The 72,089-nt window shown below is 36.1% G+C and overlaps 4 protein-coding genes and 1 long non-coding RNA gene across 6 annotated transcripts; 3 read left to right on the top strand and 2 right to left on the bottom strand.

Annotated features, from left to right (window-relative positions):
- The first annotated feature begins 11,182 nt into the window (after positions 1 to 11,182).
- On the top strand, positions 11,183 to 14,710 carry LOC147515057 (uncharacterized). Its single transcript, XM_086594437.1, has 4 exons — positions 11,183 to 13,674; positions 13,793 to 13,915; positions 13,989 to 14,063; positions 14,168 to 14,710. The coding sequence occupies exon 1, from the start codon at positions 11,302 to 11,304 to the stop codon at positions 12,835 to 12,837; it is 1,536 nt and encodes a 511-aa protein (XP_086450563.1). The 5' UTR covers positions 11,183 to 11,301; the 3' UTR covers positions 12,838 to 13,674; positions 13,793 to 13,915; positions 13,989 to 14,063; positions 14,168 to 14,710.
- A 2,188-nt stretch (positions 14,711 to 16,898) lies between these two features.
- Positions 16,899 to 19,234, top strand: LOC147515056 (uncharacterized). The gene is given in 3 exon segments (XM_086594436.1): positions 16,899 to 17,608; positions 17,610 to 18,531; positions 18,534 to 19,234. Coding segments are annotated over 3 exon segments (1,965 nt in total). The 5' UTR covers positions 16,899 to 17,105; the 3' UTR covers positions 19,074 to 19,234.
- Positions 19,235 to 19,741: 507 nt separating this feature from the next.
- LOC147515055 (protein CHROMATIN REMODELING 35-like) lies at positions 19,742 to 33,269 on the bottom strand. 2 transcript variants are annotated; one of them, XM_086585884.1, is made up of 9 exons: positions 33,131 to 33,269; positions 32,950 to 33,015; positions 31,422 to 32,009; positions 31,220 to 31,305; positions 24,781 to 24,981; positions 22,497 to 22,649; positions 20,576 to 22,353; positions 20,373 to 20,462; positions 19,742 to 20,242 (listed from the first exon to the last, which is right to left on the bottom strand). In XM_086585884.1, the coding sequence occupies exons 2-8, from the start codon at positions 33,008 to 33,010 to the stop codon at positions 20,459 to 20,461; spliced, it is 2,871 nt and encodes a 956-aa protein (XP_086442010.1). In that variant the 5' UTR covers positions 33,011 to 33,015; positions 33,131 to 33,269; the 3' UTR covers positions 19,742 to 20,242; positions 20,373 to 20,458. The 2 variants fall into 2 exon arrangements, with proteins under 2 accessions (XP_086442010.1, XP_086442012.1); XM_086585886.1 differs by having other exon boundaries at positions 31,425 to 32,009.
- A 1,224-nt stretch (positions 33,270 to 34,493) lies between these two features.
- Positions 34,494 to 38,092, bottom strand: PFD6 (prefoldin 6). Its single transcript, XM_086585879.1, has 5 exons — positions 37,960 to 38,092; positions 37,821 to 37,891; positions 37,614 to 37,738; positions 37,440 to 37,500; positions 34,494 to 34,759 (listed from the first exon to the last, which is right to left on the bottom strand). The coding sequence occupies exons 1-5, from the start codon at positions 38,030 to 38,032 to the stop codon at positions 34,703 to 34,705; spliced, it is 387 nt and encodes a 128-aa protein (XP_086442005.1). The 5' UTR covers positions 38,033 to 38,092; the 3' UTR covers positions 34,494 to 34,702.
- Positions 38,093 to 44,965: 6,873 nt separating this feature from the next.
- Positions 44,966 to 65,789, top strand: LOC147515053 (uncharacterized). Its single transcript, XR_015209785.1, has 6 exons — positions 44,966 to 45,808; positions 46,478 to 48,436; positions 63,015 to 63,072; positions 63,367 to 63,406; positions 64,920 to 65,185; positions 65,418 to 65,789. It is a non-coding gene; the product is annotated as an uncharacterized LOC147515053 (long non-coding RNA).
- The last annotated feature ends 6,300 nt before the right edge of the window (positions 65,790 to 72,089 follow it).

Here is a 72,089-nt window from a genome sequence, read left to right as displayed (position 1 = left end):
CGAAATGCTAGAGCTGTATTTAGCAATATCAAACTTTGCCATCAGTTTGGTTCTCTTCAAAGAGGAAAACAACTCAGAGAAGCCGATCTATTTTACAAGTAAGACGCTCAGTCCAGTTGAAAAGAATTACTCTTACATTGAAAGAGCAGTATTAGCATTGTTATATTCTGCACGAAAGTTCAGACCTTACTTTCAAGCGCATCTAATCAAAGTACTCACCGACCTCCCGTTGAAAAAAAAAAAATTCACAAGGAGAACAAAACAACTTGCATGGCAGTATGGGCCGAAGAGCTTGGGGAACACCACATTGAGTTCATCCCACGTACCTCACAGAAAAGACAAGTTATTGCATATTTTCTAGCAGATTTCCTTGTCGACGACCTAAATTGGGATCCAGAAACTGATATTCCATCCACAAAGAAGAATGACAAGACCGTCTGGTCTCTCTTTGTAGATGGATCTAGCAATCCTGGAGGAAGTAGAATTGGAGGTGTCCTAGTATCGCCAGATGGAACAATGTTGGAAAAATCAGTTCGCATCGACTTCGCGACCTCCAACAATGAAGCGGAGTATGAGGCGTTAATCAGGGGGCTCCGCATGGCATTGAAGCTCGGTGTCCAAGAGCTCCAAGTCTTTAGTGACTCGCAACTGATCGTTCGCCAGGTTGCTAAAGAGTACACTACCCACGAAGGTAACCTTTCTAAGTACCTTCAAATTGTTTATCAGTTACTTCCGACTTTCAAGAGAGCCACCATACATCACGTTTTGCGTGACGAGAACCGTCACGCAGACAGTTTAGCTTACTTGGCTACTCAAACACCGAATTGTGCCCCTAGACAATTACTCATTGAGATAGTTGACCAACCTGCTTACCAAGTGGAACATGTCTTAGAAATCAGCGACTTGTGCCCACTCTCTGATAATTAGATGAGTCAAACATGGATGCAGCCTATCATAGAGTACATCTAATAGGGCACGCTCCCAGAAGAGTGTACCAAAGCCAAGCAAATCCCATATCAGGTGCGCCGTTACTGCTTGGTCAATAACAAGTTGTTTAGAAAATCCGCTGGTGGCCCTCACTTGAGGTGCATAAGCCCAGACAAAGGTCAATGATTTTTGCTGAGATTCATGAAAGAGAATGTGGAAACCATGCTGGAGGCCGCTCTTTGGCTCACAAAACGATCTCCCAAGGATACTTTTAGCCTCGAATGCAGATCGACGCCAAAACATATGTCCTAAAGTGCGTCAAATGTCAGACCTTTGGCCACAACATCAAATAACCAGCTCGCGAATTAATTAACATCGTGAGCCCTTGGCCATTTCACATGTGGAGCATGAACATCATGGGACCATTCATCCCACAAAAGAGTACCGGTTTTCGCTTTCTCTTAGTCGCAACTGATTACTTCACTAAGTGGATTGAGGCAATTCCTTTAGCTCATGCCTAGTAATCACACGTCAAAAACTTCATCTGGACTCATATCATTACCAGATTCGGCTTGCCACACACATTAGTGATGGACAATGGCTCTCAATTCAAGGGAAAAACAGTCAAGGAGTTTCTGGCCAAGTGGAAGATCGTTCATACATTCTCCACTCCTCAATACGCTCAAAGCAATGGCCAAGCAGAGGCTAGCAATAAAGAAATCTTAGAAAATCTGAAGAAAAAGATTGAAAAGAACAAAAGTCAATGGCCAAATCAATTAGAAAACATATTATGGGCTCATTGCACCACAGCTCTCTCCAACACAGGCGAGTCATCATTCTCCCTATGCTATGGCACAGAATCTGTTATCCCCACCGAACTGACCGTCACTACGACTCGATCAGAACTTGTCGAGTCTGGACACAATGACTCCGTCCTAGCACGAGAGGTCGATTTGCTAGAAGAACAGCGCGACCTAGCCGCCATTAGAGTAGCATATTATCAACAAACTCTGAAGAAGTCCTACAACAAGCGAGTACACCCTCGATCTTTTCAACCTGGTGATCTAGTTTTGAAAAAGACTCAAGATGACTCCAAACTAGCACCAACATGGGAAAGACCGTACATAGTGGAACGAGTTGTCGGCAATGTACTGGATCAAGACCCAAGAAGGGAAATTATTACCACGCCCTTGGAACACTTATTTGTTAAAGAAATTTTATCAATAAAACTACATTGTTGTATATTCCATATTTTCATTTACTGTAAATTCAAGTTTAGTTTAATTATGTTTGTTATTACAATCTACTCCATCGTCAAGTCACGCAATCCGCACCGCAAGCACCACCAGTATACATTCATTGTCGACACTTTCTGAAGTTCAACGCTCTCAGTGAGCAATACACTTTCCTAAGCTAACACGCTCTCCGTGAGCCGCACGCTCTCTTGAGCTAACAGGCTCTTGAGCCTCTCCAATTCTCACTAGTTGAGGACCTATATTTCTAGGATCAACTCAGTGAGAACGCTCTTAGTGAGCAGTACGCTTTTATAAGCTAACACACTCTCTGTGAGCAGCACGCTCTTTTGAGCTTACAAGCTCCATAACCTCTCCGAGTCTCGCTAGTTGAGGACCTATATTTCTAGGATCAACTCAGTGAGAACGCTCTCAGTGAGCAATACGCTTTCCTAAGCTAACACGCTCTCCGTGAGCTGCACGCTCTCTTGAGCTAACAGGCTCCCGAGCCTCTCCGAGTCTCGCTAGTTGAGGACCTATATTTCTAGGATCAACTTAGTGAGAACGCTCTTAGTGAGCAGTACGCTTTCATAAGTTAACACGCTCTCCGTGAGCATTACGCTCTCTTGAGCTAACAGTCCCCTAAGCCTCTCCAACTCTAACTAGTTGAGGGCCTATACTTCTTGGATCAACTCAACAAGAACGCTTTCAGCGGGCCTTATGCCATAGTAAGCTAGCACGCTCACCTAAACTACCAGGGTTCACAGCCTATACGGTTCTTACGCGTGAGCAACTTACATATAAAAACTTTAGCTACGAGGAATCAAAAATCAAGCAAAAACATGCATTCCATACACATTCATCAATGGAACTACCCGGCCAACGCCATGAAACTAGTTCACGAATCCACCGATCTGCTGGGTCTAGCCAGGAAATCTAGATCGGTATTCATACAAGTTAGCAAAATATCGAGCGCCAGCATCGCCGGTGGAAACCCGGTTTAATGCATCTCGGTACCAAAAGGTGAGGCCCGATCATGCAAAGCCGAGGAACTTCGGCTCTATTGTTTAACTCTCATACAGAGAGGAGAACAGACAACATACTTACAAATTTTCAACACTGACAAAGACAAGAACAAAAATCACCATCAAGGAGTAGCAACAACATGTTTATCCTTCGGGTAGCATCGGGTCGTGGGAGTGTGTGCAGCCGAAAGACCACGCCGCATACCGTTCCACGATCCCCACCATCTGCGCCTTTTTCAACTGGAAATACTTCTCATCCAGTTCGGCATATTAGATACAGGCCACGTCGTACGCATTTTGCGTTTTGCGCACAACCCCCTGACATTGTTTGGCGTATTCCGTAACTTCAGCCAGCTTCCCCTGCAGATCCTTCATCGCATTAACTAACACAGCATTCTCATCAGCAGCATCCTGGTACTTTTTGGTCATGACTTCTAGTTTCTTCTTGTCAACTCCCCATGTAGCTCGCATACACCCCAGCTCGCCTTGAGCATTGACATCAGTACCAGCACGTTGCACAGCATTCTTCAGCTTATCGTACCCCGCAAGAAACTGCAAGTACAATACCAAGATTAGAGTTGCCTGACAAGCAAAAGAAAAACAGAAGAGATGAAAAGCTCACCAAACAAGAAGCCATGTCCATGGTACCCAACAGCGTCTCCATATCTTCATCGTCCACCTCAGCCTTATCACCATCCAGTACGATCCGTTTCAAAAGGCAGGTCGTTATGGGTGCTGAGTGGAAACTACAGTCAGAACGCTTCATAGCACGCTTTTTCCCCGTCTTCCCCACATAGTAGAATTCGCTCCCCACGTCCCTGAGACGCTGGGGCGAACTCTCACTAGCGACATGGTGGCCTTGACCCTGGTTGCTACGCTCCTCAGCAGCCAGATCGGCCTCATTCATCTGCCGAGGAGACCTGAATACAATGCCACCAGTCGAGCAACCTGAACTCCTGGGTCGTTTATTGCCCTTAGCTTCTGAAGCAACAACTTTTCTCTTGCCACGGTCACCATGCTGATGAGGGTCGAACTCCATTTCTTCCATTATAAAGGGGGAGGTTTCCCTCAAACTCCCTTCACCCTTACTATATTTACGGCACCTGGCCATAATGAAATCTACAAGCAAGACTAACATTAAGCGAGTTAGCAACCCAGACATAGGTTTCTGTCCAAAAGGTATAGCCAAATATGGAAACAAACATACCTGAGTAAGCAGCAACAAAAATGGCGCACAACGGTTTGGAGAAGAGGAAATGCAGCGATAAGAAGAACAAATGCCTTTGGTATTCTAGGAACAGTTCTACTTATTCTGAAATAACGTATCTTCCCTAGGCACGCCATAATTACATCGAGGCGCCAAACGTCAGGCCACCTGGTAGCCATCATTTCATATTTCTAACCATCCATATTCCTACACGTGTCACGCACGTGCAGAAATACTTCAGCTTTCCAGAATAAAGAGCACGGCATACGTCCTACTATATCCGCAGTTCGTACAGAGTCACTAACTCTCTTCCAACGCGACCTACAACACTAAGGACAAATTAAGGACAGGACGCTCACTCAGGACCACCGGTTACTTAAACTCATCTACTTTTACAAGGAGTCAGCTACGCAACCACACCAATATAGCAATATCACCACTCATACATTCAACCATGCAAGAGGTAAACAAAACAAAGAAGCAAACAACAAAAATAGCATATAAGCAAAAAGATGAACTGGTCGGGCAAACCCAGATCACAGTTTGCATCTTAGCCGAGCTGCTGAGTGTACTCAAGAAATCCAACTCGACTAATCACCATTCATCATCACATTGGCACCCCAGACCAATACGGGGCTCCAGATCGTTCAGTATATTAACAAACAGAAACAAGAAAAAACGAACTGCCCAGGTTACCCTGGGAAACCAGCTTTATTGTATCACAACTTACAAATTTCAAAATCAACAAACTACTCTCACAACTCGCCAACTCCAGGGAGAACAGCCGAATTTTTAGCTGCTAGTGAGTCCTCAACTTCAGCATCCCTCTCCTCGACCACAATTGATGCACCATCCACATCTAAATTCACGAATACATCTGACAAGATAGCTTCAGTTCGAGGTTCAACAACCTCTTGCGCAACGACTGCAGAAGTAAGAGCATCACTTGCATCTCCCTGTACCTGTACCACTGAGGTACGGGGAGCCTCCCGTTCATGCTCCTCTTTCAAGGCTTTATAATCAGCTTCCAGCTCAACAAAGTTAGCATCCAGAACGTCATAAGCTTTAGTAGCGTCCTGAGCAATGCCCTTGCAGTGTATGGCATAGTCATTCAACCTACCAATTTCTACAGTGGCAACATGAACGTTCTCTTCAGCAACTTGAAGTTTCAGCTTCAGTTCTTCCACCTCACTATCCTTCAGCAGCTTTGCCAACTTAATTAAGATCCTGGTACTCCTTCTTCACCACTTCAAGCTCACGGCGATCTATGCCATACGCATGCTGCACCCCCTTCAGCTCGTCTTTCACCTTCACCACAGTCTCTCTGTTTGATTCAGCGAACTGGGCAATCTCCTTCAGCTTCTGGAATCCACTCACAAGCTGGAATCGCACACATACAATAGTAATCAGTTCGCAGCAAGTCTCGTAAGCGAACAAGCAAACCAAATCGAGACAGTTTCACTTACCAAACATTGTGCTATCTCCATTCGCTTCAGGTTATCAGCCAGCCCCTTGGTATCCATCTCCTTACGGTTACCAACCAGAGCTATATGTTCAAGCAAGCATGTCGATACCTTACTCGACCTAAAGCTGACATCAGTTCACTTCACAGTCCGCTGTACCCCCTGATCATTCAAGTACACTAGTTGCGACTCCAAGTCCTCAGCAGTCATAGTCGACTTCCCACTAGCCTTACTTGGACCTTTTGCCTTCACCAGTGGGGTAGGCTCTCGAAGCATAGGGGACGAGCTCTGTCTAGCCCCAAAAGTTGCCAAGTCCATAACTGGTGCCGACCTCAATCGGGCGCTGCGAGTGGCTTTATCGCGAACTCGAGCATCACCAGATCCGCCCCCCGTACTGGAACTATCCCCCAGTACATGCTTCACAGCTTTGGCAGCCCTGGCAGCGTCCTATTCAAACGTGTCTGCTTTCCTCTTCACCGAGTTGCTCCGCACGCGAGGGTTGAAGACCACCCTCTCCAGCTCCACATGCGCATCAATCGACCCCCCTTCAGGTCGCCAGCCCGACCCATAAGCCCCCGAGGCACCAGCACCTCCGGAGGGTCATCTAGAACCAGCTCGACCTAGATTCCTATCTTCCCTGGTTACCAGATCGTTTGTTCGTTTCTCCATCACCCCTTCACTAGCTTGACCCCGAGCCCTTTTCTTTTGTGCTCTTCTTTTCTCCCTGATCGTTGGACCTCCTTTTTCTACAAAGAAATGAGCTACTTCAGGTAGTTTCGCTTGTTTCTGCGCTCGAGTTAACCGTGCGAACCTCTCTATCTCCTACCGATTAGTTCATGTTTTTACAACGAACTCTGCAAGCAAAACAAAAACACAGGTCAGTTAATATAACAATAACTCACCCATTAAAACGACATGAGCATGACACTCCCACCCACCGGAGATATTGCAAATCCTAGTTTGCAACATACATCCGCTAGCACAATAGTTGCCAACTAGCAGCAACGGCCTCTTTGTCCAAGCCGCATTGCTTACACCGTCCATCACACTGGAATGCATCGTCATAGTTTGCAAGCTAAAGTTGAAATTACCAAATCGCCTTACAACGAAGTGCTCAGTAATGTCGAATACCCCTATGTGGTATTTACCACTCGTATTCAGTAGATTGAACACCTTGAACATCTGTCAAGTGTTACCAACAAACTAACAAGGGGATTTCCAACAACGGGCTAAAAAGTCACAAACCAGCTTCGAGAATGGTATTTGCATATGCGCTCTTAGCTGACCCTCACAGATTATTACCCCACCGTTCGGCGGGTTGTATTCCTCACTCCGCACATTTTCACTCGACCCTGGTTCGTATATCTCTAGGTAGGTTATATCTATCCCGTAAGCTGCCCTTAGTTCAGGGAACGCACTCGCTGCAAGCTGATCCACCTTCCTAGGGGGCAACCCACTCGAGGACGACCCATCATCACGACCTAACGTGCTAGCCACAGCACCTTCAGAGCCAGATCGTATACCACCCTCATCTTCCCTAACTTCAACCTCACCATACTCAAAATGACTTTCAAGACTCACCGACTTTTCAATATCCTCCTCATATTCACCACAACTTAAAGATACTTCCTGAACCTCTTCCGATCGTGTATCGTCAGAGTCAAACATTTTTGCATTTTCTTCTTATCAAATACCCAAACCTAAGCAACAAAACCTGACACCGACCTACTTATTAGACACACAACACTTGCCTAAGCAGAAAGAAAACTGGAAATGGAAAAGCAGTGGTAGCGAAAGCACTCACCTGAGAAACCCTAGCCTGCGATTTTGCTGAAGAAGAAAACAGAAAATAGCTTTCCAGTTCCCCCAAATTTGATTTTGTGCAACCGCCCGTTCAGTTCCCAAGAAGTTATGATTACAACCTACGCCCTAGCTCGCACACGTGTCTCAAGGACCTGTCTTTTCAAGATTTTGGAAAATGCAGCAACACGTTTCCTTGCCAACTGCTATGATTCTGTCACGTGCCAACCTACACCTCACTTCAAGTCGTTATACAACACGACTTGACCCTTACAGTGCGGCAGTCAGTTCCATTCACACTAGCCCGCTCTTCCACTCATGCTCAACACGTACTGTCATTTTCTCTCAGCAGATCGCTTCAATATACAACACAATCTACTGAGAGGGGGTTGTGTAAGGGAGTAGTATTCTCATTGAGGAATATTAAGCACGCGTTAAGCATAAGCAGAGATCATAACGAACCCATGTCATCGACCTCCAAGATCAATTCATGAGCAGCTCGCTTCATGTAGGTGGTACACTTCAGCTTGCTCAAGAATACCTCAAGGCGAATGAGCGACCTAAAGCAGAACGCTTCGAATAAAGACACCATCCCTTGTCCAGATGTAATCATCACCAGAGCCTTATCTGTACTTCTAATCACCGTGATATATGAACTACTACACCCACTCCCCATCATCACAGAATTCCTACCAAAACCAACCTAACACACATTCATGATCTCCACCCTACATATATACATGTCAGTGCACGTGTCTTATGGATCAACACCCCCTTCTGCCTATAAATACCACCTACATGAACTACGTGAGACCTGATTCTTCTCTCCCCCCAGACTCAAGAGAAGATACGTAGACAGTTTGCTCAACAACAAACTCAGTCTAAACCTTTTCCCACATCCAATTCCAATTACATTCTCCTTCCTCCCTTGTATGTGAAGGAAACTAAAACGCTCCTTTACACTCACTATACAAGTTGTTGTTCAAGACATTATAGAAATTGCCCATGAACATATACGTTAACAGACATGTCCGTTTAAGAGAAAGCCTGGTAACATGTTAGCTTGTACATACACTTTATTATTCACCAAATAGAATACCTAGAAGTGAGATTATTCTCATTGAGATTGTTTTTTTTTTTACTAAAGGATAATTGTATTAATATACTAGCTTGTAGGCCCGTGCATACACACCGGTTCTTTTGAAAACATTTAGACTTTTTTTCTAACCCGTTGACTACCGTTTTAGTCGCTAATCCGTTTTAATTTTTTAACAAATTGTTTTAAATTAAGTTTTAATTAAGTTTTAAAAACCCATTTTTTCAATTGGAAAAGAGATTTTGTTTTCATAGGAGAAGGATTCCCGCTTTAATTAGAAGTGTTAGAATTTGTTTTAATATGATAAGAATTCTCGTGATAATAGAAGAGGAATTTACATTTTTCAAATAGGAGAGAAATTTCCGTTTTAATAGGAGATGATGTGGAATTTTAATAGAGCTTGAAAAATACCCCTTGTGAGAGCTTTAATATTAAGACTATTTTGTAGGCCCGTGCATACGCACCGATTCTTTTGAAAACATTTAGATTTTTTTTTAGAAAATTGGGACTACCATTTTAGTCGCTAACCCATTTTAATTTTCTAACAAATTGTTTTAAATTAAGTTTTAAGAACCCGTTTTTTCAATTGGGAGAGAGATCATGTTTTAATAGGAGAATAATTCTCGTTTTAATTAGATATGCTAGATTTTTCCTTTTCAATAGGGGAGGAATTTCCATTTTAATAGGAAAATGATTTCTGCTTTAATTAGAAGTGTTAGAATTTGTTTTAATAGGAAAATAATTCTCGTTATAATAGGAGAGGAATTCCCGTTGTAAAAAAAGATTCTCGTTTTTCAAATAGGAGATAAATTTCCGTTTTAATATGAGATGACATGGAATTTTAATAGAACTCGAAAAATACCCTTTGTAGGAGCTTTAATATTAAGATATAGATATAGATATATATATAGATAGCAAAAACAAAATTACATTTGCATCATGTGAGAGCCTTGAGTAGGTCTCTCCAACTTACAAACATCTTAAGAAATAAATCTAAAATAGGTTGAGTGTGAGTTCTCTACTCCATGTAAAAAGTTCGGCCTTCTGTCCCACAATTGCATTTGTCCATTTATTTTAGTGCGTGTTGCACCTTCTTGGAACACAAGTATGCACCGAAGTTAGCTTCTCTCCGTGTACGTGCTTGTGAAGAAGATATTAGCTTTGTCCCAATTGGCTTTTACCTTCCAATGTACTAGGTTGCTCTGAAAAGATTTTACTGCTGCCAATGAGCCTGATCCACCCATATACTTGGCCATCCCAGTTCAATTACCTATTTTACTCGTTCAATTATTTATGGCCTTCGATCGAGCCACATAGTTTGTAGTTATTCCCACACCACCAATATGCAATATGGCGATGACGTCTCCTGTGCGTATTCTTCTGGAAACATTCCCCCATTGAGATTGTTGAACATGTATACATATTTAATGTTTGTGTACAACCATTTTCCCCTTTTTCTTATGAGAAAATGACCAAAAAATACATCAAACTTTGCAGTTGGTTTCAAAACAGACAATGTACTTTTTTTTTATTCAAATAAACATTGTACTTTCAAAACATTTCAATTTAGTCAAACCGTCAAATTAATTGGATGATGGCTTGACATGGGTCGTTAAAATTTTCCCCAAATCTAAATTTGCTTATGTGGCATTAGTTTTAATCTTGAGAAATCCACATAACATTTCAACACACCAACTCTTGAAATGTCAACTAAAATCCGAAATTATAGTGAAATCGAAATTTAAGATGTTTGATGAAATTGAGATTTGAAATAAAAGGGGCGAGATAAAAATAAAACCCATCACTTAACCAAAGAAACTCATCTTCCCTCTTTTTTAAAGAACGCCAATCCTAAACCTTAAATTGGTTGGTGGTGAGTAGCTGACAAATTTGGGAATTTCAAAGTGGATTACGTTGGTTTAATTCGAGAGTAAGCTTTTTCTCTCATTTTTCGTTTATGATGCATGAATTGTTTGAATAAAAAATGGTTTTGGTTGATTTGTTTGATTTCTAGGTTTGTTTGATTTATAAAGCAAATTCTTGTTTGTTTTTCTGTTTGAATTGCTTATAAAGCTTGAATTGTTTATAAAACATATTTTTTTATTTATGAAAGCACTATCTCTGTTTAAGGGTTTATATTAAAATGCGTTGGTTTAATTCGAGAGTAAGCTTTTTCTCTCCTTTTTCGTTTATGATGCATGAATTGTTTGAATAAAAAATGGTTTTGGTTGATTTGTTTGATTTCTAGGTTTGTTTGATTTATAAAGCAGATTCTTGTCTGTTTGTCTGTTTGAATTGCTTATAAAGCTTGAATTGTTTATAAAGCATATATTTTTTTATGAAAGCACTATCTCTGTTTAGGGGTTTACATTAAAATATTGATTGGATGCATGTGAAACAATGTTTAAAGTCTCCAAAAACATTGTTTATAGTCTCTTTAAAGTATATTTTGAACTTGTTTGCAGTGATTCATGATACATATTCACTAGAGTTGCACCATGGTGGGGCTTTTGTGCATTGTCCTATTTTATCTTATGAAAATGGGAAGACTATGTATTATAACGACTTGGAGATTGATAAGTTATCATATTTTGAACTTGTTGGCATAGTTAAAGAGTTGGGTTACCAAACATTTGCTTCTCTATATTACAATGTTCCTTGGAAATCATTGGAAAATGGTCTTAGACTAGTTTCCAATGATGTCGAAACAAATTTGATGATTGAGGAAATTAAAAAACAAGGAGCAATTGAAGTTTATGTTGAGAATTGTGTTGAAGAGAAAATTTTGGGGGATGTTTGTTCAGAGACTGATAATGATGATGAGATTGATGACTATTACTCTAATGAGACAGCTGAGTCAGAGATTGATAGCATGGGGAATTGTAGTGATGCAGATGAGTTGTTGATTAATTATAGGAGATCCCAAATTGAAAAAAATACAGCTAAGAAAGCTGCTAAGAAGGTACATAAGAAGAAGGCACCTGAAGTGATCGTTGAAGAAGAAGATACCAGAAGAGAAGTCACTGATCATGTAGTAGTTGATGTGAATGAAGGTTTTAATTCTGATGATGATAGTCCTATAAGTGATGAGGATGGCGTGCTTAAGAGGAATCGAGCAAGGTTTCTTGTTTTCAATAAAAAGAATGACTCAATGAAGATGAAACCTGTTCTTGGAATGAGATTTAGTAGTTGTGAAGAACTTAAGGAGTATCTAATTGATTATGCAGTGGCCAATCTTTGTCCTCTTAGGTTCACTAGGAACTCTACTAAATGGTTGCTTGTAGAGTGTGGTAGAAAGTGCAAGTGGAGGTTATGGGCTACTTATATGCAAGCTGAGAAGAGTTTTCAGATAAAGAGTTTGTACAGTGAACATAAATGTATCAAGCATTTCAAGATAAAAATTGCAAACTCAAGGTGGTTGTGTACAAAGTATGTTAGGAGAATTGTTGCTAATCCATGTTGGAAGTTGGAAGACTTTAAAGTGGATGTGAGAGAGAATTATAAGATACATGTCAGTAAGATCCAGTGTTATAGGGCAAAGAAGTTTGCCATGGGTGAGGTTGAGGCATCTTTGGTCGAGCACTATGGTAAATTATGGGACTACTCTCAAGAAATCATACGGAGCAACCCAGGCAGTATTGTTAAAATTCAAGTTGAAAAGAGTCCTGATGGAACTGGAAAGGGTAGATTTCATAGAATGTATTTTTGTTTCCATGCATTGAAGAGTGGGTGGAAGGAGGCATGCAGGAACATCATTGGCTTAGATGGGGCCTTCTTGAAAAGTTTTGTCAAGGGGGAAATATTGTCTGCTGTTGGAAGAGATGGGAATAACCAAATGTTTCCAATTGCTTGGGCAGTGGTTGAATGTGATAACAAGGACAATTGGAGGTGGTTTCTACTGAACTTGGACAATGACTTGGATTTAGGTGATGGAACTAGAATCACTTTTAGTACTGATCAGCAGAAGGGTCTTGTGCACACCATAGCTGACTTATTCCCTTTTGCTGAGCACAGAATGTGTGCAAGGCATATTTATGCCAACTTCAGGAAAACCTACCCTGGTGCACAACTGAAGTCTCTTTTCTAGGAGTCTACCAAGAGTTCCACACCTCAGGCATTTGACAAGGTGATAGCTGAAATGAATGCCATTGACTTCAGGGCTAGGGATCACATAATGGGAAAGACTCCTCAGGCATGGTCTAGAGCTTTCTTCAACTTCAAGTCCTCTTGTGACTCAGTTGAAAACAATTTATCTGAAAGTTTTAATTCCACTATAGCAGATGCTAGATTCAAACCAATCATTGGGATGCTTGAAGAGATAAGGATGAATGCTATGAAAAGAATGCAGAACAGAGGGGAGATAATGGCTTCATGGACTGATGAAATTTGTCCAATTATCAGAGAGAAGCTTGAAAAGAGCAAGGATAATCATAGGTTTTGGTCGCCATTTCACACTAGGCAACAAAAGTTTGAGGTGAAGTATAAAGAGGAAGGATATGTTGTGGATTTGCATAAAAGAACATGTTCTTGTAGGATGTGGGAATTGAGTGGAATACCTTGCCCTCATGCTATCTCATGCATGTACACTTTTAATATGGACCCTGATGATTATGTGGAACACTGGTTTAAGAAGGAGACAAACTTGAAGGTTTATGGACATTTCATGCAGCCCATTAATGGTGAATTGTTATGGTCAGTGGGTAGTGGTGAGAAGTTTTTACCTCCAAGACACAGAAGAATGCCTGGAAGGCCTAAGAAGCAAAGTAGAAGGGAAATGCATGAACAACCCAATGGTCAGAAACCAGGAGCACCTAGAGTTCAAGTAAGGAGGACCCACAGGGTTATGACTTGCACTCATTGTAACCAGCCAGGACACAACAAAAGGAGATGCCCAAACATTGAAGAAGAACCAGTACCTAAAACTGTAAGATTTTATGTTATTCTATTCTATTCTATTCATTTAATATTTTATGTTATTATATTCTATTTATTTGTTCTTCATTAAGTCATTATTTGGAGTAAGGGGTTGTTATGTTCCACAGAAAAAAAGCACTGGAAAAACAAGAGGGAGACCTATGCTAAATAAAGATAAATAACAAGCCAAGAGTGGTAGAGGAAGGGGGAGACCTAAAAAGAACAACAATGCACCATCAACAAGCAGGAGGGTAAGTTTATCATTTAGGGTTGAAGCTCATATCTTGGTTATGCAATCACTAATGTGTTTCCATTCTTATGTAGAAATACAAGAGAAAACAAGGTTTACCAAATGGAATTGGTGTGTTTGATGACCCCCAAACTGGGAATACTTATATGGTTAGTATTCTTTTATTTTTTAAGACCTCTTATTTTTATTGGAGGTCAAATTTAAACATCTCAGTATCGATCTTGTTTCAATATTGGTGGTGTTGTTTAAATAGATGTCAGGACAAGGACCACCTGTCAATATTGATGAACAACCTGGTGTTCAAACTACTACTGACATTGATCATACTCAAGTGGTTCAAGGTATGCAAGCTTCAACTACCATGTCATCTGCCCCAGGAGCTTCTTCCTCGAGGAAAAGAAGTAGAGATCAACCATCAACTAGGAAGAGTAATGCTTATGTTTCACTAACGAGGTCTACACCAAGAAGGAATACTAGTAATTCACCAACAAGGACTCCACCACCCAGAAGAGCTCAACCTAAACCTCTTGAAGTAAGGTGTACACCATCCAGAGCTAAACCTCAACAACTATTTGACCCTCAAGCTAGAAGGAGGTTGCTAGCTTTGTTGATGGAGTCACCAGAAAGGGATAATACAACACCAATTGCAGCACCTGATGCCCAAGCAGCTAAACCTAAACCTAGGACTAAGACTTTGGGTTTGAAGAAGTCAACAACTAATACAGTTAGGGCACCTTGGAAGTAATGTCTCTTGTTTGACATGTTGATCTCATTTTGTTATGACAATGTGTGATGTTTTGGATTATGGAACCTAAACTTTATGATTTGTCAAGATGTGAAGTCTCAATGTTTTTATTTTGTAGTCTTTATTTTGGAAGTGTTATATTTATGACATTTGAAATAGGAGAACTCAATGTTATGACAGTGTTGTTATCCTGAGATCTATGTTATCTTTATGAGATATTATGTACGGGGCTGGCTACATGAGTGAGATGATTGCAGTGAGATTTTAATATGGATGGAAATTGCAGTGAGATGATTTAATTGATACATAAGTTCATTCATTATCGTTGTAAAATTCACTTCTAAGAGATCTCAAATACCAAAGAGTACAGAGAACAAAACTTCTAAGAGATCTCAAATACCAAAGAGTACAGAGAACAAAATATAGTACGTCAAAAGAGATTACAACAAATAAATACAAAGAGATCTCAACTACTAAGAGATCTCAGAGAACAAAATATAGTCAAAAGAGATTACAACAAATAAATACAAAGAGATCTCAACTACTAAGAGATCTCGGAGAACAAAATATAGTCAAAAGAGATTACAACAAATAAATACTAAGAGATCTCAACTACTAAGAGATCTCAAATACCAATGAGGACAAAGAACAAAAAAGAGTTAAAAGAAATTACAACAAATAAATACTAAGAGATCTCAACTACTAAGAGATCTCAAGACAACCACTGCAATAACCAAAGCAAACAACAACTTTGAAAAAAAAAACAATCTTCGGCACCATGGCACATTTCTTCACCAATAACACATTTTCCTTTTTCAATTCATTGTTGAGCATTTTTTGTTCTTCAATTCTCCTCAAAAGTTCAAATTCCATTCTATGTAAACGACCAAATTCAAGCCGGTATTGCTCATTACTTGTCTGCAATGTCCTAATCCGATTATGTAAATCAGCCAATTGGTTGGGCTGAACAGTTCTATTAGGATCAAGATCAACCCACCCAAAAATACCACAAACCCTAATGGCACACCCATAAAATCTTCTTCCTGGGTTTTGTTGGGTGTTGGAAACTTTTACAATAACTTGATACCCACATTCACAAATCGTACGAGAATTAACGCTAGTATTAACTGAGCTGGAAGACATAATAAGAGAGAGGGCAAAGAGAAATGAGAAGAGAAAATTTAAGTCTTTGGAGTGTTTGGGGTGTTTGCAACTAACCCTAGTTTGTCATAATAAAGAGAAAATGGAGGGAAAAAGTTGTAACCAAGGGAAAAGAGGGAAGATGAGTTTCTTTGGTTAAGTCCGGGTTTTATTTTTTATCTCGCCCTTTTATTTCAAATCTCAATTTCATCAAACATCTTAAATTTCGATTTCACTATAATTTCGGATTTTAGTTGATATTTCAAGAGTTGGTGTGTTGAAATGTTATGTGGATTTCTCAAGATTAAAACTAATGCCACATAAGCAAATTTAGATTTGGGGAAAATTTTAACGACCACGCCAAAGACGCCATCCAATTAATTTGACGGTTTGACTAAATTGAAATGTTTTGAAAGTACAATGTTTATTTGAATAAAAAAAAAATACAGTGTCTGTTTTGAAACCAACTGCAAAGTTTGATGTATTTTTTGGTCATTTTCTCTTTTCTTATTTAAGAAGAAAGATTATTTAGTTTTAGAAAATAGTCTGGATTCGACAAGGAAACTGACAAAATTTAGAACATCGAATTCATAAAAATATTGGCCTAAATAGTTTTAGCAATAATCATTGTCAATGTACTCGTTCAGGCCAATGAATTATTTCATACTTGCTCCATAGTTTTATTCGATCCATTAGTTCATAATTTCATAATATGTTTTCCCAACTCCCAAGTTCAGAATAAGTTAGGTTTTTTTCTTGAAACCAAAAAGTTCTATGTAATTTTATTATACATTAGGTCGAAGCTCTCATCGCTTTAAAAGTAGTGTTAAAAGTCGATAAAGTAAAGTTAAAGTCAATAAAGTTAAATTTAGTTTAAAGTTTAAAGTGAGAGCTAAAGTCAACATATTTTTTTTCTATTTATTTTACTCTCTTTACTTCAGACAAATTTTAAAGTAAAAATAGAAGATAAAAAAAATATGTCGAAACTTTATCGACTTTAAATTTATTTTAAATTTACTTTATCGACTTTTAACTCTTTACTTTATCAATTTTAACACTACTTTTAAAGGGATAGAGAGCCATTGGACTCAGCCTAAAGCCCAAGGCCAAGTCGGAAAGTTTCGTAAAATAATCCAACGTCTCGTGATCTGTAGTAACCGGTTTTCTAACAAGATCGAATTCCTTGTAGCCCAAGAAAACTTTCTTCTATATAAATACGCTGCGTCCAAGAAAACCAACCATTATACCCTAAAACCTAATAACCATGTCTTCTTCTATTCAACTCTTAGCCCCCCAGAACTAGTCAATGGAATCCACCCTTCTTCATGATTTCATGGATTTGATGGTGGAAAACTTCAACAAGACTAAACACGCAGTAAATCCACGTAAGGGCTATACTGAAAACAACTCTCCTACTTTCAAGTCTACTGGTAACCCTTGTTTAGATTTCTTTTTTCATGTAGTACCCGAGTCTCTAACCAAATTATTAGAGTTAGCCTGGAAACACAATGATTTGACAAGTCTTAAGTTAGTATGTCATCTGAGAGGCGTTCGTGGTACTGGGAAGTCGGATAAGGAAGGGTTTTATACTGCGGCGTTATGGCTACATAAGCATCACCCTAAGACTCTTGCGTGCAATGTGAAGTGGATAGAGGAGTTTGGATATTTTAAGGATTTACCGGAACTTCTTTATCGTCTTCTTGAAGGTTCTGATGTTAGGGAATTTAGAAAAGAAGAGTTCCTGAAGAAAAAGAAGCCAAGGGCGCTAAAAAGAGGTGTACGAAGAGGAAGAGGAAATACTGATCGATTGCAATCCGAAGCGAAGAAGAAAGTTTGAACTATCTAGAGAGAAGAGACTTGTTAATGAGATGAAGAAGGCGGAAATTGAGAAGAAATCAGCTAGAGATTTGAGAAAAGAGAATGGAGTTAAGAAGGCAAGAAAAGCTATGGATAGATACTCTAGAGATCCTGATTTCAGATTCTTGCATGATCAAATCTCACAAGTCTTTGCAGATGAACTTGTTTCTGATATGAAATCCATGAAGGCTAATCAGTTTGGTAACATCAGCTTGGCTTCCAAGTGGTGTCCATCTTTAGATTCTGCTTTTGATAAGACAACTCTTCTATGTGAAAGCATTGCAAGGAAAGTTTTTCCCCAAAATTTGTATCCAGAATATGAAGGAGTAGAAGAAGCTCATTATGCTTATAGAATTAGAGATCGTTTCAGAAAAGAAGTTCTTGTTCCTCTTAGACGAATACTAGAACTGCCAGAGCTTTACATGAGTTCCAAAAGATGGAATGTGCTTCCATACAGCCGAGTCCCATCTGTAGCAATGACTCATTACAAGAAGCATTTTCTGAAACATGATGAAGTTAGGTTCAATGAATTCCTAGGAAAGGTTGAGAAAGGAGAAGCCAAGATTGCTGCTGGAGCATTGCTTCCCCATGAGATTATAAAGAGTTTAACCGACGGGGAACAAGATGCTGGTCAAGTCGCAGAGCTGCAGTGGAAGAGAATGGTGAGTGATCTCTCTGAAAAAGGGAAACTGAAGAATTGTATTGCGGTCTGCGATGTTTCTGGTAGCATGGATGGTACTCCAATGGAGGTCTGTGTAGCGCTCGGTCTATTACTCTCAGAGCTGAGTGAACATCCATGGAATGGCAAGGTAATAACCTTTAGTGCGAAACCACAGCTCCATAAGATTGAAGGAAACGACTTGCACTCCAAGACAGACAGTTTATTCGACGAATGGAATGGGGAATGAACACAAATTTCCAGAAAGTATTCGACATGATTTTGCAAGTTGCCCTTGCTGGGAACTTAGATAAAGACAAGATGATAAAGAAAGTGTTTGTTTTCAGCGACATGGAATTCGATCAGGCTAGTGGTGGGAATGGATACTCCACATACAACTACAGCATGAGTGAGAGCTCAGATGAGAGCAGTGATTCTGAATCTGAAAGCAGTGATTCTGATTCTGAAGGAGGTGAACAGAACACTAAAGAAGGAAAATGGAACACAGACTATAGAGTGATAGAAAATAAATTTACGGGTAATGGATATGCAGTTCCAGAGATAGTATTCTGGAATCTTCGAGACTCGAATGCAACTCCTGTAACGAGTGATCACAAGGGTGTTGCTCTGGTTAGTGGATATTCAAAGAATCTTATGAAATTGTTCATCGAAGAGGAAGAGGTTCCAGGCCCGGAGGCTGTGATGGAACTGGCTCTCAATGGCCCAGAATACATTGGAGGGATAAATTGCTTCGTGTGAGGAAAAAAAAAAGGCAAAAAGAAGAACAAAACCAAAAAAATAGAAAAAATAAATAAATAAAAAATGACTGGGCCTTTTAATCTGCAATTATGCGAATAGGTATTGAATTCCATGTATGATTTAAGTTTCCAGTAGTCAATAACTCAATTGATATCTCTCATGTCACACTGATGAATAAATAATATTTTTTGTTTCTTCAGCTACTTTCTGTTCTAATTTAATTTTAGAACATACTTGTATATCGTTTGAAGTCTCTACTGTGTAATCTACTAGTTGGAAAAAGAGAGAGAAACCGGCCAATACAGAATACAAATAATTGTATTCTTACGAACGCCATTCAGTATTTTCTTTGATATCTCTGTTTATCTCCTATTCACGCTCCAGTGTACTACTGTTACAATGTCACGTAAAAAATAGAAATTCTATAATATTATTACTCTGTAATAAGCACTTAACGTTGTCAAGAAATTTTCAATCAGCAATCAGATGCAAAATTAATTTATTGCACAGAAGTGGCTAGAATACCAGAGCATTATTAAGTCTCAACTTGCAATGCTCACACTTTCTTTAGCTTAGCTATGAAGAGCTAGCCCAAAAAGTACGCATTCACAAGCTAGACGGATTCTCGTATTTGGTACTAAATAACCTAGATGAAAGTCTGAGGCAACTAAAAACAGGTAATTGCACTTTCATGTATTCTGCCAAATTACAAGCAAACAGAGTTACATGGTATCATGATTTCAACATTCAGCCAATAAAATTCATGCCTTCGCTCCCCCAGAGTTAAACAAGATCCTCATCAGAAACAAAATGTGCAAAAAGGAACAAACAAAATTTCAACTTACCAAATGTAAAAAAAAACACTTGGATAAGTTGCCCAGTTGACAAAAAGACAGAATTCAACACAACGTAGCATTGACAGATCTTTTCAGTGATTCTCAGCAGTATTGAGAACTCAACAACCACACATTTTCTGGTTTGGGAACCGATAACAGAACTGTACACCCAGTTAACTATTTACAGCTTTCGCAAGAAAAGGTAAGAGTTGCCTGATAAAACGTATCAGCAATCACATCATCAGTTTCAAAACGCCAGTAGCAGATTTACAAATCCATCCCTTTACTGTTCATCAAAGTCCAAACTATGTCACTGTCGTCCTTGTGTCCTCTCTAAAAGAAGAACAAACAGAAATATCACTTCTGTTAAACACAAATACGAACCAAAACAGAAGTATGTCAAAGGACACAAAGAATAATTAGATCAACAAAAAAAGGGGAAAATTGCACAAGACTGTCTTACCCAGGTAATATCAATAAACACAACAATTCTCAAAGAAGTCTTCGGCATAAAAACTCTTCTAGCAAACTCCCGTACGATATGATCATTTACCTGTAAAGAGAAATAAAAATGAAAATTTTTCGCCATTTACACCCAAACAGTAAATAACTAAATGACATCAACAGAGTCAATTAAGAGAGCTTTCCATTAATGCTTTTACTAACCTTCTGTACACATCCTTCACATCCTCCTGAAGCGGAGGGCTTTCCCAAAACTCATCACCGCTGTTCCTCAAATTGACCTTTTCCATTTCAAAGTTCGGATTACCAGAGAACTCATTCCATTCAAACCACAATTTTGAAGTTAACTCTTTTCGCAAGCTCGTATGATGGTTTGCCTCCTCTGGAGAATCAGACGCCACTAAGCGGTAAATAAAAACTTTTCTTGCTTGACCAGGTCGGAATGCACGCCCAATTGCTTGGCGGGTGACTGATGGATTTAGATGCACATCCATAATCAAGATGCGAGACGCCCCAACAAGCGAAATTCCCTCACCACATGCTTGAATTGACCCAAAGAAAATCCTGGCATCAGAGGAGCTGTTGAAACGTTCCATAGACTCCTCTCTCTCCTCAGGGCTGGAGTCACCACTGATCATGAAGATCTCTTTGCCAACCCTCCAACCCTTGGTGCGAACGACCAACCGTTCCAAGAACTTCATTGGAAGGAGATACTTGCAGAACACAAGCAGCTTTTCCCCAGAAGATTCACAGAGTCCCAATATGTTAACGAAAAACTTGGCCTTCACTCCGTCTCTAACATCAAGTTTCATTAACAACTTATCCAACTTCTCGTCATTAACTCTGCAGCCCTTGTCACCAACAGCTGGACCCTCAGAGATTTCTTTTAACATAGGATGCAGAGAAACAGCAGATCCAATGGCCGTTCTCTTGAACTGCTCCACTTTCTTCAAACTGTCTATAATGCGTCTCTGTTGTGGACTGAGATTGAGTAGGACTGTAAAATCAACCAGACCGGGAAGTTCCTCTAAAAAATCTCCTTTGTAATAGTGGAGAACATTGCTTGTCATTTCCCGCAGGTCTTGTCTGACTGTAACTTTTCTTCTAAGGTTATCATCATTCTGCAAAGTGTCCTCAACCGTGTCAAAGAACAATGCATCTGCACCAGCTTTCACTTGCCTCCTCCCACTAGAAATCTGTACTCTACTCATCACACGCCTTTTAATAATCTGAGAAGTATCAGACTTCAAGAACTTGGGGCGGACAAGATTTAGGATGTTGAATACTTCTTTCACATGGTTCTGAAACAAGGTCCCCGACAATACAACTTTCCTAGGTGTCTGAACTTTCGCAAGTGACCTTAAGACATCTGTTTCCTCATTTCTAGGAGTGTGGCCTTCATCACAAATCAAAATTGAAGGAACCTGCAGAAGTATATCATGACACGCCACTGCGCTTCCGCTACTTTCACTCTTACTCACAATACTAGCAAACTGTGAGTACCCTAAGAACAATATCCCCTTGTGCTCAACCCATTCTTTCAAGACCATTAACTGTTCCTCCCGACTCAATGCATTGGAAGAATAAAAATCATATAAAGGAAAGTCTTCTACTTGCCATATTGCAAACTCTTTCTTCCATGTAGCCAAAATGCCTTTCGGTAATACAACCAGTGGTCTAGCCTGTGGATACTTAGCTAAAAAGCTTTGAATGAAACTGATCAACATAAACGTCTTACCAGATCCTGGAGCATGTGCGAGGATGCAACCACATGGGTTATCAGATATCAAATTCCTAACCAAGAAATTGAACCCCTCAAGCTGATGCACTTTCATCTGCTTCATGTGCCTCGGATGCACAGATATATCAAACTTTGCGAGATCATGAGAACTATTAACTCCAGGAAAGGGAGAAGCGCCACATTCTTCTCTTTCCTTTGTACTCTGAGGTTCAGACATGTAAGTCCGCGTGGTCTTTGAAACCTGATAAATGGAGATGCAAGCGTCAGTATACCAGAATATCCACTCAGAAATCATTTTCCCAACTTATGAATAAAGTTTTTGAGTCCATGAGACATACTAAACCAAATGTTTAAGCTAATGAATAAGCAACTGTAATTTCAAACCTTTCCCCACTGGAAGTCAAATATAGTGTCAATGCTCTTTCTGATAACACCGCAGACCCGACAAACATACCCCAGATCATCCTTGAGAACAAAGGAATGGCCACATTCTTTTTCTTCATTTACATTGTTTTCAACAGTGTCTCCTGTAGCATCCTGGAAAAAAGGAAATTCAAATATGAATTGATTAGACGACACAGTCGACATACAAACCGATTCTTAAGCACCGAAAATTTCCAGCATAACATAGTTGGTGGTGCAGAGGATTTACTATTTTTCCTTTTTTTCCGTTTTTTCATTTTTTTTCCGTTGTGTGTTTCTTTGCTTTTCTGTTTCTGTAGTACGGATTTACTAGGAGTTCCTTTTGGTTGCTTTGAGTGTTTTTTGTTTTCAATTGCTGGATGCATATGGGTTCTAGGTCTTTTGGTCCGACTAAATTACTCTCTAGCTAATTTTGGAGTTTTGATGTAATTCTCACTATTATATCAATATATCGAGTTCATCCGATAAATAATTAAATAGATAAATAGACGAAAATGCTCCTCTGGATGATCAATTGTCCCCATTCTCCTAACATCTGGAGCAGAACACCTTTTCTTTTTCTCAGAAAAAAGAAAATATATTTATGAAAGCAAAGTTAGCCAAAAAAAAACCCTACAAAAGTACAAATATATAAGAACAATACGACCAAAATATCAAATCCAGACACAGCACACACCCCATATGTGAAAGCAACAAACAGTTTTATCTAGCTAGAAACTGTTTATAGGGAAGTTTCTAAACTCCTCAAAAACTTTATACCAATGAAGGCCTTGATAGATAGAATAATCTCCTCCTTTATCGCAGATCCCTCAAAAGTGTCGTCAGCTCCACTCAAGCCATATACCACATAGGAAAATGGCAGAAGACTCCATAATCAGTTACTAGAAGAAGTGAGAAGTTAAAATCCCAAGTACACAGCAAGATCAACACCCGACTAGGAAATTCTCAAGAGACTTCAATTCGCAGTAGGGCTGACCAAAAGCAGTAATCAAAGAAAAAGGAAACCACAACAAAACATGATTCATCGACTTTCCATTCCTCCCACAAAATTGACAATAGTTTACTATGATCATTTTCCACTTCTTGAGGTTATCAACGATAAGAATCCACTCTAAAGATGTGCACCATGGCAAAAAAGATGTTTTTGGAATTCCAAAAAGTAGGACCGTGAAAGATAGGAATGGGATACAAGGATTACGGTTAGAAAAGGACATCCAAGAATAAGTATGAAAGTAAAAAGACTCGGTAGAGAAGAAATCATTTTTATTTGGATACCACACCCTCCTATCACAAAAGGCAGTGCATCAAGCTTTGCCATACGAGAAGCTAAAGCATAGATTTTCCCGAATTATTTGAAGACATACACCATCCTAGGATCCAAGATATGCCACCCTCAGATCTAAACATACAACCGATGACAGTGTTTAAATTCAGACAAGCTGAACAGAGAAGGAAACTCCGAATACAGTACATATGTTCCATTATTCCATATGTTCAGCAATCCAGTAGAACAGAATTCTACAATGACAAACTACGAATAACAATGTCAGAAGCCACAGCATTTCCTATCTTTATAGTAATTTGATGCAGGAGTATATTAAAGGATAATGTCATGGCTATCACTGTGTTAGATTGATTGGTTTCCTTCTTATTAAGTTTAGTTTCAGTTACTAGGTGCCTCCTTGTCTTAGAAATAAGATATTACTATGTTACTATTTAATTTTTCCTAAATTAATTAGGTCTAGGACCGAGTTATTCCAATTTGGAAACAGTAAAATTATATTATTGCTAATGAAAAAGAAAATTTGGAAAGAAAAAGAGTACGTCCTTAATTAGTTTGGCCTTCTCTCACACCTCTTTATATAGGAAAACACAAGGGTTTACATCATAGAAGCATTAATATACATTAGGGTAGTGGGGTGGGGGGTAATGTCCCTTCGAACTCTAAGTCCAGATACCAATCAGAATTAGGAACATGTTCTGCTACTTAAAAGGCGTGTCAGTCTCTTTGAGTCTCCGAATATATATCCTGCAGCAGGGCTCCTTTATCATGTACCATGAAGATCCACTTTACACAAATCATATTGAAGGGTAGCACACAAGGATATTAAAAAGATAATACATCGTTCATATATATGAACAGTGGAGACAGCCAAAAGGATCAAAAATAAAGATTACTAAACAACAGCATAACGTTACCCCAATTTCCTAAGGTCTGAAAAATAAGAGTACCGGGTAGATATACCTTAGAGCATTCCAATGCTAGTGACATTTCCCTCCATATGTCTCCGAGACCATCATCTGGATCGCTTTGAGGACTTCTTTCATGATTCAATTTATTACCCTGCACACCTACATATAATCCTTTATCCTTTTCTGGTTCAGCTTCATCATTCAGAGTTTTTTGTTCTTCCCTTGTGACTTTACTTTCCCGAATATCTGTGCCCTGAAATTGATTATGCATCAATCAATTTACTGTAACAAGAAACTAACAAAACAATATACCATCATTTCTTATGGAATGGAAGTCAACAGAGAGAGTGAAAGAGTTGTGAAAATTTCCAAGGCTAAAAGAGAACATATAAAGTTAAACGTTAAATTTAGGGCAGTTTTGGAAAGAAAGAATGAGAAAAGAAGCAAAGACTTAAATTGTATTCACCTTATACTTTAGGAGGGAAATGAATTTTTGGGTATCCAACTTTAGCCCAATTCACACAATGGGCATCCAACTTGTTAATCTTAACACTGTAAGCATTCCGTCTAAATTAGGTAACAGAATGAATAGTTTATTATTCTTTTCAACGATATATTAAAACACTTTATTTCCAGCATGGCAGTATGTTGTGGTCATCACTAGGGCTGTCAATGGATCGGTTTAGGTCGGAGTCTAGAAAATCTGAACTCGAAACCGAACCGATAAGATCTATTACAAACCGAAACAGAAACCGAACTGAAAACTATAAAATCAATTAAATCCTAAATTAAATCGATTAATTTCAACCACACAATTGATAAACATATACAAAATTAATCATAAATACTACTAAAATGTCATTTTATTGGTTCAGGTTCATATCGGTTCGGTGGAGGGCAAACCCAAAACCAAACCAATATCTTATCGGTTCGGTTTCGGGTCGGTGGAGTGCAAACCAAATTACCAAAACCCAAACCATTTTTTATCGGTTTGATTCGGGTCGGTTATCGGGTTATCGAACCCCATTGACAACCCTAGTCATCACATCTAAATTTGATACGAAAATTTAGCATGTGTCTTCATCTCGATCATCCAAATAGAAGAAATCAACGGTTCTCACTTATCTTGCTCACCATGTTAGAACTTAAGCAAGATTCATAATAATAATCCAGTTCATTTGTGTGTGGTTATAGACCATATGTTTACCAAGTTATAATAAATTTGCATTAATATAGGAGTTAAGCATTAATGTAGTGGTTCCAAACCTTGGCTTCAAACCTTGTGTTAGCCACTTGAGAATATTTGGCAGCATTGTCTACTCTCACATTCCGGATGAGACAAGAAAGAAGTTGGATGACAAGTCAGAGAAATGCATCCTGATTGGATACAGTGATAAGGCCAAAGCATACAAGTTAGCAAACCCGGTAACTAACAAAGTCATTGTTAGTCGAGATGTGACATTCCATGAAGAAGAATCATGGAGCTGGAAGGAAGGTGAAAAGCATAATGCAGTTTTGCACAAAGTAGAGCCAAAAAAACAATTAAGCAAAGAGATGTTACGACTCCTCAACCTTCTACAAGTTCTTAATTTTCACCTCCACCAACTCCAATGTTGCCATCTTCGTCATCGGACGATGAGCATCCTGAGAACACAGAAGAACAGGGAGAAGAAATAATGCGAAGGAGGACCAACTGTCCACATCAGCCATCCAAGAGGTATCTATCAAGTGAATATATTATGATTACTAATGGTGGTGTGAGTTTTGCTTTGTTCGTTAGTTACCAATCCAATTACCTTTAAAGAGGCCAGAAAAGATCAAAGCTGGATCAAGGCTATTAACCAAGAGACTGAGTCCATTGCGAAAAATAAGTCTTGGGAGTTAGTTAAACTTCCAAAAGGAAGGAAGACCATTGCCATAAACTGGGTCTACAAGACCAAGTTGAATGCAGATAGTTGTGTTGAAAAGTACAAACGTCGATTAGTAGCCAAGGGCTACAAGCAAAAGCAAGGAATTGACTACAAGGAAGTCTTTGACTACGTTACACGTTTTGCTACGATCCGTATGGTGTTAGCGCTACCCGCTAAGAATCGATGGAAAATCTATTAGATGAAAGTGAAGTCAGCATTTTTGCATGGTGTTTTGTAAGAATATGTTTATGTTGATCAACCTCCCGATTATGTGAAGAAAAATGAAGAAGCTAATGTGTGCCGATTGAAGAAAGTTTTGTATAGACTGAAGCAAGCACTAAGGTCTTGGTATAGTGAAATTGACAAGTACTTTAAAGAGAATGGGTTTCTCAAATGCCTATATGAACACACACTCTACACCAAGAAAGATTCACATGGAGACATCCTCATTGCTTGCAAATATGTCGATTATTTGATTTTCACTAGCAATGGTGTTTGCATGTTTAAAGATTTTGTCCATGACACAAAAGTTTGAGATGATAGGCTTGGGTCTACTTCATTTCTTCCTCGTAATTGAAGTAGAACAATATGAAGATGGTATTTCTATTTCTCATAACAAAAATGCCAAATAACTATTGGAAAAGTTTAGAATTATACCAACGAAAGTTGGTTTGAAGATGAGTAAAAGTGATGGAAAGTTAATGGTCGATCCAACACTTCATCGAAGTCTTGTTGAAGATCTTATGTATCTAACCACAACAATACCGGATCTCACACATTCTATAAGTTTCTTAGTCCATTCACGGTGGCCCCTAGAGATGTTCATTGGGAGTTCGGGAACAAAATTTTGAGATTGGTGTTTACCTTTACAGAACCCATAGGTGTAACCTTTCCCTGAAGACTAGAATTGAAAATTGAAGCGTCTAAGGCTGCATCAACCGAGGATGCACGACAAAAAGAATTGTTCTATTTTCAAACTTCACCTTCAGCAAGCGTAGTTTATTTCAATAATAATTTTTATTTCTATCCCAGATCATGTGCCTTTCTCGTAAGACTGAGAGCAATAAGCCATGGTCTCCATTACTTTAGAGTTGAAAATTCAAAATTGGTTGGATATTGCAATAGTGATTGGGGCGGAAATGTTGATGATTGCAATAGCACATCCGGTTATGTCTTTAACATAGGATCAAGTGTGATCTCGTGGTCTTTAAAGAAGCAACAAGTTGTGCTCTCTCTACAGCAGAGTCTGAGTATATTGCTCTTGCTACTGCCGGTTGTCAAGCTAGGTGGCTGAGATGGATTCTGGAGGAATTGAACTTGAAAGCAAGGAGAAGCTACGAAACTATTTTGCGACAAAAAAGCTGCAATTTCCCTCTCCAAGAATCCAATGTTTCATGGAAGAAGCACGCACAAAATGATCAAATATCACTTCACTCACGAGTTACTGCAAGCGAAATTGAAGTCTAATACTGCAAGTCTCAAAATCAAATAGTGGATCTGTTCACAAAGTCGTTGAAGAATGATCTATTTGCGAAGAGGAAGACTTTGATGGGAGTGGAAGAAGTTCAACTTAAAAGGGGATGTTAATAGGAGTTGAGCATTAATTGGGGGCTACAATAACAACATATAAATAGGGTATGTAATCACTTTTAAAATCATTGAATTGAATAATCAATTCATTCACTATTAGTAATAACTAGCCTTCAATTGTTTTGTGAGTTTATATTTACAAGAACAAGTTTCTTCTCTTAATCATTTGTTGTTTAATTACCCTTATTGGTAACACACCACCCCATAACCATCCATATCCACCACCATCAATCTCATAATCCCAAAATTAAAATTTGCACTTTAACTAAAAAGGGTAACATAATGAGGTTACAATTAATGTGATGGGGATGAAGAAACATTAGAAAATAAACACAAATTTTGTAGTTTAGTATCATTGGGGTTTGATTTTGTGGGGTTTCTTTCTTATTTTTTATTTTGTGTGTTTTGTATGGCTGGAAAGATAGAAATATAGATAGAATCAAAAGTTTAAAAAGAATTAATGGGGTTGGAGACGGTGGAGTGGTGTTTATATTTAATCACAACCATTAGATGATGACCATTAATATTACAACATGTGTAACCTAAATTATGGCTTTGACAATAAATGTGATTTTTTTTTTTTTTTTTAAATTTTTACAGTGAAACTTAACTTATAATATTTCTTTTTCTTCTAAAAATTGCTTCCATTAGGTATTATGATGGCGGAGAGATTGAATGCCTACAATGTTAAAATCGACAAGTTGGATGCCCAAATTGTTAAGGAAACAGTTGGATGCCCATGTGTGAATCACTGAATTGGGCTAAAGTTGGATGCCTAGAAATTCATTTTTCCCTATTGTTTAGCAAATCATGAAATTGTTCAAATAAAGGGAACACAATATCGTATCAATTCTTTAACAATGTCTGGACATTGTTTTACAAGTTCTCTTCTTTTCCTGCTCCAAACACATCTCTTGGATAAAGATTAAGGATATGACAAAGAAAAGGGTATCTGGTAGCTTGCTGGACAAGCCTTGGAATAAAATTGAACAATTGAATTTTCATCTTAGGACGGGGTTTTAAGGGTTAAATTAGGTTAATTTCTACCAATCAAATAAATAACAAATAAGGAAAAAATATCAAGGGTGCAGGTACAGATGAGGCAGAGAAAACAAATCATCCATTCATACCCTCTCTTGGTTAATATAGGTTTCACGCATTACGCCAAAGAAATAAAATACCCCTAAAACAAACCTTACAGGACAAGACAAAAGATTCCACTCTTGGAAAAGACAAAAGATTCCACTCTTGGAACACATCCGTAAAACACTGAAACCGGATATAGAAAGAAATTACACATAAAAGATAGAGCTTCATAGAGAAGCACCAGATTTGTGGAATGCAAAATTTAGGTGTATATAACTGATATAAAGAAGGCCTATGACCACACCGCTTGGGATTGCCTTGAATTTATAACTTTGGGCCTAAATGGAGGAGCATGACTTGGAATTACTCCATTCATATCAGTGGGTGGTCCAATTACTTATTTGAAAATGTAGAAGGTTTATGCAAAGAACTGTAGATATCCTATCGTCCTCTTCTAGTTGCTCTTGGGATCATGGATGGCTTTGAAGCCTCTCCAAGAGGCGATGATATGGCTGTCTCTCACGCTCTCACCTCAATTTGCAGACAACATAATTTCTTTAGTAGTGTTGTTGATATAAAAAGTTGAATCCTTAATACTTCTCCACGGGTTTGAGTTTGTCGGAGTTGCTACCAATCTGATACACAAGAAAGTCTATTGATTGGAAGACCTTTCATAGTTTCTGTTGCCTTAAAGCCTTTGAAAAGAAAAAGCAAGATTTCCAGAATAAAAACTTCAGAAAGACTTCTTCAAACAAGAAAAGTGGGAATTCAAGTGCCTTTTCATGAGATGAGAAAATACCTTGTTAATGTACCCTCAATACAATTATGCAGTCTTTCTCTCGCACATGCAGTCTGCTCACTCCATTCTAAGTATCATAATGTGTTATTTAATTTTCAGGTTTTCCAATTTCCATTTTAGGGGGTGAGTTTATTTTTTTTAATAAGTAAAAGGACAATAACAACCTAGTGTTTAAGGACCAACTAAAGACCCTGGTACACCCATGTATGCCCCCCAAAAGAGAAAAGATAACAGAATAAAATAGAACCCAGCTGAAGAAAAACCAAAGAAAAGAGGGGGGGGAACCCCTACACCGCCCAAAAGTCACCACCACCGACCCTCCTTCGACCATGTTACAGATTTTTTTTCACTAAAGATTTGTGAATTGCAAGTTTATTAAAATTGTTTAAGAAATATTTGTATGCCTCTAAATAGAATGCCTCCAAGATGGAGAAGGCTAGTCTCAAAGGCGTCTATTGTAAAACTCAATGTCATAATATGAAAAGTTTCACAAAAAATATAAATAAATTTAGAAAAACTAGAAACTGTCATATGGGAAAAATCAAAAATACAAAAAACAAAAAAATTAATGGTTCGTTAATCTTGAAAACCTGACTGCAGTCCATACAGGGAGGCTATAAACATTCATCTACACTGAAACTATGACCTCCAAACTATGTTGAGCCCTCTTACCCACAAAGATAACCCCTTTGCAAGGAAAGTTCCATGACCCCAAGTTACATAATATTAGAATCCCAGATAACGATAAATTAAAAATTGACCGAGTTACAAAATAATAGAAAACTAGGTAACAATAAATGAACTATTAAAGATAATTAATTAATATCTTTTAGAAAAGTACACTTCTTTTTAATCATGGAAAGATGATATATCGATATAATCAAATTCAAATCAACACCTTAAGATATTAGCCAGTACTTAATCTCATAGTCAAGTTGAAAAAATATGGAGCATCGAGTAATTTCTAAACAAGATGACATGCAAGGTAAGAGGGTAGCAAAAAAAAATGTAACTAACCTCAAGGGATCAGAGTGATCTCTCTTCATGATGAAGAACTAAGAAGCAAAAGTAGCAAGCTGAAAATTACTAATGCATAAAAAACTTACTGCGAAATCCGTAGATGGGTTCTCAGCAATTTGCCTCTTTAAGATAACTTCCTCATACTGCCAAGAAGCCTTCTGATTTGCATCAACTGTTTCAGTAATCACACACATATCATTACCATTTTGTCTACCATAACCCTCATCAATGATGTGCCAGAATGAGTAATAAGACCTAACTCAAAGTCAAAGGATATTTGTAACTTACGACCTTGTGGAATTTCAGAACTTAATGTCTCCAGATTGCATGTAGAAGCCTGTGCCATCCCTATCTTCTCTGCACTTTCCTCGTCATCTGAATCAAGAATCACCACTGAACTGTTGTTATGAATCTGACAATCATTTAGAGAGACAATACTCTTATAGCCATGACCTAGCAGCATTTCTTCGGCAGATGATTTGCAGGCTGGTTTTGAATCTTCAACCGCATCAGGACAGATAAGAACACAATCATCATCCAGATCAATAATACCTCCGGATGTGAAATTAATTGTCTTCCCACTCGTAGGTGACTGATGTGAAAAATCTGGATGATGGTTGGAAAGCGCTGGATACAATGAAAATGCAGGCTGCAACATTTGAAACCTTCGCGCACAAAGGTCTTCAATGTCTTTGGTGACACTACCATATATACCAAGATCTAGTTCTTCCATCAGATTCGGTACAGAAAATGGGTCAGAGTGATCTGCAATATCAGGTAGACTTTTGCCTCTCTTGTATTTCAATTTATCATGTAACCCATTGAGCCAGGGGTCATCACTGAATTTCATCCTTTTACGCTGCCAGGAGTTAAGCTCTGTGTGGCACAAATCATAGAAGTAAGAGCATGCAGAAAGTACTAAAAAAGTTTCAAGTTCATCACATAAAAGCATTGTAGTTAAAAAGTGAAGACTCTCAAAGTACAATTTTTTTTTTTTTTTAAATCTGAAGTTGTATCTACATGTATGCATAGAGTTGCACAACTTCAGAAATGTTGACACAAACAAAAGCATGATCGTCGGCACACTTAAAAATCATAATTTACACAGCTATCTCTTGCGATTCTCTATGTGTAAAAATTCCTAGCAAGTATTAGTTAGAGTTCCATACGTCTCTTCTCTGTTCTTCAACTTCAATGCAATTTTGATAGACCTGCTCAACCATTATCTTCATTGATTTAATGTTCAATGTGCAGATTGACATCCGAATTAATATCAACAACACTCTAAAACTACTATAAAAGTATTTTAATGACTGTCTATAAAAACAGTTTTAAATCAGCACTCAGATTTTGGAGTATGGCTTGAACAATTGAATTTAACTTAATATGGAGACCAAAGATGAAGCAGAACTTCCTCGGGTGGAAAGGTAAGCACGTAATCACACCAACAAAACTGAATATGGTCAGTAAAACCTTTGGGTGATGATACCAGAGGTCTGGGGCTCGAATTCCGCCAAGAGTTACTGATCTCATTTAAAAACAGGCTTGCCAATCAAAAATATATATATATATGGTATACACAAAGATATTAGTAGGTTTCATGTGTAATGCTTCTTAAGGCATGGGTAGTCTGGAGATTTTAATTACAAAATATTCACGTATTTGCCACATTGCATCAAGCACATTAAAGACGTGAATATTTTGTAGTAAAAATGTAACTACACCCAAAAGTCAATATAACATTAGCTCCTTTACCCAAGTATGAGTGATCGACTCATGCACCTAAAAATATTAAACATAACATAAAAATACTAACCAGTGGGGCTCACAAAGGGACTACTTCTCTGTGGAACATAACAAGGTCCTTCTCTAGCCATTACTCCTTTATAACAATAATAATAATAATAAAAACAAAGTCAGAAACTTTATTTATATTTTAAGCTAAAATAACAATGGAAAGTAAAAATGTAAGTTGTTAGGAAATTAATATTATTTACCTTTACTTGTTGTTGAGATATTTGAGGAATGTGGGTAGAAAAGAGGGAAAGGAAGAACATCTGAAGAGAAAAAGAGCAGTGGTCAATTAAAAAGACAGGGTTTTGGTGACAAGTGGCGTTTTAGTCTTCGGTCCGTACACTTCGAGAAGACTATTAGTCAACTGATCCTTGAGAGATGTTTTGAACATGGTTTTGATGGGTTGGGCTTTTTTTGGGCTTGCGCTAAAACTCTATCTACCTCTAGTTTTTTCATGCTTATCCATTCACTTAAATCATGTCAGTATTTTTGGGGTTCATAACTTGAAATGAGATCGTGACTCGTGACACGTTGCTAACTGCGCCGTACTGGAAAAATTCTTGTGGAACCATGGCCCATTGATACTGAAGGAGTAAACTGAGCTGATTTGTGCAACTTTTGGGTCTACGCTGTATAGTAAGTGATTACTGATTACTAGCCAATACGTTTGTTAGCTAATTGAAATCAAGCCCAGTAGCGTTTCATTCCATCAAAGAGGCACATACTACACACTATCTGGATCTAGAGCATCAACCAAAGTAAAGTCCTACAATGTGGTTGTACGAACAATAGGCCAAATGACTCCTAAAAATGCTCAATATAATTACTGGCTAGTCAGAATGTGGTGAACTTTGGGTCATGTGCTATTTCTAACCAAACACTCCAGGCTCTAGCAAACCAAATTGCTCAGGGATAAGATCATTTGCATGTAAGACAACGGTTTCATCTGGTCTTTTTTTGCACAACAGAAAGACATTACTCTTCAACGCCGCAGTGTATCCTGAAGCAATGAAGCAAGTACGAACATAGATAGACGCAAGGCCCAAAATATCGATATCGATCAATATATCGGTGTATCCAAAAACCGATATATATCAGATATATCGGATATATCCATTATTTTAGTGACCATTCCAAACTATTTAAAATATCAAAAATATCAGATATATTGGACATATAATATCAGAAATATCGAAAATATATTGGAAATATCGGATTTATATTAAAAAATAGTCAAAAAGTCAACCGATATATATCATAAATATCGGATATATCAATTATATCGCTGATATAAAGTTTTATATCGTAAATTCCGATATATATCGGGAAAAAAGAATTCTATATTCGGTAGATATATATCAGAAATATCGATGTCGGTATACCAAAATACCGATATATATCGGTGATATATCAGATATATCGGCGATATTTTGGTCCATGGATAGACGTGCAGAAATGATGAAGGATGTAGTCGGGATATTTAAGTTGGAAATTACCGTACCTAATCACTCAATACCCAAACAGAAATCAAACTTAAGTTCACAAAAATAATTTCTACCTCAGTCATCAACCAAAAGAATCTGAACCATATTATACACATCGACAGTAACAAGTCTCACAATTTTAACAGTAGAAAATGTTCTAACAAAGTTATGCAAGTAGATGACCTTTTCTAAAAACCAAACCCAGAAACAGGACGACCCACAATGCAAAAGGAACTTTGGATATAAGGAGGAAACCCTAATATGAGCAGTACATCAATCCATAGAGGCAAGTTATGCCTTTGCCTTTCCTGCTTGGAGAGCTTGAATCTTTTGTTGTAGCTTTAAGACCTGCAAAAAAACAAAATTCAACATTATCCACATGTAACTTAGAAAGCCAACTAGTAAATCTGCAACAAAAACAAACAACAAAGTGGGGGGCAACCAAAAGAACAAAGACTACTACTTACTGCATATGCCAAAGTAATTTTATACAAGAATTCCTGCCAAGCTAAGATAGCTTGGGTTGCAACATTGGCATACTGCCTCCAAATAATTTGTAGTGCATATGCGCCCGAAACAGCTTGGGAACCCAGAGTGGAGAAACTTCATAAACATTTGGGACAGAGGAAACAGAAACTCCTATCTAACGGAGGTAGAATAAACTTCAATAAGAGCACCTTCTCTAACTTGCCAGTGTACTATCTTTCACTTCTTACTATTCTTGTGAGTGTTGTAAACTTGTAATAAGCAGTTAAGCACAGAAAACCGACATCTCTTAAACCATACACATCATATGACTGACCTCTATTTCAGTTAATTCGGGACATATATACATTTGCGTCTGCATTATCAGGTTGTGCGTCACTGGGTCCATTAAAGTTATTCCAGCCTAACTGGCGACAATTACACAAAATTCTGGGCTGCGACGAAGATTTGGAAGCTCCAGAACCAAGAGCAGAATATCCAAGAAAATTGGCTATTTACATGCTTTATGGCCACCCTAATTACTCTGGGCACCCGAAAATACAAATTGTACCCAATATTTTTCAGAAGATTCCTCAAAGATCATTTGCAAGGCATATAAGCTTTCAGTACAAATTCATGGAAGAAAACGACAAGGCATATAAGCTTTCAGGACATTCACTTATTTTTCTGAAAGACAAAAGGAATCCATTGGTATAATTTGGAAATCACAACAAGAAGATTACATGTGAATGGTACGCAAGTGGTTGATTCTCCATAGGCCCCAGCCCGCCCAATACGCGTGGTTACCAGAATACCCCACCCAAAGGAAACAACAGTTACAACAAATTACCTACAATCTACTGGTCAATCTCCCACCCTATGTTACATGGACGCGCCATATTTTTAAAAGTAATACGTCTCGGATATGTATCCACGTGTCCGTGCCGGACATGACATGAACACATATTGTAAGTGATATAGCTCAATTTCACCATGTTAGACACTTCGTACCCGTGTCGGATAGGGACACACATATCCATGTCAATGTAACTTAGCTCCCACCCCATATTGGCTACCCAAACTTGTCCCCATAATATAAGAAATTATTTTTATGATATAAATCGGCAGGTTCCTACATGACTGTAATTTGAAGAACCGGTATAAAAGAAGCGACTAAATTCATCCCTGACTGTGAACAATTCTTGGTAACTTTGAAGTTTAAATTGATTACACATCTCGCACTTAACCATTATGTGCATGATTATCAAATTTGTTACCTATGGAACCTTTCTTTCATCATATCATATTAGTTATATACACCCATATGCATGAACAATAACCAGGTTATGTACAAGATCAAAATATATGTCGACTGGAAAGGCCATACATCATAAGAGTCCAATTGCATGGCAGTAATAACATGTAACACAAACTTATCAGGAAATGTCAAATTGCAGCATAATGCTACCAGTTTCAACCGAAACCCCTCAGGAGCAGGACAAGGTAAAAACATAAACGAAGCCACCTCAGCTTGACACTCCGACAACATGGAGTAACATTAATGAAAACTCTAGCCAATAAGCTATCCAGGGCTGGCAGGTTGAATTCCATATTTCTCAATAAGAAATACTTATCATACAAGAAAGAAATATGAAAAACAATGAAAAGTATGCTAGAATAGATCGAACAATAAACCAAATGTTTAAGACAGGTATGATTTACGCAACGAAATGACAGGATGAGCAAGCGCAGTAACAGTTATAACACGAGATCATGACTTGCCCGCTTAAAATAAAGTTTTTTTTATTATTTTGAGTTCCTGCAATAATGCAGGTTACCAACTGCACACTTTGTAAGTGATCTAGCAGTGGCAACTACACATACACGAGTAATGTTAAACTTCAACTCAAATAGAGTAGCTACGGTTTCAACTTAATAAAACCAACCCTACTGTATTTTGGAAAGGCCCGCACTTTGTTTACAGGAAAATTACTTCATTAGTTGGTTGCAATTTATTCGTAGGTTTTTCTTGGATGTCTCATGAGATAAGTGACCTCCTTGGAATTGAAAACACTGCTATTTGTCTTACAATCTGAGAGTTGTCACCCTTTACCATATAGGCAGGGAGTGCTTTTGTAAATGTTAGAAGCGAAGTATGAAACACCTACTAAAAGAAGCTCGAGCTTTTCATTCTCTCTTATCCAAAGTGAGTTTAGAAACCAACTTGCTATTAAGTATACAGGACGTACTTAACTGATCTTAGATCAAGTTGCATTCAGTGATTTCAGTCTTTGTATATCAACCTATAGGAGTGAACTTAATTCTTACTTTATTTTCTTCCCCTCAATGGCATGTTAGTTCTTGTCTAAGATTATTAACAAACTAGTAGGTCATTCAAAACTACTTGAAAATTAGTATGTTAAAAAGCCCCTGTTTCATGGACTAGCATAATCACATGCCAACGACTGTCATTTGCAATTTAACTAAAACATACCACTAAAATGCTAAAGAAATCCTGTAACACCTTTCAATTATTAACAAAGAATGCCAATGAAGCACTAACCGATTCTTTCTTCGAATTATGTTGCCCTTCCATATCTTGCAACGCCCCTTCAAGACGCTTCCTACATACACAAAAAAAAAAAAAAAAAAAAAACCCAAACTCAATATCCATAAAATCATAATACTAGTATATGTAAAATATATTAATGAATATATAAAACATAAATAAACATACAGTTCCGCCGTAATGTACTCGATTCGTTTCCGAACATTAGCATTAGCCTCCATAACATCTTGTTTAACTAAAACAGGACCAATCAATTTATAAACATTTGCATCCTCCTTCACCAAATCCAACTCCTACCCCAAAACAAAACAAACACCGTCATTATTCACTGCCTCATATTTTAACATTATAAGTAAAAAAAACATATATATATACCTTGAGGACTATCTCATTTTCACCTAGTTGGATTGTGTACTTCTTTCTCACTTCATGGTTCTTTGATATATCTAAAAAACAAAACACACGTGTCAGTTGTTAGTGTAGTTTTGTTTATAAGGTTTTATAAGGAAATTACCTTTTTGGAGTTTGTTGACATCGTTGGCTTTGTTTTCTAGCTCCCGCTGTAGTTCGCGTAAGGCACCAGCCATTTTCTTCTTTTTTTTATCCGGCAGAGGAAGCAAGTGAAAAGCGGTTTGGTTGGATATAGCCGGGTTGATTACTATGTGTCATGGGCTGGAGGCCCAACAGCCCATTATGTAGCAAGGGCCTAGGCAGTAGCATCTACTAGCAGTGTTCTAAAAAACGCTAGGCGGTAGTCGGGCGGTGGGAGAGCGCCTAGTGCCTAGGCCTTCTAGGTAGTGCCTAGACGGGCTAGGCGCTAGGCGGTTTTTTTTTCCTAATATATATAGTAATATACACATATACTACAAGAAATAAAGAAAATCATTTACCATAATTTAAAAAATAAACACAAACAAAAATACTTATTATAAAAATGTGTAATAGTTGAAGAATATTGATTTTATATAAAAACATACTCTTTGTTATAGTGACATAATTTACATTAGACTTAAGTATTTTAAACTCATTTAAATCTTAAGCCTACACAGGCCTTTATTTTTCGACATTTAATCATTCAAAAAAAAAAAAAAAAAAAAAAACCGCCTAGAGGACCGCCTAGACCCATTTAGAGACCGCTTAGCCCGCCTAATCGGTCCGCTTAGTCAGTTTACCGATTTTTAAACGACTAGGGCCTAGGCGAGTCGGTTGGGCACCGCCTAGCGCCTAGAGACCGCCTAGGCGGCCGCCTAGACCGATTTTTAGAACAGTGTCTACTAGCTACACACTTTAACTCAACTAGTTTTGAGCACGTGGCTACGCCACTCTGCCACAATTTGCACTGACCAATTTTTCAAAAAAATTCTCAATACATTTTTGCCCCTAAAACATAACAAATATTAAAATAATATAAAAACAATTATATTTTGTAATTGAAGATGTAAAATAGGGACAGAATCGTCCAATAGTTTGTATTGATAGAGACATCTCAATCAAAAAGTTGGCCACGCCATCAATACAGTAAGTTTCATTTTTTACCTCTTAGCCCCTAAATAAAACAACTATTACATTTATATTTAGCTGACTTTCTTGTATTTTAAAATAGAAATTGAGGGTAAAATCGTCTGAATTGGTGCGAACGGAATTTGCCACGGCAAATGGCTCGCTTGCCCACGCCTCATTACAGAGTAGAATAAATAGTGCACTACTTACATAATACTAGTTTTCGAACCCGTCTTACGAACGGGTGTCATTATATTAAATTATTCTAAAAAATATTTGAACTATGTAGATAGATCCATTTATGAGATATGAATATTACATTGGTCATTCATCCAAATTTCTTGCAACATGAAAATCACACTCCAGAAAATAATAATAATAATAATAATAACGCACTTTTATAAAAACCCTTCGAGTTCTTTTTGTTGTTTAATAATAGAAATTTGATAAAAAATTTGTGTGAGAATGTCTAATGAGGCGAAATTCATATTGAATATACTTGAATAGCAAGTCATTCCCAATCATATACTTGTTGAGACATTTCCACTACACATAAAACAACAATGTTTTGAGGTTAGTTCAATGCATTAGCATTTAGTTTCTGATTTTCCGTTAAATATTGTTTGAGATCAGTTCATTGTATTTGTATCCAGTTTTTTATTTTCTGTTAATTCATCTTTGATGTTAGTTTAATGTAATTACATCCAGTTTCTGATTTCCCGTTTTTCAATTTTTGTTAATTATTCTTTAAGGTTACTTCCATGAATTTGCACTTAGTTTTGGATTGCACGTTAATAACTTTATAAGGTTAGATCAATGCATTTGCATCCAGTTTCCTATTTCCTATTTCAAGTTAATTATCATTTGAGTTTAATTAGTTCAATGTATTTACATCTAGTTTCCAATTTTTCGTTAATTATTTTTTACTTTAGTTCAATGCATTTGCATCTTGTTTTCGATTTCCAGTTAATTATTCTTTGACGTTAGTTTGATGCATTCGCATCCAGTTTTCGATTACACCTTAATGATTATTTGAGATTAGTTCCATGTATTGGCATCATTTTTCTGATTTGTCGTTAATTATTCCTTGAGGTTAGTTCCATTCATTTGCATCCAGTTTCTGATTTCCTGTTAATTATTATTTAAAGTTAGTTCCTTGTAGTTGCATCCAGTTTTCAATTTTCCGTTAATTATTCTTTGAAGTTAGTTTGATACAGTTGCATCCACTTTCCAATTTTCTGTTAATTTTTCTTTGGGGTTAGTTTGATGCAGTTTCATGTTATTTCCGATTACCCGTTAATTATTCTTTGAGATTAGTTTGATGCATTTGTATCCAATTTCCGAGTTCCCGTTAATTATTCTTTGAGATTTATTGAATGCATTTGCATCCAGTTTTCGATTGTCTGTCAATTATTTTTTGAAGTTAATTAGTTCAATGCACTTGTATCCAGTTTCTCGTTTCCCGTTAATTATTCTTTGAGATTAGTTCATTGCAGTGTTGCATTCAGTTTCCGATTTCCCATTAATTATTCTATGAGGTTAATCCATTGCAGTGTTGTATCTAGTTTCCGATTTACCGTTAATTATTATTTGAGGTTAGTTCATTACATTTGCATCCAGTTTTCAATTTTCATCCCACTAATTTTTTTTTGAGATTAGCTCAATACATTTGTATCAAGTTTTTTATTTCCCATTAATTATTCTTTGAGGTTAGTCGATGCATTTGCATCCGATTTTCGATTTCCCATTAATTATTCTTTGAAGTTAGTTAGCTGGATTTGTATCCAGTTTTCGATGTCATGTTAATTATTCTTTGGTTGAATGCAGTTGCATCCAGCTTCTAATTCCCTGTTAATTATTCTTTGAGGTTAGTTAAATTCATTTAGATCCAGTTTCCAATTTCACATCAATTATTCTTTGAGGATAGTTTGATGCATTTGCATCCAATTTTTTATTTCCCGTTAATTATTTCTTTGAGGTTAGTTTATGCAGTTGCATCTAGTTTTTGATTTTCCGTTAATTATTTTTTGAGGTTAGTTCAATACATTTTTATCCAGTTTTTTATTTCTTGTTAACTTTTCTTTGGCGTTAGTTCAATACAGTTGCATTCAGTTTCCAATTTTCCACTAATTATTCTTTAAGGTTAGTTCGATGCATTTGCATCAAATTTTTGATTTCCCATTAATTATTCTTTTAGGTTAGTTCAATGCAATTTTGCATCCAATTTTCGATTTCATGTTAACTATTCTTTGAGATTTCTTCAATGCATTTGCATCAAGTTTCCGATTTCCCATTAATATTCTTTGACATTGGCTGGTTCAATGCATTTGCATCCAATTTTCTGATTTTGCATTAATAACTCTTTGAGATTAGTTCGATGCATTTACATCCAGTCTCCTATGTCCAGTTACCCTTTAATTATTCTTTGAGGTTATTAGTTCATTGCAGTGTTGCATCCAGTCTCTGATTTCCCGTCTTTGAGGTTAGTTCCATGCACTCACATCCATTTTTCGGTTACCCATTAAATTTTTTTGTGAGGTTTGTTCAATGCAGTGTTGCATCCATTTTCCTATTTCCCATTAATTATTCTGAGTTAGTTCAATGCAGTGTTGCATCCATTTTCTGATTTCTCTTTAATTATTCTTTGAAGTTAGTTTAATGTTGTTGCATCCAACTTGCGATTTCTCATTATTATCCTATTTCCCATTAATTATTCTTTGGGGTTGATTTAATACATTTGTGTCCAGTTTCTGATTTTCTGATAATTATCAAAGTTGGTGTGTAATACCAACTTCTATTTATCGTTATGTACAATCATCAAAGCAAATAATAAGAATATATGTTCATTGTTTGCTAATTCATGTTAGCACGTAAAGAGCATGAGCACTGATATGTTTATTGATTCAATGGCCCTTTATCCAAAAAAACTCAGGTACTCCTCTTCATGGTTTAATATTTGAAAACCATCAGAGACAAATGTGGAATGTGGTTCGTGATAGAAGGCAAATAAATACTTAATTTACTAATAGTGCAATTACAAAAAAAAAAAAAATCACTTTTAATAACATGAAAATTTCAAAACAAACCTGTGATAAAAATTTCAATTTTGTTCTACAAAAGAAATCTATTAATTAGAACTCCATCACAAATTAAAGTGAAGTAAAGCATAAGAAAGAGTCAAATTAACACTGAATCACAGCATCACTCTATATTATAAATGAATTCAGACTGCAACACTAAGAAAAACAAAAAGTTGGATAAGTTGCCTTTTAATATATATCAGTTGCTCTGTAGAGTCCATCATCAATAACTCAGGCATAGTCAAGCAATATTTCAATGATATCAATGAATTTCCGTAGATCTAGATATGGATCAGGCGTAATTTTCGCTAGATAAGCATCAATGAGTCGTCCAACCTTCAGGACTGAGGCATGACTTAGAGAACCAAGACTTTCAAATTCATACCCAAAATGTGATGCTTTTTTAGATTCTTCGTCTTCGATTTGTTGCAAAAGAAACCAAGTGCTAAGAAATCATTCATTTTGTAATTGTAAGTGGGACGAAAGTACTAATGAAGTAGCTTAAGGCTAACAAAAATATAGTAAAGCAACGCATGTGAAAGAAAATCAGCATTATATTAGATTAATAGCACACCTTAATTTAAAAACATACAAAACAATCAGGTTAGAAAATCAATCAAACGTATCCAACTGGGTCGAAAAATGCAGTACCGACTGCTTTAACTTTAAGATACATTAAACATTAACTTGTGAACCGAAAAATCGGGAAAACCGACTCCCACAAAATTTAAGAAATATCAAATATGAATTATGTTGTATGCCTGAACTTCAATTTTAAGAAAATAAATCCATATGAGCATATTACTCAACTATTATGGTACGTGATCATGGAACCTTTTGGTTTCCCTCAAGTATCTATATTATCATGTAGGTTTACATCATTTTACTTTAAGTATGTAAGGTTTAAAGTTTTAGATCCACTTACTAATGTTCTTATGGAATATACTAAAATATGTGGATAGTATATAGATAGTGACGACTAAAATAAATAACTTAACTTTCTCCCTAGATGAGGAAGTAGACTAAGTTGATAAACAATTAGGGTTGGTATATATACGTAAAGTGTATGGTTTGTCAATCTTGGAAGTCACAGTCAAACGTTCTAATGTTAGACCTGCATTACCTTCTCCCTTAACACTCCAAACTTTATAGTAAATACAAATCAAAATAAAGAAGACTTTTGAAATCAACACATACTGGGGAGGTAGAGAAAGAAGACTTGTAGAAAGACGACTTTTGAAATCAGCACAATAGTTGTAAATTGAAGAACTCGAGAATATGGGATACTTAGAAGTTCAAGAATTGGGACTTTTAGTTCCTAATTAGTTGTTTTCTCGCAGCTTGTTTCTTTAGCTTTTTTATCAACAATTTTTTTTCTCTTGATTTGAATAGAGTTTCTCTTGTAATCTTTATTATTCTTTGTTTGGATATGTATAGATTAGGAATATGAAACATAATTAATTAAGACTCTTGAAGAAGAGAGTCTCTCCTGTAATCCTTATTATTCTTTGTTTGGATGTGTATAGATTAGGAAATAGAAAACATAATTAATTAGGACTCTTGAAAAGAGATTTAGTATATAAAGGAAACATAATTAATTGGGACTCTTACTTACTATTTTTTTTCTCCTATTTTTTCTTAATCCCCCTGCTTATGTGGGCAGCCCCAATGAGCCCGAAAAGGAATTACTATTATATATATATATAAAGAAGATTTGGTTTGGGCAGTGAAATACATGTGTACCTAGATATAATAAATCAATAATAGTTATTTAGTAGGTAGATATATAATATGTAAGAATATATAATTATTGGTACAACATTCACTTAGTCTAACGAAATAAACTAATCAAATTGTTAAACAACTTTTTGCTGGTGGCAGATTCTATCCACGATTTAATTATTTTTATTTTTAGGTGAATACGTTTTCAACGGCATTTCTTTAGGATCATTATCCGTTTAGGATAATTTTTGTTTTAAATGTTTATGAATATCTTCTTTCTCCCTCTTCATCTTCTGATTCTTTTACATCTTTAATTCAAGGACCTTGAGGTTCATTATTTGTTCTTCCGTTTTACAACAATGTTTTAAGGTTTGTTTTATGTTTTTTTTTTCCTAATTAAGAAAATATTTGTAATTTATAATTTGTTGGTTAAAATCATATATATCATCTCTTTAATTATTTTGTTATTTGTATTAAGATATTGTGCAATGTCCACGAGTTGTTTTGCTTATATTAATTTAATAAGAAATCTGTTCTCTATTCCAGGCCAACCTGTGAAGTACATTTACTTAGTAATTTGAGGTGTAGTATTTTGTATCAAAAGTGTGTTTTGGTTTTCATGTTTTTTGTTATTATGAAAAAAAAAACAATAAGTGAAACACCACAGTGGGATACATATTATATTGGTTGGAAGGTTCCTCTAAGGTATATAACATACCATGAGTGGTATATAACTATTAGATATATATCGATTTCTAGGTGGTTCAACGGTAAGAATAGAATTATTAGATATTATCTTTATTTCTTTACTTTTGTACCACCCATTCATGTACTAAAGAATATGTATGAATATTGGAATATATTTTTGAAGTTAGGATTTGTATGGCTAGATGTCCATGTCAATTCATATACTCTATTCAGACCATTAGTGGATATATATCGATGTCTGGCACTTAGTTTAATGAAAGAAGCAAATCAAATCGTTAAACAACCTTTTGCTGGTGGCAGACATCTATCCATGACTTTTTTTTTTAGGTGAATACATTTTCAACGTGTTTCTTTAGGAAAACTTGTTACATTGTGACTCATTTTTTTAAAGAAAAAACATTATGAATCATACCAAGTATTGTATTCACCAAATTACTGAAAACGAGCCGAAATTTGCAAGCCTAGTTCGTACTTTGGCAAATTTAGGGTCATTTCTGTTAGGCTACCCGAGGTTATGTGCGAGGTTTGTTTACCAGCAGCTCCCCAATTCAAATCTCAACAAGATATATCTAAACACCTTTAAAGGGGCCTGCCCGCACTGTTAAGCCTGGCTTTAGCCATCGTGACATAGAGGCTTTCACGAGCTAGCCTTCCACCGCCATACCATCTTACCACTTTTGAACATCTGTGGGTTTTAGTCTTCTAAGCCTTTCAGCTGTGATTCCGTTTGTCCCATCCTACCAGAATGCAACACGTGTTTTCTTAGCCACTCAAGCCTTCAAGCCGTCGTTTAACGTTGTTCCTATCTTCTGCTTTTCGTAACCAAATCTCTTTTCTCGCTAAACTTATAACACCCCAAATCTCTTCTCAAGAAACTCACAAATCTCCTCCAGTCTTCCTGCAAACCTCTTTCCTTGCTAAACCCAAATAAACCGGTGATACTAATGGCAGCTGATCGCATACTGCCTTCTCTGTGAATCAGATATGTTTCAAATTTTCATATTGGGTTTTATGTGAAAAAGCTCTGTTGAAGTTGGAAATTGAAATGAACAAATATCTGATTTCATTGTTGATTTATTTTGCACGATATGGAGGAGATGGTCTTGAAAATGTTGATTCAATTGAAGGATTAGTGCAGTTCAACCCGTTCCTACTAATGCACCTTTCACTCCTATCTCATCATCTATCTACCAACAAAGTCATCACTTTCAAACCATTCAACCCAAACTTACATTTCTCTTCGTTTCTAAATACCAAGCAAAGGCCCAATAGAAGAGAAGTAACACTCTCTGCTTCAGCTACTGCAATTGAAGCTATTGAAGATGTAGAACAGATAGTACCCTTCGAAAAGGGGTATTCACTCAATCCCTCTTTGTTTGTCAATTCAATTTTTTTTTTCCACTTATTTGTTTAATATTTACTTATTGAGGCATTTTGTTTCATAAAATAAAAGACATATTTTAATGGATTATTCCATACAAGGAAAACCACTGCCTTCGTTTATGAGATGGAAAACCCCAAATAAGCAAACTCCTTAGTTCTCGCCTCCATTCTTCGCAATGAATATATTTGTTTGTTTGTTTCAAGGACTTGCTGTTTGAGCTTAGCTATATTTTCATTACCATTATGTTTGTAAGATTTAGGGATTGAGTGCTTGCTTTGGATTCAAGAACTTAAGAATGTAAATTTTTTATTACATAAAGTTAAGGTATAAAGAAATTTTTTTGTTTTCTTTTTAGTGCTTCAACTATTAAGTTTCTCAGAAAAAAAAAAAAAAAATAGGGACAAGCATTTAAGTGTGCGTAGGTTTTTCATAAATATGTAAATATTGTTTTTGAGGAGTTTATGTTGTTGTATGTGACAAAATTTAAGCTACCAAGTTGGAGTTCCAGGCCATGTCAAATCTTTTTTTATAGTTTCAAAATTTGAGTGTTTTTTTCTGACGGGTTGAGTTCTTTAATTTTAGGTACTAGGACTACCTTTCAATCTTTAGTCACTTGATTTTTTATTTTGTTTGCTCAGTGGTAATTGATTGCTGACATCAAGCTATGGCAACCAAGTGGATCATGAGCAGGTACATGTCGATGATTAAGATATTAGCATTCTAATGAGTTACGTACTTATATATTGTTTGTTGATCACATAATTAGAAATTTTTGGGGCAGTGGATTCATGTGTTGCGTGTGAATGACATTTGTTCTTTATATTCATTACAGTATTTTTTTTTTCTTCTTTTAAGTACCGTAGCGTTAGGCTTATTTTGCTGTAATTTTTTGTACTATATTGCAAGGTATTTGCTGACTTGCCATCTATTTTTCTTGTGAATGCTGTTTAGGGTCATGGATGTTTGAATATTTTTCTTGCCTTCTTGGTTATTTGATCTTTTCAATGTCATGGATGTTTGGAGATTGTTGTTTTGTTGTTTTTACCATAACCAAATGATGTTAAAATGCATTTGTATATTTCATTGACACGTATGCCTTACATGAAAGGAGCGACAATGAGATTAAACAATAAAAACAGTAGATGCACATAAGTACTGATTACATGACATTTGATTTGTGTACCTCAAAGGTTTTTGCTCACATATAACTGTCATGTAGAGCAATAGCTCTGAGTTTTTATGTTTGAGATTTTCTTACTCTTCTTATATTATATTTGCAATAGCATAGGCAACATTATTTGATTCAGGAGTTCAGGATTAGAAGCGACCTCACTGTTGGGGCACATTAGTAATGCCATGATTCTGATGTTTAGTTTGACTGGTTCTGTTCACTCATTGCAATGTAGTATTGCCTATTGGTCACATGCTGAAAAATATGGTCACTCTTTCAGGTTACAGTTTGTATATGAATATATGTGTATTGTTTTACACATTTCTCTCAAATACGTGTTTGTGGTCTTCACAACTTTGCATTCCTTTTTATGCATATACTTGCTTGGATTGGCATTGCCGATTTGCACTTGCATTGAAAACATAGGATGGACTTTAACTGACCTTTGGATTTGCACAAGTACATGCTACATTGGATTTGTTTGTGAGAAAGTAACAAGGAAGAAACCTTAGGCAGACTTTTGTAATATGTCTATCTAGAATCCAAACTATTATGGTTGCAGTTGATTTGCCATTACAAAATGGAACTATCACGTGTGTGATACCATTAACCTTAAGAAGCTCTATTTAATGGTTGTAAGACAAAGTCGAATGCTTAAATGTAAGGTTTGGAGTATGTTATTTATGTTTTTACCAAAACAAAAAAAGTATGTTATTTATGTTAGTAGCAGCAGATTCTTCTCTTTGTATTTTTCATCAACATATTGAGACGAAATTGTGTAGAAGCATTTTTAAATCTGTGCATGACAGCGTGGCACTATAGGAAGCTCTTAGTGAATACCGCAATAAGAAGCTTGAGTTGTGCATGCATATGGATTGCAAAGCTACACATTGAAAACACTTTCAATTTTCAACACCGATTGCAATGCTATACTACACTATTTGGGGTGCAATAACAAATTGCATGGAATACACATGCCTTTCTTCAATATTTGTAGATAGTTGAACTGTTTGAATGGAATAAACTAAAAACATAGTTGTCTTTACCACAAGGCTACATAAAACCAAAGTTGGCAAATAGAGAACTAAAATTTGGTAATGCCTTCCGTGTCGAAGACACGGGCAATATATCTAGTGACCTTAATTATGTGATGAAAGAATTGTGTTCTCTTCATGAAAATGCCTTGTAAATTCTTATATGTGGAAAAATTGTGGGGATGCGTATCTTGTCATCAACAAAGGTTCGACCTTCTACTTTTTATAACTCCAAATCATTATGGGTTTTGTTCATACTAGAATTTATTATATGATTATGTGTGTTGTTCTCATATTGTATGGGTCGGAGTATCGAATTTGGGAGAAGATGAAAGGAAAAGGGTGATGTAGATTATAGAAGGGCAAAAATGTCCATCTATATTGAGCCACAGGTAATTTTTTTAACACTGTCATTGAACGTAAAAAGTTAATTACTCATAGTTATAGTTATATATATGAAAATTTATAAGTAAGTTGTGTGATAGTACATAAAAGTTGTTTTTTACTGCTCGATCTAGTTGTTTTGTTATGTCAGTGAGTTTATTTTTACTCTATTGTTAGTTTGTTAGCTCCAAAAACTCATTTGAATCCTATTTTCTTCTTGGGCCTCAAGTATACGTAGCTTCGTTAAACAGTTGTTACTTTTCTGATTGACTGGGAACAAATGTGAATCCATATAGTACTAGGATTACTTAATCCCTCAATGATAAAACACAAAAGTGATAAAACAAGTCACTCATTTCATTCTCCCCCTCAAAACTTAAAACCCTAAACTTATTTCCCAACTTCATCTTCCCTCTCATTTCGATCTTCATCTTTTTCTGATATTGTGATCAACGTTGGTTTTTTCTCTCAAAAACAAGAACAAATCTCTCTCAGTTCAAATAGATATAGAAGCCATGAATCTGTAGGAACCGTTATTTCAGAATGCAAATTTCTACAAACCGCGAAAACCCACACGCAGTGGAATTAATGGGGCCCATGGTTTTGGATAGAAAATCATACCTTTAGATCAGCTTCTTGATAACTCTGATGATCCAATAGCTATGAATCCGAATCAACAATTAGCCCCTTAATCTTCTGTTGTATTCATTTAGAATAGATTGGACGTTGTGTGGGCAATGATCTATTAACCCCCTTCTTTCTCACAAAGCTAGATCTAATTTTGGATCTATCTTTCCTTGCCTCTCTTTTCAATCTAATGAGTAGTGAATTTCGGCTAGGAGAGAAGGGATTCTATTTATAGGCTACAACAGGGACCATGAGGAGAAATTAGGGTTGGGCCTCCTGACGGGCTTGGGCTTCCCATGTTCACCCAGAACACACAGCCCAAGTCCGTCAACAAATGACTTATTCCACTAAAGGTCATTGTTGCATGGCCACCCTAATCCCAAATTATGTGTCAGCGTTTGTGGGCTCCATATTATATGCTTGTGGATCTCCCCGTGTTTAAGATATCGAATGTCCGTTGATTAAGTCAAATTACTGACAACTGCATTAATCAACTTCTTATGTCCTTGAGTAGTACCACTCAACCTCATTGTCATGTCGGAATAAATCCACCTGCAGGGTTTACATTACAATCTTTTTTATCTCCTAAAGGGGACATCATCAACCCGACTTCTTGCGGGTCACGAATTCCTTCTATAATCAACAACACACCTTACATACAATGTCATTACCCAATCCATCGAGTTTGTTGACTCACAAATGAATCTCACTCATTGATGATTTAAAGCAATGTACAATACACGTAAGTGCCCGTTATTATATCCGGATTAAGAGGACAAACATTCATAATAACAGAGGCGTTTGTTCTCTTATATAGTCAGTATAAAGAGAAACAACCTCACTTGGTCATGTTCAATACACACAAAGTGTACTAGTGTAATCCTATAGTCAAGATAGACTAATACCATATTATACTACAACCGTACCAATAGTTTGTCCAAATCCATCTAGGTTGTGAACGATTACTTATACTTTATAAGGTACTGATGATATGATCTTCTGTGTGTTCACACCATATCATCTACAACATAATGTATTAGACACATGCATATAACTAATAACATATATAATATGCATAACATTTGCCCATATGATTCTCATTCAAAATATAAAGAATTAGAGTTAATATAAAAGTAATGCTTTCAATATATAACCCTATCAAAATCAAGGTTCACTTTTCTTTCACCTGTGTTTTGAAAGAAATTATGCTTTATAAGTTGTTTTTTTTTTTTGTGTTTGTGTTTGCCTTAAGTTTATTGTAATCATCACTTTAATTTGATAATGGAGGAAGTAGGGGAAATAATAATTAAGCATGAAATGAAATGAAGTGGATTGCCATATGGTTTTGTTTGTGAAAGTTAAAAGATAATTAGCTGAGTGCTACTTATAATTTAGTTATTGAGATCCTTTTTATTATGTTATTGATTTGGTAAATGTGTATTTTGAAGCTGAATACCTGTTGTAATAGTGATAATAATTGAATTCACAAATTGGAGAAGTCAGGGTTTTTGTTATGAGATATACTAGTTATGTTGTTGTCATCAGTGTGCACCTAGAATAATAGGATCCATGACATCTTTCATTAATGTTACATTCTTTTCATGTTGTTGTTCTTTGGAAATTCCCCGCAGTTCTTATTTTTTCCATTTTCCTGATAGCCATGTCATGAATTGCTCAAAGTCATTATGTTAGCATTATAATGTTTGAAGATTGATATGTTTCGCAATTGGAATATTGTGCAACGATTTTTGTCATTATCTGTAAAAGGGGTATGGTAGGGCAAATGCGGAAAGAAATGTATCTTTAGTTTGATCTTGTTGGATTTCGATCTAATCACCTAACTTGGTTGACTCTTTAGGAAATCAAGTACCTCTTTATAGTCTTGTGAACTAGATTTTGGACCCGGGCATACGCCCGGGATCTATTAAATATTTTGTGTGCTGAAAAGGCTTTACAAAATGTCTCACACAAATTTTCGAATTAGAATATATTTTTGTTGAAAATAAATCGAAATACGTTAATAAGCAACGATTATGGTGTATAAATACTTGAAAACTAATGGATCAAATTGAGATAGCCTTTTCACTTTGTGGTTTAGGATATTAATCCATAATTTTCGAATAGAATCATCTTAAACTCGATCTAGCTTATGTAATAGTTTTCTTAGATTTATGGTTATTTAGCGGCAAATTTTCGAATCAGATTATATTTTTATTGAAAATAAATCGAAATACGTTAATAAGCAGCGATTATGATACATAAGTACTTGGAAATTAAGGGATCAAATTGAAATAGCATCTTCACTTTGTAGTTTAGGATATTAATCCATAATTTTTAAATATAATTATCTCAAACTTGATCTAGCTTGTATAATAATTTTCTTAGATTTATGATAATTTAGTGGCAAATTTTCGAATCAGAATAGATTTTTATTAAAAATAAATCGAAATACGTTAATGAGCAGCGATTATGGTGCATAAGTACTTAGAAACTAAGGGATTGAATTGAGATAACCTCTTCACTTTGTGGTTTAGGATATTAATCCGTAATTTTCAAATATAATTATCTTAAACTCGATCTAACTTGTATAATAGTTTTCTTAGATTTATGGTGAGTTAGTGGCAAATTTTCGAATCAGGATATATTTTTATTGAAAATAAGCCGAAATACGTAAATGAGTAGCGATTATGGTGTATAAGTAATTGGAAACTAAGGGATCAAATTGAGATAGTCTCTTCACTTTGTGGTTTAGGATATTAATCCGTAATTTTCAGATGAAATTATCTTAAAATCGATCTAGCTTGTATAATAGTTTTATTAGATTTATGGTGATTTAGCGGTAAATCATTACCGCTCGGCTTACGTACTAATGTGTATAAATCTCTAAAACAGATTGATTGTTTCCATATCCTCAAAGAATACACTACTCCCACTTGAAAAGATTTATCACATGAACGTGTCCTACGAACGGGTGTCGTTATATTAAATTATTATAAAAAATATTAGCAGCTATGCATAACTATGAGATATGAAAATTATATTAATTACTCATTTAAATTTCTTGCACCACTTTCTATAAAAAGGAAGCATCAAACCTTGATAAAATTCATCGACTTCTTTTTATTGTTAGGTTTAACAATAGAAGTTTGATTGAAGTTTTGTGAGAATATCCATTGTGGCGAAGATAATATTGAAGCTACTTGAATAGCAAGACATTTCCGATCACAATAAAAGAATTAAGATAAATACTACTTAAATGCAAAACTATATTTGTCGAGATATTTATTTCCCCTACATATAATATAAATATGTTTTAGGGTTATTAGTTCAATGCATTTGCATCAAGTTTTTTATTTTCCATTAATTATTCTTTGAGGTTAGTTTAATGTAATACGTTGTATCCAGTTTTCAATTTCTCATTAATTATTCTTTGAGGTTAATTCAATGCAGTTGCATCAAGTTTTCGATTTCCCGTTAATTATTATTTGAGGTTAGTTCAGTGCAATTGGATCCACTTTATGATTTTCCGTTAGTTATTCATTAAAGTTAATTCAGTACAGTTGCATCCAGTTTTCAATGTTTCGTTAATTAGTATTTGAGATTAGTTCATTGCATTTGCATCCAAGTTCCAATCTCCCGTTAATTACTCTTTAAGGTTAATTCAATACATCTGCATCCAGTTTCTGATTTCCCGTCAATTATTTTTCTAGGTTAGTTCGATAGTTTACAATTTCTATACATTTTGCATACATGTAAGAGTCTGTTTTTATAAACTCACATTCATTTTGGGTTCCTAATTACTCGTATTTATGCTTTGAGGTCAGTGCGATGCAGTTACATCCGACTTCTGATTTCCAGTTAACTATTTTTTGAGGTTATTTCAATGCATTTGCATCCAATTTCTGATTTCCCATTAGTTAATCTCTGATTTTAGTTTAATGCAGTTGCACCCAGTTTTTGGTTTTCCGTTAATTATTTTTTGAGGTTAGTTCAATGCAATTTCATCAAATTTCCGATTTTATGTTAATTGTTATTTGAGGTTAGTTCAATGCATTTGCATCAAGTTTTTGATTTCCCGTTAATTATTTTTTGAGGTTAGTTCAATGCAATTACATCAAATTTATAATTTTCCGTTAATTATTCATTTAGGTTAGTTCAATGCAGTTGCATCCATTTTTCAATGTTTCATTAATTAGTCTTTGAGATTAATTAATCTTTGAGGGTTAGCTCAATGCATTTGCATTTTCCGATTTTTCGACAATTATTTTTTATGTTAGTTTAATGTATTTGCATCCAAGTTTTGATTTTCCGTTAATTATTCTTTGAGGTTAGTTTAATGCAGTTGTATCCATATTTCCATTTTCTATTAATTACTTTTTAAGATTAGTTTAATGCTTGCATTTGCATCCAGTTTCCGATTTCTCGTTAAATATTATTTGAGGTTAGTTCGATGCATTTGCATTCAGTTTTCAGTTTCTCATTAATTGTTTTTTTAAACTATAGTTTCATTCAGTATTATATATTTTTTAAAATATTTGTCATTATTGCTTTCCCGTTATTTTATTTATTTTTTCATTTTCTATTATATATTTTGTGATGTTATTTTTTGTATAATTGTTTTTAACTATGTTTTGAGGCCGTGTTAAGGATATATTCGAAATAAGTCGGTGTTTTATCATAGACACTGAAATTGTATGATTTGTAATTCTTATATAAGAATTGGAACACTAAAAGTGTTTGATTCATAATAGGAAATTACCTTTTACAAATCACCTATTTTTTAACAATTTTTTTTATTTGATCAAATATATAAGAATTAGAAATACATTCAAACTCTCTAAATATAAGAATTAGAAATACACTCAAACTCTCCAAAGAGATTCCATGTACGTGGGATTGTAGGGTATTAGAAAAGACTATTTTTAATATTATAGTGCCATATAGGAGAGAGAAAAAACTAACTCTCATATTAGAGTGCCACATAGGAGAGAGAAAATCCTCTATTAGAGGTCTCTGCTTTAGTATATAGATAGTAGATGACCACACAAATTTTGGATTGGATCCTGGGTGGGTCTTTAACCCTGATGATGAGACCATGATTTTCTACTTACGAAACAAGCTTTTGGACAGTAAGTATTCACATCCGATGATACACAACCATCCCATCTACGATACTCATCCTAATGACCTAATTTGGAAGTAGAGGAAAGACTTGGACCTGTGAATAACTTCTCCCAATTCTATTAACCTTACTCTGAGTCTTACTCTTAAACAATCTTTTCTTATCCATGTCCTCCTTTAGTTTCATTGCTCTCTCATTCATTATAGACGGCGCGTTTGGAAAATTAGATGAAGGGAGTTTGTTCGTGGTTTGTTATATAGTTAAATACCTTTGAGTTCAAGAAAAATAATAAGTCCGTTGAATACATATCACTCTAACGACTTTTAAAACCAACATCAGAACCATAAACCTTTTTTTTTTTGTTCTTTAGCTAGAACCCGGAGAAGAAGAGGGTGGAACTTGGAAGGAGAAGAAGTTGGAGGGAAGTGGGAGAGAGAGTTAGTTTGCAATGTTTTGGGGAGAAAATCTTAGATGAATATTTATTTTCTTATTAGATTATTGGTATGCATTTTTTCTAGTTAATTTCTCTAAAATGGAAAATAAAAAGGAGAGCTTTATTAAGTGATTTCCATTTTATTGAGTTATTGAGCTTTATTAAGCTTTATTAAGTTTTCTAGTTAATCTCAAATTGGAAGAACAAAAATCTTAGCAGGGCTAGAAAAGTACAATTGGTGAAGTCTGTTATATCATATTTCCAAACCTATTGGGCGTAGACTTTTGTGCTTCCAAAAACAGTGCTTGAGAAGGTGACTAAGTTGTGTAATAGGTTCATCTGGGCAGGCCCAAACATGAATAAAAAGATGCATCATGCTAGTCATACTAGACTCAGACTAGACAAGGAACAGGGAGGACTTGGACTTGTTGATCCTAAAGTTTGGAATCAAGCTGCGTACTGTGGTTTGGTCTTTAACCTTGCACAAAAATTAGATTGTTTGTGGGTTAAATGCACATGGCAACAATATATAAAACACAAACATTTTTGGACTATGAAGGTGTCGAGGGATTGCTTATGGGTGTGGAGAGGGATTTTGAAACATCAAGTAGTCTCATGGAAGTTTGTCAAGCATTGTATAGTAAATGGCAACAGTAAAAACCTTGTCTTAATATTAAAGCTCCCACAAAGGGTATTTTTCGAGCTCTATTAAAATTTCACATCATCTTCTCCTATTAAAATGGGAATTTCTTTCCTATTGAAAATGAAAATTCTAGCACTTCTAATTAAAATGGGAATCATTAGTGTCATACCCCGAATTTCGGCAGAATTCAGAAAAACATTATTTGTTCCCGACTCTTCGATCTCCGAGGTGTGACGCACTCTCCACTTCCAAAAACCCATAAACAGTTTAAATATGCAGATAATTAAAAACCAATAAAAAATTTAACTTAAACAAAAGTCCTCTTCATTACAAAAATTAACAAATGAAAATGTAAATAACCTTATCTCAACTGAAAATCTATATCACCTCAAAGGAAAACAAGGCCTATCTTGAAATGCGACGCTAACGCAAACCACAAGCAGCAACCAATCTTCTTCAACACTAAACCTGTCAAGACTTATCAACTATGTTCATTTAATGAACACACCCGATAAGCAAACATGCAAATCGGGTCAGCATTATAAAAATGTTGGTGTGAGTAGCCCTACAGTACAACATATATTTATACATATACATACACAATCTATAAGGCAGTTAGTTCCTCCACCGAGGCGCCTTAACTTCTAACAACTAATACAACATCCTTAAGTACAATAAGTAAGGCAGGTAGTTCCTCCACTGAGGCGCCTTAACTTCCCAATAACCACACAACAAACCATACGCATAATAAAAGGCATTTAGTTCCTCCACGAGGCGCCTTAACTAAACTAATAACCAGCCAAGCATATTCTATACTTACCACATTTCCTGCTCAATTACAGAGTGGGTCGTCTCTGCCCAAGTAATTAGTTTGACCCACACTTCTGCAAAACCATATATTAATTATATTAATTTAGGCTTTTTTTGCGTGTCCCTAAAATCACGTCGTATCTATGTCTTACCTAGTTTCCCTGGCTACCACAATCGCTTCCCAACGCCGAACATGTACATCCACATGCCTCCCCTTACATAATGAATCACTCCGTGTGTAACTACCCTGAGCGGGATGCCACACACCAGGTAACCCTCACACGAAAGCCATTATGTAAGTACTGCCACTATTCGGCATAAAATATCGCGCGTCTCATTCTAATTTTGCGAACGGAATAATCAAGCCACCATTCGGCTACGATTGCCCAACACATGGGTCAATCAACATCTTATATATACACCCTACACAAGGGCCAATCATATCACATACGCCTACACGGGGCAAATCACATGAGTTGTGGTAGTCAGGTTCTAGGATTTTCGTTACGTAATTTATTCAGGTGTCATACATAAATATCTCATAATCATTCCACTATATCACGTGCAGGTCAATTATCTTATTGCACTAAGCCACAATATTTAGAAATATCTCAATTATATCTCATAACCACTTTTATTCTTTCACGTGTCAATATATTATTGCACTACGCCACACTCCCGTGGAAAATATCCACAAATACTCTACTAGCATCTCACAGATAAAAATAATGGAGCGTTTATACATTTATTTCTCCAAAACTATTGCATTTAATATATATATCCCAACATATTATATAATGTCACAATATCAACGTCAAATCTTAATTAGATAATGACAACCAAATTTATACAAGCTTCCACAGCATTTTAGCATTTGATTTGTCTATACAATTTACAATATAAAACGTAGCACAATTAAACAGTCCACAGTCAAAGTCCATGAATCTAAGTCCGTATATAATTTAATACTCATAAAAACATATATATCAAATTCTTATTATCAGAATTCCCCTCTAGTTACGTGCCAATATTTATATGTTTTACACACTACTTACGTCAAATCTTAATTAGATAATGACAAACAAGGTTATACAATGTTCGACAATATTTTATTATTACATTTGTCCATATTCTTAAATATGTGAAAATCTAGAAAAAGTCAACATTCCACAGTCAACAGTCAATGGTCAAAGTCAATGGTCAATGGTCAAAGTCAAACTGTCGTTTCCATGTTCAACAGGTTCATGGTCATAGCCATAGTTCATGGCTAAGGTAAAAGGTGCATGGCTCATGGCTAAGGTCATGGTTCGGACCCACTAGCTAAGCCCAAACCCAAACCTTATAACCCAAAAGTCTAAAATGTTGAAAGACCCATTTGGATCTCTATTTTAAGTCCTATGGACTGGCCCCGAACAATATTAGAAACTGGCCCAAAACTTTAAACTGAACTGGTCCACAAATTAAAACAAAACCGGACCCAATCAAAACAAATGAAACTGGCCCATAGAGCTTAATCTAGAAATGGCCCAACAACTTAAAACAAAACCGGGCCCAATCAAAAATAGAAATTTCGGCCCAACAACTAATAAGTTAAGGCCCAAAAACTGAAACCGGCCCAAGTAGCTAATTGGTTCGACCCAAGGCCCAACCACAGCTACAGTTCATCTTCTCCAGTCTTCTTCCTCCACCACCAGCCCCAAATTTCGGCCACCCAAAAGCCTTCACACACCACCCAAAACTAACCCATCGAAATTGATATGGATGAAAAACCCCACCACTTTACTACACTAAGAAATCCCAAATTTTCAGTTTTCGAAATCACCTCTAAACTCTTAGATCCGACCGCCATTAACAGCTTGTTTCAAGCTTCTACCACCACCATTTGCAGCCCTCACCCACACTACACTAGCCACCAAACCTAACCTAACCCACAACCACCACATCATAACATTATAAAGATTCAAAATCGTTAACAGTACCGATTTCTATGGGCTGGCGCCTCCATTAACGCCGGTTTGAAGCTTCCCCAACACTCAAACAACCCACCTGACATCAAATACTTCATCCCCAACATCAACCAACAAAAACAACACAAACTAACAGTTCAAAATAAAATCATAATGCCCCCACAGTATCACAGTATTGCAATTTTTACAGGGGAGGAGGTTTGGGGGCTCGCGCCTCCCTTTACAACCACCTAAGGGTGTTGACAGTCCTAACAAATCTAATAAGTTTTCAACACTCACAATAAGAATAATTTTTTTTTGAAGAGAAAAGAGCAGAAAATGAAAGATGAACAGAACATGGTTTTGGAAGTACAGTTAACTGTGTCTATATACGGGAAAATACGAAAAATAAACTACTCACATTAATCCCCAAGCTCCACGAATCCTCCTAGTCCGAATTGTTGCGCTCCACCCTCCAGCAAACGAGTTTCTATCTCTGCCTCCATTTTTATTATTTTTTTTATTCTCTCAAAACCCTATTCTCTAGAACAATGTGATTATATACTTGGGTTTGAAACCCAAGCCCAACACAGACTCGGGCCCAGAAACCCGTCCCACATATCCCAAATCCAATCCAATCAAATATTAAATAAATAATTAAATTAATTAATTAATTAATAAATAAATACGTATTTTGTCACACCCCGAATTTCGACAGAATTCGGAAAAACATTATTTGTTCCCGACTCTTCGATCTCCGAGGTGTGACGCACTCTCAACTCCCAAAAACCCATAAACAGTTTAAATATGCGGATAAATTAAAAACCAATAAAAATTTTAAACTTAAACAAAAGTCATCTTCATTACAAAAATTTACAAATGAAAATGCAAATAACCTTATCTCAACTGAAAATCTATATCACCTCAAAGGAAAACAAGGCCTATCTTGAAATGCGACGGCCTAACGCAAAACCACAAGCAAAGAACCAATCTTCTTCAACACTAAACTGTCAAGACTTATCAACTATGTTCATTTAATGAACACACCCGATAAGCAAACATGCAAATCGGGTCAGCATTATAAAAATGCTGGTGTGAGTAGCTCTAAAATACAACATATAATTATACATATATATACACAATCCATACGGCAGTTAGTTCCTCTACCGAGGCGCCTTAACTTTCAACGACTAATACAACATCCTTAAGTACAATAATTAAGGCAGGTAGTTCCTCCACTGAGGCACCTTAACTACCCACTAACCACACAACAAACTATACTCATAATAAATAAGGCATGTAGTTCCTCCATGGAGGCGCCTTAGGTTCTAACTAAACAAATAACCAACCAAACATATTATATCCGTACCGCATTTCATGCTCAATAACAGAGTGGGTCGTCTCTGCCCAAGTAATTAGTTTGACCCACCCTTCTCCAAAACCATAGGCAAACAATCTCAAGATACCTCATTAACCAACATATTACCATAATTATATTATTCCAGGCTTTCTTTGCGTGTCCCTAAAATCACGTCGTATCTATGTCTTACCTAGTTTCCCTGGCTACCACAATCGCTACCCAACACCGAACATGTACATCCATATGCCTCCCCTTACATAATATACCACTCCGAGCGTAACTACCCTGAGCGGGATGCCGCACACCAGGTAACCCTCACACGAAAGCCATTATATAAGTAATGCCACTATTCGGCATAAAATATCGCGCGTCTTGTTCTATTTTGCGAACGGAATAATCAAGCCACTATTCGGCTATGCCAGAAGGGCCATTCAGATTCACTGAAACACCAGAAGGGCCAATCACATTACTTACACCCGAAGGCCATTCAGATTCACTGAAACACCAGAAGGGCCAATCACATCACATACGCCCGAAGGCCATTCAGATTCACTGAAACGCCAGAAGGGCCAATCACATTACTTACGCCCGAAGGCCATTCAGATTCACTGAAACGCCAAAAGGGTCAATCACATGAGTTGTGGTAGCTAGGTTCTAGGATTTTCGTTACGTAATTTATTCAAGTGTCATACATTTATGACTCATAAACATTTCACTATATCACGTGCATGTCAAATACATTATTGCACTAAGCTACAATATTTAGAAATATCTCAATTATATCTCATAACCACTTTCATTCTTTCACGTGCCAATATATTATTGCACTAAGCCATAATCCCGTGGGAAAATATCCGCACATACTATACTACCTCATAGATAAAATAATAGAGTGTCTATACATTTATTTCTCCAAAACTATTGCCTTTAATATATATATCCCAACATATTATATAATGTCACAATATCAACGTCAAATCTTAATTAGATAATGACAACCAAATTCATACAAGCTTTCACAGCATTTCAGCATTTGATTTTGTCCATACAATTTACAACATAAAACGTAGCATAATTACACAGTCCATAGTCCACAATCAAAGCCCAATATTTATATGCTTTACACACTACTCACGTCAAATCTTAATTAGATAATGACAAACAAAGTTATATAATTTTCGACAATATTTTATTACTATATTTGTCCATATTCTTAAATATGAGAAAAACTGGAAAAAAAATCAACATTCAACAGTCAACAATTAAAGTCAATGGTCAATGGTCAACGGTCAATGGTCAAAGTCAAAGTCAACGGTCAAAGTTAACACGTCATTGTCAAAAGTCAAACTGTCATTGTCAAAGTCAAACTGTCGTTTCAAGGTTCGACAGGTTCCAGTCATAGCCATGGTTCATGGCTAAGGGCAAAGGTGCATGGCTCAAGGGCTCACGACTAAGGAAATGGTTCGGACCCAACTAGCCAAGCCCAAACCTTAAAACCCGAAAGTTTAAAACCAACTTATTTATTCCACCTAACCCAAATGGGGACATAACACATAAGGACCAGCCCACATAAATTAGAAACCGGCCCAAAGAAAACTAATTAAACTGGTCCAAAACACAAATGGGTTCGGCCCAACGAATTGAACTGAAACCGACCAAATCAAAACAAAATATAATCGGGCCCAACAACAAATGAAACTGGCCCATAAACTAAGCCAAATTGGTCTGGCCCAAACAAAACAAGCTAGGACCCAAGAACTGAAACCGACCCAGGCCCAAGCCGTCATCTTCTCCAACTGCTACCACCGGATCGACCACCGTCGACCTCCACTCGACCACCCATTCCAAGCCCACGGTTTTGATCCCCGCGACAACCCCTACCACTTTACTAAAAGCTAAAACCCCCAACTCTTAAACCCACCATCTTCTCCAAAACTAGATCTGGAAATCATTCCCGCCACCATTAATGGCTTCTCTCCGAGCTTTGACTGCCCCCATCAACCCTCCACAACCAATAACCAACCAATAATCAAAATAGTTCAAACAATTCAATAGGATTTCGTTCATGGTTGGGCGATTCTCTGGCCGCCATTCATGGTTATCCCAAGCTCCCAACAGCCCAGTAAACCAACCACTTGATCCCCCTCACGCACCCTTACTAGCTACCAAACCTAACCTAACCCACCACCACCACATTCAAGCGGACAAATCTAAAAACCAAAATGACAGGCGACGCCATTAATGCCGACAACATCGACCAAACTTCCACTAACACCAATCTTCAAATAATAAAACAATCAACCATAGCAGTCCACGCATAAAGGTTTACTGGCGAGTTCTCAGCGCCGCCATTAAAAACCTCCAGAGTTCAAACAGTTTCCACAAATCAACCTCCAGAGTTTCGACAGTTTACCCAATTTTAACAAAGTTTTGACAGTTTAATTACAATCCGAAATTCAACAAAGTTAATAATACAAATGGCACGAAGTCCAATACAACAGGATAATGAGCAGTATCAATAGGCCGAAACCTTAGTCGGTATACCCCGATACACGGAAAACCATAAATTCGGGGAAATAGCAAAATAGCTACTCACCTTAATCCCAAGCTCCACAAATCCTCCTAGTCCAAATCGTCGCGCTCCACCTTCCAGCAAACGAGCCGCCTCCATTTTTATTATTTTTTTATTCTCTAAGAACCCTATTCTCTAGAACAATGTGTTTATATACTTGGGTCTGAAACCCAAGCCCAACACAGACTCGGGCCTAGAAACCAGGCCCACATATCCAAATCCAATCCAGCGAATTTTTAAATAAATAATTTAATTAATAAATAAATAAATAAAATAAATACGTATTTTAAATACAGGCGTTACATATTTTAAATACGGGCGTTACAATTAGCCTATTAAAACGGGAATTCCTCCCATATCAAAAAGGAAAATTTTAGCACTTCTAATTAAAACAGGAATCCTTCTCTTATTAAAACGGGAATCATACTTCTAAATTAAATCAACTATTAAAACGAGATCCCTCTCCCAATTAAAAAACGCCAGGTTTTTAAAACTTAATTAAAACAATTATGAAATTAAAATGGATTTTTAAAACTTAATTAAAACAATTTGTAATGAAATTAAAAAGAGTTAGCGACGAAAACAGGAATCACGATTTGTTAGAAAATTTCTATCTTATATATAATGCGGATACTTGATTTTCCAATTAGTTCCCGTATTCCCGGTTTTATACCAAAGTTTTAAATTGAAAGGGTACCGAAAAATTGGACAACCACTTTCTTTTTGCTCTTCGCTAAAAGGGTAAATTGGTAATTTAAAGCATTCCCCAGACTATAAAACTCAACGTCTTCAGAAAACCGCAGTTTCCCAATTAAAAATCATTTAACGAACAAAACGGTTACAATATGAAGTTCTAATTTCTATACAGCCGTGTCGGTCTCCATTTTCTCAAAACTCAAAGTCTCAGATACATGCGTCTTCCTCTCCCAGTGTCCTTAATTATATTTCTCTTTTCCTCACAAAAAATTATTGTATTAGGTAATGCACTTATTTATTTCTTGTTTTTTTTTTCTTTTGGGTTATAGTTTTTTCTGCTCTATTTTTTCCTTACTATTGGTGAATCTTCTATGCAGATCGGAAATTCCTGGTTGACTCATAATTGAAGTTTTCAGAGTCGTATGAAGAACTGTGGTACACTATATCTTTGAAACAATACAATAACAATGAATTTTCTACATTTTTTTTCTGTAATAATTCCTATCACTTTTTTTTTTTGGTTTGTTGATCAAGCAGTTTTCTTCACTAATTTTCAGCATCAATGTTTGTTGAAGTCTTGGTACATACTCTAATTTATTCGATCTAGTGTGCTAAAGTTTGGGCCTACTGACTGAATTTCACTTGCATTACTATAAGCGTCAATTTGAGTTTCTAGCTCAATTTTTATTTTACTGAATTCCTAATTTATTCTTTGTTTCAAATTTGCAGTCAACCTCAGATAACGTTTTTCTTCTTTAGAAACAAACAGGTACACTCTTCGTGTCTACTATTTGAGATAGTACTTATAAACATTTTACTGCTTTAACGAATGTTTCCTACTGTTTGAAAATCTTGGTTTGTTCCCTGGGATTGAAAATCCAATAAATATCACCATTTTGAAAAATGGTTGCCATTTAATTTATTCTCAAGAGACGCATCTGGATTTTTGAATCTTATTACCGTCAGTCTTATTAATGTGTTTGGATTTTCAAGTCTTATTGCTCCTAAAAGAATTTTAAAGCTAATCCCACGCAGTTACGCCTCTTCACAGAAAGGGATCATCATCGGACAACCAGTACACATCTATGACAATAGTTCACCCAAGCTGTGACCCACTTCAGAGAATCCTCACATTTGTTATTACTATATGCATTTACTTATTTCATTGCTTATGTTATTCGTTTCATTCTTGGGTAAACGAAACAATTATTGACTCATCAGATGGTTACTAATAAGTTATCAAGTTAGACTTTACAATGTACATATAAAATATTATGTTTTCAATGTCTTCCTCATTGTCGGTGTAATTAACAACCACATGCTATTGGTTGCATTAACAGTTTGTTCTCATTTCTTTTTTTGTTTTTGTTAAAAGAAATATTGGATCATAAAATATGTGTAGTTGTTAAAAATGTTTAAGTTCACTTTAGTTTGGTATTCAACTTTTTTATTGCTCATCTAGGATCATTTTTTGTATTGGTTGTCATAGTTTTTTGTAAGAGGTACTGACTCTTTCATTCATAGGGAGTTAGACAGCACATTATCACGCTGGTCTTAGGTTTATATTTTTTATTTTAAGGCACTGATACGAAGAAATTTAGAAAAATACCTTAATGGGACTTTTTAATAAATGTTTTCTACTGTATTTATTATTTACTTATGCCACAATTCCTTGAATTATGTTTGGTCTATGCAAATTGCTTTAGATATGGATTTATTTGGTTGTCCTTCACTCTTTATATCATTAGGGGGATTAGGAGAAAATTAGATATATGGATATTGCTTATGTGGTATGTCCTAGTTTAAAGGCTTGCGTAAGAAAATGCACGCATGCTTTTAACCACACTCATTGTAACATTTCGGTGTTAAGTGTTTCGGTAGATGAGTCTCCGGGAATCACATTTTCCTTCAATGGTTCTTGGTAGGAGGTATAAATTAGATTTTGATTAGAATTTTAACAATGTCACACAATTTCCTTATCAACATTCCACATAAACTCACATGGTCTTTGCCACTAGACTCTAAGTGACCGACCTGTAACGTTCAAGCCTTCAACCGTGATAAAAAAAAAAGGTGTCGACATTGTTATAGAAGCTCCCTACACCCATGTTCTTAGAAGTGGGTCATGCCTCATTCATAAATCAGTGTATCACTCATCCATGTTGTAGGATTCATCGTACATTATTGAATTTTGATTGTTTTTTGGTGTTATGGATAATCGATTAGCATTTTGACATCTTTTCTATAATAAATAAATAATTATATATTGTATATGATTGTAGTACAAAAGCTTCTACATGTCAGGCACTAAAGCTTTGTGCCTAGGAGGATTATATCGCGCGGAATAGCGTTGGTGGAAATGAAATCGACAAAACAGTTAAATTAGGGAAAGCATCTCAATTGGAATTGCTTTGTGTCTTGCAAGCATGGACATATTGATCTGAGGTATTCAAGGAATGGGACTAGAATGTCTACAAACTGAATGCGACAACTCATCATCATTTCACATGAAGGGGGATGAATGAATAAAGCCTTGATGACGTGGGAGGTGGGGATGAATCAGAAAATTACAACCATTGCATTGTTACTAGATCTACACAATGTCTATGATTTACTAGATTCGAATACAGCTCCATGTGCAGTTGATTTCATAACCGATATACATATACGATATATTACTATAAAAAAGACCAATATCTCTATGTTAGGAATATTAATTCTTTGTGCGTTGAAGATAAGGATCATTGTCACTCTATTAACATTGTTGTGTTCACTTTCAGGTTATTTATTACATTGATATCGAAAGCAAGTCCCTAAATGTCAAGCGCTATCTTGCTTTCTCAGTCTTTAGCGTCATATAATTGAGGAGGAGAAGAGTTGGTATCATAGAGTTGTATGTTAGAGTCAAAGTGCTTCATCATATAATAGGTAATCGTTGTACTTTTATTTCCATATTATATTTTACTTTCATTTATGTAGAATTGTAACATGTATATTACTTTCGAGATATATGCATTGATCATCAATGAAAGATTGATGAAACATCTAACAATCAAGGTTTTTCATTTATGTAGAATTGTAACATGCAATGTATATTACTTTCGAGATATATGCATTGATCATCAATGAAAGATTGATGAAACATCTAACAATCAAGGGTATCTACAACAAGAATTTAGAGTTTTCACTTTTTATGTAGGATCCCATTACTTACTGTGAGTGATAGTTCTTGATATGTTAAAGGAATGTGCAGTGAATCATTTTTTTTTAATAATATATACAAATCATTACAAACTTTAGCATATTTTTTGGCTCTCTGTCATTATAGTCTTTTTGTAAGGACTCCGGTCGGAACTTGCTTAAGCCTACTTGATATGAATATAAATGAAAATCTTTGTTACTATCTTCTAAAACAATATGTTATTTGATTATGCTAAAAAATTTCTTGAGCATACACAATTTCAATGCAACTGGCTAGATGAGTTAGCATAGAACATGCTGCAATGTTATTCCATAATAGTTTTGTGAATTTTATCATAGTGGCTAACCTCCCATATCATTCTTCGGTCCCCTTTTCCCCAATTAAATTTTACTATACTCCTAACACTTGCACGTGTCCATTTACTAGTACATATAATTATGATTGTTGAACAAATTTTCAAAAGAGTCAGTGCGTATGCATGAGCCTACTTTCTAGTTTGTAATGTTACTAGCAAAGTTTTTTGGGTGTTGAGACTTTGTGGTGGTAAACTAAGACCTGATACATTAAACCGAGTTTGGTTCACTTACCAAAGCCCATTTTAAGAACAATGACCAGGTGTGTTAGCTTGTTAAGGTAAATGTCCTTCCCTGATTTCACTGAAATTCAATCACAATATACAAAATTGAACGAGGCTCGCTAGCGGGACCATTTCGTTTCCATGAGTCAGAAACATCCAAAAGTTTCTTTCTTGTACTACAAGCTGAAATTACCACTGACCTTAATATTCGTGAATCGCATATTCGCAAAATTCCATCTTCACACCTCTTCTCTCGCCTTTTTTCGAATCCCCATGTACGAATTAGATCCCAATTTTTTTTTTGTTTTTAGGGTTATTCTTGTCTTTCATATTTTGTTCCTTTTAAAATCCCAATTTAAAAGGAGATTATTCTACTCAAATTTATTAGGACTGGGTGAAATTCAACTTCTTTAAGTTTATACAACTCAACATTTCTATTTGTAGCTAGCTATACGTAGGTCAGCAGGAATGTATGACTACATTGTAAGGACTAAGGAGAGCTCATACCACGGAGTGCTAGGACCATATATTCTTACATCGGGTGTGCCAGCTTGTGCACTAGTCCTATATTGCTTTTCGCTGTGTATAACACAAAACTAAGGACATTGTTCTAGCATTTTACTGAATTTCTTCAAGTATTTCTTTAGGCAACTCTAATAATTTCAACTGGGTGTTCCAGTACAGCCTTTTGTAGATTTTAATTAGGTGCTTTTAGATTATGGATGAACCTCCTAGACACAGTTATTGTTAGTTGGCCTTACTTGGTATGCTCTGCGGAGTTGCAGGTTGTATAGGATTAGATTTGTTTGGAGGTTGCAACAAATTATTTGAAGATTTTTTTTTTGGATACAATTAACACTTAATGGATCAATTTGGTGTTTGGAGGGACATTATGAAGGTGATGCCATGTTTAAAAGAGGTATTAGGTATAGTATTGGTTCAAGAGATAAAATCCTTTTTTGGGAAGACACATGGTTAGGAGATAGACTGCTAAAAGAGGTGTTTAATACATTGTTCAACATATCTGATTATAAAGGGCGCACTATTAGCGAATGCATGGTTAGATATGATGGAGATATTTCTTGGAACCTCGGCTTTCGTAGGGCTTTCAATGATTGGGTCATCGATAAGTTAGCCTCTCTTATGGCTTGGCTTGGAGAGGTAAACCACAACCAATTGGACCTTGACTCGATGGGTTGGTGCCTTGACAAGAACGGGATCTTTTCTACTAAGTCGTTCTACTTTGCTCTTCGTTCTTGGTATCCCCCAAGCAATAGGGTTGTTTCCATTCCCCATTTTCCAGGTTCAAGAATTTGGGGTTCCAAAGTCCCTATAAGAATTGTTTTCTTTGTCTGGTCTGCCGCTTTAGAGCATGTTTTTACTGTTGATAATCTCAAGAAAAAAAAAATTTAAGGGTCAAACTTTAGATTTCTACCCCTTATGTTCGATGGTCGAGGAGTCGGTTAATCATGTGCTTTTGTGGTGTCCTTTTTCTTGGATGATTTTGTCTTTCTTTCATTGCGAGTCTGGGTTGGTTTGGGTCTGTCCTGGTCGGGTGGTTGATCTCCTTACTCAGTGGCATACAATGTTATTTTCATCTAGAAGGCAAAGGATATGGAACATGCTACCGTTTGCGATTATGTGGGGTATTTGGTTGGAACGTAATAGACACATCTTTGAGCGTAAAGCTTGTTGAGATATTTGGTCTTTACAAAGCCAATGAACATTTATTGTTTATACATGATGATGTTAAATTAAATACACGAATCTTATTATTATGCATATGGGTGAATTAATATCATATGATGAAACCATAAGTTTCATAGGTAATAGAATTAGAACAATCAAGCATATGAAGAGTCACGTGCGGGAGATTTGATTGTATCTATTTACCTAGAATACTCACAGTTAGGGGTGAAGTCAGACGCTTCACTTATAAGACTGTAATATACATAACTGTTATATGATAGGATGATGATATCTCAATCATTTGAGTATGACTCTAAGTTTGTATATTAGTGTAGTCATATGACTAACACTGAGGGGATCAAAGTGAGAACACGCTATAAATTCGCTGTTAAGATTAGTGTGCAAATCTCACTCTACTAATTAATCCCTAGATTTGAGGAATTGTGAAAATTCATTGTGTCTCAAATTTATTACTTTGAAACGTTAAAAAGTAAAGTCTATTCATAGACTAGACTTGACGTTTTGGGTAATGAATGTAAGACGTCTTGAATCATGAATTCTAACACTACACCAGAATGGTTAATTCCTAACAGACCATTTTTTTTCATTTCTAACAGATATATCTGTTACCAGTTTTCTTACAAATATATTTGTTACTTCTTAAATTTTGTGTTAGTATATATCCCAATTTATTTTTTTGACCCAGCTTTTAATATGTTTTACCGAGAAAAAAAGAAAAAAATCGAGAAAATAAGAAAATAAGACAAAAGCCAAAAGAAGGTAAAGTCCAAATGGAGTAGTTTCTCTTAATCTCGAATCTGAAACCTAGGTTTAATGAGGCGAACCATGTTTACCATCCTGATCTATCACTCGAAAAGGAGGAAAGGCTCGTCTTTTCTAAAGAACAGAGGTACACTACCCTCTAATTTCTTTACTGCTATTTGTAGATTTAAGTTTTTTTTTAAAATGGTGTTATTGGATTTTGGTGTAAAAGGCATTTCTTTTATAAAGCTCTAAGGATGGAGACAATGTAAGCTCTCGCTCGATCTGTTTTCTCTCATCTGTCTGTCTCTTCGTATTTCAATCCAATTTTTTTTTCCATTTTTTTTTCTTCAATTCTTATAAGTTCAAGTTGTTCAACCTAAACCCTTTGCGCTTGGAGCATCAATCTGTTCAAAGGATTTCCTTAAAAGCCCTGAAATTGAAATTAAGGTATTTTACAATCTCTTCATTTTGATTATTTTACTGTTGATGGTCGTCCTTTTATTGGTTATTGTCTGCTTTTAATGGGGTTGTTTGTAATCTTTGCAGGTTATGAACACTAGTTCCTTTTATTGATTGCGGTTTTGGTTATTGTGGGATGCTTCATAGTTTGTGGTGCTTTACTGATAAAGGTAGATATTTGTGTATAAATGATTTCTTTCTATGAATTGAAATTTGACTTCAATTTTGTAATTTCTGTAGCTTGATCAGTTGAAACTTCACATGCAACTTACAATTAGGTGAACTATTCTTATATAGAGAAACAGTTCAATCATATTATAATGTAATGGCCATAATTCACCTTAGGGTAAATTGGCAATTTTACAAGTCAAATGGTCGCAGTAATTTACGTGTAGGCTTGCCTTTAAAGGGAAGTAATGCTATTTGATTTTTGCTCGATGATATCGATACTCATTTGGTGAGGCATACTGTGCAATCTTAAGATTTTCATTGTTTCCGATATTTCTAACCAAGTGGCGCTCAGTAGTGCAAATGGATTAATTTCAATTTGGTAAACGGTAAATTTAGATTAATAGAGTATGTGAACTAGTTGAAGTATCCCAACTTAAGTTTGGTATTTAGTTTACTATACAACTATACAACTAGCTTTAATTGTCTCCCTAGTACTCTACTATAGCTTAGCATACAAGAGATGGGGGGTGGGGGGAATCCTCCTTAATTTAATTGATAATAAGAGCTTGTTTCTCACTAGTTTAAGTTTGGGGGTATGTATGGATCGCTCAAGGCGGTTAAGGGATTGGGGGGGAATCCGGCCTCCTTAATTTAATTGATAATAAGAGCTTGTTTCTCACTAGTTTGGGGGTATATATGGATCACTCAAGGCGGTTAAGGGATTGAATTGAACACTTAATTGATATGTTTGGTGGTGTGGGACTGTGGGTATGACTATGTTTAATCTGTTGGAATCTCTTCCAGCAAGATTCCCATAGTCTCTTAAGGGAATTCTTGCCAATTGAGTACTATTGAAGAAGAGGTGTTGTTCTTTATGGTTGGTAAATGAGTTGAAGCGTGGAGTGAATATCCATCTTTGAACATACTTAAGCTTTACTAGATATTTATGTTTACAAGTGCAAACTTAAAATAGAAATCTTGCTTTGGTATATGGATATACAGAACTTGAGTTCTTGTGTTGGGTTCAAAACGTTCATGATCCTTCCATACTCTTACATGTCTTGCGACCTATTAGTGGAAAGGTTAGGTACTAAATTTCAATAATTTGCAATAAATGCATGTCCTATTGCTTGACATGCCACTCCACATTATTTGTGATTGATTTCTATATAGCGCCTTGGTCCAAATATAGGTTCAACAACATAGCTTCTAAGATACATTAGAAACATCTTATCACCTTTGAAATTACTACTTTCATTAGACACGTCTGCCTACCCTTGTGCGCACATAACTCACATTATAAATCTACCCTGGACACCATAGAAATGTACTGATCAGACAATCGGTAACGTTTGTTTGTTTTGTTAAATCCGATTAAGCACCTTAGTAACTTATGAGCTTTCTTTTTATCCTTTGTTCTTTTGTGTAGGATGAGCTCATATTCTTTCAAAATATTTTATTGTAGCTAATACTAGTACTTGTGAAATCTGGTTAAACTTGAGCTTTTTTAGATCGGAATACAACTCGGACTCAAGCCACTACAAGTAAGAAAAACACAACACCAATTCAAGCACTAATTAATTCTGGTTTTAGTGTATATAGATTGATGTGGAGCGCTAAAGTTGTATTTTTTCATTTCAAAAATTGCACTTATTAATTTGTTATGCTTAGTAGTACATTAATGGTGTTGTATTTGCTTGATGTGAAATAATTTTGGCAAATTATTTATTTTCCTAATATTAGGTATCTTTTGTGACTAGCGTTTGGCGGTACCATGTTACACTAGCTAGTGTTTTATTAGTAATAACTTATTTACCTCTTCCGCCATCCTAAAAACCTTTGAATTCTGTTTCAAAAAAGGGATAATTCTTTGAAATTTTTTTGTTTACCCCTAGGCATAGCTTCATTGCCACAATATATTTGTACTCAAACAAATTCCAAGGTAGTGATAATATGTATGATCTGTGATACTCATTTATTTAGATTTCAATGAGTTTTAGTAATTTTACCTTAGACAATTTTATGAATCTAGCTTAGACAAATTTCAATTATTATGTATATATTGATCCTTTCTATTTTCGTGATTTTTTTTTTAGTGTCGTTGGGCTGGTTGCAGGTGTCAATTACTTTCGTGGTTGCTAGAGGAAAGACGATATAAGAGATCAAATGTTTCTTTTGAGAGCTATTCGGACTTGTTCTATCGATCTGTGTATTTTGTTTGCAATATACTTAATGATTTTACTTTATTACGTTCTTGAATATTATCTCACTGTTAAATAAATGTGATTTTAGTTAACACTTGCAACCTATGAATGAATTTAGAAGTAAAGGTAGCAATTTGGTGAATGAAATGTGTTTGGTTTAAGTGCTTGTATGTTTAAGGCTTGAATGAGATGGACAGGTTGTGTATTATATGTGGGATGTATATAACAGTAGCTCAATAATAGGACCAAAAAAATTTAATTTTTTTTTAAGAAGCTTCCACATTTAGTAATGGATATAGCCGTTACAGACCATACAAGCGTGACAAATCAACCCACGTGTGACAACAGTTAGAAATGTATTAGTAACGGATAAATTTGTTAGTAA

Source organism: Coptis chinensis, chromosome 2 (genome assembly GCF_015680905.1).
Source record: "Coptis chinensis isolate HL-2020 chromosome 2, ASM1568090v1, whole genome shotgun sequence".
In the NCBI taxonomy this organism is placed as follows: Eukaryota; Viridiplantae; Streptophyta; class Magnoliopsida; order Ranunculales; family Ranunculaceae; genus Coptis; species Coptis chinensis.
Note: the sequence above shows the minus strand (reverse complement) of the source record. Positions and strands in the feature narration are given on the sequence as shown.

Coding starts and splice junctions, on each gene's coding strand:
- LOC147515057 (XM_086594437.1), top strand. CDS start 11,302: ATGTATTATAACGACTTGGAGATTGATAAGTTATCATATTTTGAACTT.
- LOC147515055 (XM_086585884.1), bottom strand. CDS start 33,010: ATGGCTAGAGAAGGACCTTGTTATGTTCCACAGAGAAGTAGTCCCTTT. Junction 31,306..31,421: donor TTCTGAAATTCCACAAGGTC/GTAAGTTACAAA, acceptor TTACTGAAACAG/TTGATGCAAATCAGAAGGCT. Junction 22,354..22,496: donor TTGACTTCCAGTGGGGAAAG/GTTTGAAATTAC, acceptor TCCATTTATCAG/GTTTCAAAGACCACGCGGAC.
- PFD6 (XM_086585879.1), bottom strand. CDS start 38,032: ATGGCTGGTGCCTTACGCGAACTACAGCGGGAGCTAGAAAACAAAGCC. Junction 37,892..37,959: donor TGTCAACAAACTCCAAAAAG/GTAATTTCCTTA, acceptor TTTGTTTTTTAG/ATATATCAAAGAACCATGAA. Junction 34,760..37,439: donor ATAATTCGAAGAAAGAATCG/GTTAGTGCTTCA, acceptor GTTTTTTTGCAG/GTCTTAAAGCTACAACAAAA.